This window comes from Oryzias melastigma, linkage group LG6, assembly GCF_002922805.2.
Source record: "Oryzias melastigma strain HK-1 linkage group LG6, ASM292280v2, whole genome shotgun sequence".
In the NCBI taxonomy this organism is placed as follows: domain Eukaryota; kingdom Metazoa; phylum Chordata; class Actinopteri; order Beloniformes; family Adrianichthyidae; genus Oryzias; species Oryzias melastigma.
The window spans coordinates 24,570,371-24,641,979 of NC_050517.1; the positions used below are offsets into that span (position 1 = coordinate 24,570,371).

Here is a 71,609-nt window from a genome sequence, read left to right on the forward strand (position 1 = left end):
TTCTCATGCCAGAACCTTCTCACTTGACTGCAGACTACTCCAGTGCAGTCGGAAAGTCCTTGTTTGATGAAACCAGCAGAACAGCATCTCCAGCAGTCACACAGCCAGACTGCCTCTGGTCCCTGGCTGTACCCTTGAAACGTCCGTTGGTCTGGAGCAAGTTTGTTCAAGTGGTTTTGTTTACAAGCTTTGTTTTGAAACAGAAATGTCCAGCAGATGGCACTCTGAATACAGACCAAACACAAGGTTGAGGACTCACTCAGTCTGGACCAAATTAAGCAAAGATCTCTTCAGTCTTTGGCCAGGAATTGCGAAGGCAGGGCAAAGCAATGAGAGAATAATGAAAGTCCTATGCTTTGCAATCCATGTCGGTATAGTTCACTCATTCAAACATCATTTTTGGAGACTAATTTTAGACATCTGTTTTGTCCTTTTTACTTGCTACTTTAGTAAAGTAGAGGTATGCTGCAAGGCCGTTATTACAGAGACAACAAAGAAGGTATGGTAATAAGTGTTAATGATATATACAGTATATATATTGTCAGGAAGACGCTGTATGAAGCAATGTGTATCGTGGTAAAAGTTGTTGGAATGAGCCTGGAATCAACCGACCAAATATCAATGAGTTGCTGTGTCTCATAGTCACTCCACTACCCTGTTTGCACTCCGTAATGCCCAGACACAGTTGCCGTTTTGGTCCAGTTGTTCTGGTCAGAGCACAAAACGTATTCAGACTGAGGAAACTCAAAACTTACCGCAGCTGAGTCCGACTGGAAACAAATTCAACACCAACTTGAAAGATGGGTTTGAGAGTGGTTCCTGGTCCCAGACCAGGGTCCATTCGGGTGTATTCAGACTGAAAATATTTTCTGGATTGTTGGGGGAAACGAACTCTGGCTCACTTTAAGCAAGCCTATAGTGTCCAGTCTGAATACACCCTATAATTCTGTCAGTGAAAATTCTATCGTCAAAAACTACCCCAGCCAGAGTCAAACTTGCCCTGAGAATACAGCTTTGACTTACTGCTGACAATGTAATGATAGATCCAAAGATCCTTAGTAGAGAAGAAGTGGAGGACACTTTCTGTTCAGTAAGACTAATCCTTTTTTTGTCCATCATTGCCATTTCCTCTAACTCTTTTTTGCTCCATCTGTAAATATGTTCAAACACATACAAAATACTACATACTATACCGAGGTTGAATTGTGATACTACAGAAATGTATAATTTTGTTGTACTGGACAGTGTTGACTGCATGGTAATGTAGCAGTTAGTACAGTAGCTTAATGCCAATGAGGTACCAATAGTGGAGCCCAACTATGTGACAGCAGGTTGTCACACCTTTATTGAAATAATAAAGTGCATGTGTAAATTTATGCAGCGGGTCTCATCCAAAGTGTAAACCTTAACCGCCTAACTCCATCTGCTCTGAGCTTAGCTTGTAGCTGTTTGTTACTTACTTTACTGTGACATCATGTTCACATCCAGACTGCTCTACCACGAAAAGCATCTGAACCATTTTACTCTCCACTTTATTTTTATCTGTAATAAAGAAGCGCATCCTCTATTTGACCTTACCTGTGCAGGTATATGCTACTCTGTAAGCATGAAACCATACATGTGTAAAGTAAGCATCCAGCTCTCATAACTGCTTGTATTTTAAATTGAGGCACTCACTAATGTTGATATTTTTTCTTGTTACATAAAAGAATAACATCGTCTTTTTAACATTATTTTTCTTTGTCCATGCCACCACCTTAGTAAGTGGTATCTCAGGTTTTAGTATGTGTTGGAATGTAGAACCACGACTAAAAAACAGAATTAATCTACTAAGAATGATTAGAATGAATTTAGGATCATCTGCATAGAATTGTTCACTAATCAGATATATTATTTTTCTCTTTAAATTAATACAGAGTCCTCTTAATTTTAACCATTTTGATGTTTTATTACCAATTTTTAACTAAATACATGCTGTTTTGACTACAATTGTACAATGCAATAATGAGTTCATTTACTCTGAATCACTTGGCTTAATTTAGGGAAAAAGGAAGCTAAATATTAGCCGTTCAGCTGGCATCCCATTTTAGAATTTTCCTCTATCAGTGGCAACAAAACTGAAAAGACTCCAGAAAGGGTGTATTTTATTTTTTTCCCTCCACAGTAAGAGTTGTCTCTGTGTGAACAATAAATTGCATTATTTGCATGCACGATTTCCTACCTCATTTTCCAACTATTTCGGTAAGGCTTATGAATGATGCAGTCTCAACATGAAGTACTACAAAAAATTAGTGGTCATAAAAGTACATAGTTAATCCTAGATGTCATGTGGAGCAGGAGACACATTATTTTTCTTCAGTTTTTGTTGAGAAGAAAAAGGTGTTTGAACATGATCAAAAACTTTAAAGGTTGCAGCAAATTGAGAGTAGTTTTTTTTTTCAGCCATATACAAAAAATTAGCTCTTTAAATACATTATATTTTATATCTTATGACCTTTTAATACTCAGATGTGAGCCTAAACTCAACTTAAAGGAAAGAAAAACAAAATTTGGATTTTAATCTTCTAAATATCTAACTGACCTTTTGTTTTAAAGATGTTCTGTAAGTCATGTACATCAAGAGCAGTTTCCTAAACAGGGTTTTGTGGACAGAACATCAAGTTTAATTAAATTTAGAGTTGATATGCAATTTATATATGTTTTTTTTGTCTTCTTCATGAAAACACCTGACAATTCTATTGTGAGTTTACCTTGTTAGCTCAGTAAAAAGATCTTCTTTTGACAGGCTTGTGGGAAGCAAAGTGTGAACCAAACACCTGACAACAGTTTGGAGATGACAAGAAACACAGCCATTAAGATTTAAATAAGAAATTCAACAACATTACCCTTGTCCAATCTTAACATTTTGCGTACTTTGTCCTGCTGTTATGAATGAATTCTACGCAATTAATTCATTTTGTATCATGTGTGTTTGTTACGCATTGAGCAAACTATCACCAGTGGAGAATATTATGCGACTTATAACAGTTTCCTTTTCACAGTAAATATTTATTTTTTCTTTTATATAAATTCAAAGTAATTACTTCTGCATCAATTATATTCAGAGGGAAAAAACAGTTAATCTGGAATTTCTTTGTCAACCGTTTGTTTGTGAGTTTGATAGCATTTGTCTAACAGTTTAATTGTATTTAAGTGTTTGCGTATGACTATAATAATACGTGTGTAAAAGTAAAGTTTGTGGAACAAAGTATGTATTATGCCTTGTACAACCTCTAATAGACATATTTCCTTCATACACATTATGTGTGCACATGTTTGTGTATCTGTGAAATAGAGAGAGTTTATGCGTAGCCTTTTGAACTTTTTTCTGGTGTTCAAATATTTTTAGCATTCACGGGACAAAAATAACCCATAATGCAATCTTTGTGGTGTGGTGTAAAGGACATAGAAACATAAACAAAGTATCACTTTTTCTAAAAATTGAGTCCCTTTGGGAAAAGTAATAAAATAAAAAGCTGGAAACAGGTTAAGATATACTGTAAATATGTTGTTTTTTTTTTTTTTTTACAATTTGACATGGTAGTGGATCACTTTTTCCCCACAAGACAACACAAGGGTTAAAAAGAAAGTAATAATTTGCCAAAATGCCTAGAATGTACTTGCAGAAGTAAACAGTAACTCAGGACCACATCTGTGTCTATGAAAACAAAAATATTCCTCCAAAAAAAAAAACCTTTTAGTACAGATGTGCCTTGAAAAGAGAATGTCTCTTTCATTGGGAGGCACCTTATTCAAGAAGCCTATCTACTTTCTGAAACTCTACAGTCGTACCGATAAGTCTAAAGCCACACTAATTATATTAAACAAACTAGATCTTTAATTTTAGTCACAAAAGCTACTTTTAATGGAATTAATACATTTCCTGTTTGTGGGAAGAAGAGGAAAAGGTAGTCAGATGTGTTATATTTTTGTTATTTAAATCCTTTTGGAGGAAGTTTTTGTCCAGTTTAACAATAAAGGGGGTGTATTTTATTTTAGTCATAGTGGAGACGCACATGGTGTCTCCATAGCAACACTTCCTTCCCTTTCTTGTGACACAGGAGCAGAACGTTTATTTTTGCATGTCACTTTTTTATGCCGCTTTAAAAACAACAATTTTCATTGCACTAAAAGTTAATTAGAAATACAGTGAAAATACCTATGTTTAAATGACTTATGGTTAATAACTTTGAGTGTATTTAGCAGTAAAAACACTCCTTGATAAAGTATTTTTGACTACTTTAGAAGAAAGGACCACAGGTGTTAAGAAATTGTTCTCAGGGAGGGCAAATTAAGCATCATTTTAAATGATCAAATTCAAACAAAACAAATGCAATAAATAAAAATTGATTTTCTCCTCTGTTTCAATTTGATGGAGATTTTATTTACAACAAAATTGCAAGAAAAATAAAAAGCACACTTGGATGCAAAATGACACTTTTCATGTGTGTTTTAGTCCTTGACTGTTTGTCTTACAAAACCATGATTACATATCCCAAAACGTGAGTTTTTCTGAAAAATAGTAAATGGCATATACTTGAATTGGGCTTTTCTATTTTTCCTTGAAGGCCTAAATTGCTTTACAATCACAGACCCATTCACACACTGATGGCAGCTCTGCTGCCAAACGCTGGTGCCAACCTTCCACCAGAGGAAAGGTGGGGTTCAATGTCTTGCCCATGGACACTTTGACACATGGGCAAAGGGGAAATCGTACCTTCAAACTTTTGATCAGAGGATGACTGCCCTAACGCTCAACCACGGCCGCCCATTGTACTGTAAATTTGCCATGTGGCCGCGTGGCAGTGTTTGTAATAGGGAGGTGGCGGTCGTATTTTTAGCCAGAAAGGTTTTAAGAAAAAGTAAAAATTTTACAGCGATTTTCCTCCAAAAGTTGACATCGGTCAGTGACTGCCCATACGCATTTCATGCTCGCGCTGTCACAGTCCAGTGGCAAGCGGGGATGACGCCATTATAAAATCTGGCCTCAGCTGGGTGGCCACAGGACGGATCACCTTCTGGCAACAGTTCTGATTGAACGATAAGTAAGTGTCTCCGGATCTTGGCCCTCTATAGCAAGTGCCACTTCTCTGCCCACCCTGACCTGGGCCCAGTTTGGCAGATAGATAAACAAATCTTAATGATGTGCCGGTTTTCAGGACTTCTGAAGATTTATTTCCCTATCAAAAATTTTTAAACTGTGGACAGCATACAAAAAAGAACGTGTGTTAGCATGATGCTAACTCATCAATGCATTTTACATAGAACTGCTAGTGGCTAACACTCACATGACCTAAAGACATTTTAAAAACAAACAAACTCTTTTGTGTTACTCACAGGCATGAATTCTCTACGCTCTGTGGAAGAAAAATGAAAATCAAGTGCAGTTTTGTGCTCGTCTGATAGCCTGTTCTTGCTCATCTTCATCTTGAGCTAAAGCTACAAATCGCTGCACTCCTGCTCCACCTAGTGATCAAACGATAAAACAACTTAAACCAGAGGACAGAAGAGCCACCCTTATTCCAGTAGCCCAAGGATCTATAAAAAGCGGGTAAATCTCCACGCCTGACTGTCACCGTCTACATTCATGACCACAACAACAGTTTTCAAAAGAATCGGGTGGGACAAAATTTTGAAGCCTCAATGCCTTCCTATTGCAAGGTGGCACTTGTATTTGTGACTGTAGCACAAACTACAACAAGTACTGTTACCGGCAGTAAGATCTTCAAGCTGTTTTTTTAATGTTATTTTTGAAGTTAAACTGATTAAACTTGTGGAGAGCTAAAAATGTGAAGCCAAAACGGGTTCAAAAGGCAGATGAGGCTGAGGGGAACGACTGAGGCTGCTGGTGTGGCACAATGCACACTCCTATTCAAGTAGACCCAATTCAACCTGAATATTGCCGATTTCAGCCTGAATAATGAACTCACACGTCACACCAAAGTCATTCTTCAGATCCTCTTGATGTCCGTGTGATGGTGTGCTGGGGCTCCTCTGGTTCTTATATCCAGTCGAAAGCACAAGGCTGTGTAGTACCAGTGATAGTAGAAAACTAGGCATCAAAAAAGGTAACAATTAAAACACGTGGTTCGCCGCTGGGTGTGAGAAACCCACATCACACTGTAGCTGTGTCACAACAGATTGGCCACACGCCTCTTGAAGTGTTTGCTGTCCTTCATTCTCATTTCTAATCCACCTTTCCACTCATGTTCACACCTCCTTATAAAAGCTAATAATGTATGTAGGTACTGTAACTGTAACCTATATGAGTAACACCATCCACGGGCAACATGGTCAATAACTGTCAGGAGGAATGTTTCATCGCCTACACTTTCTCATATCACATTTGTGCTGCTCACTCATAACTTTCATCTCAGGTTGATCCAGCAGTGCATGGGACAACAGTGTCACCTATAGGAGAGGCAGAGAGGTACACCTCAAGCAGAATTGCAATGAACAGGTGACTCTTTTTTTTTTTGGTCACTTGTGAAGCAGCCAATCAGTACAAGGCATGTTCCAGAAACCAAACAGGAAATAGGACTCTTAAGGATTTTTATTCCCTGTACTGATTGCTGTAATTACATTGGCATTGTTTTACAATAAGAGGAAATGTAAAATCATAATTTAGGCAGTGAAATTGTCATTTGTATCCTTAATTGACGCTAATAAAGTGATTTTTCCTTCTTATCCCATGGATCACAGGCCAATCAGAAAGTGAAGTATTAAAGATGACATTAACAGGCATGATAAACGCTTAATGAAGGAGGGGAGGGAAGTGGGACAGTAATGACATACTCCAGCTATTAAGTCCCTGTTCGTTAGAGCATGCAGCCGTAGCCTTCCCCTGTCTTGCCTCCATCTTTTGAGTGACAACATCAACCGCCTTTGCAGCCAACGAGGAACGTTTGACCGTGTTCTACGATGAAGTATTAATTTTTCACAGGACAGCTAAGCAAGTCATAAGCCTCTTTATAAATGGATGAGTAATGAACTGTTATTGAACGGTGACAAAAAAATAATGTCCACAAATAGATGGTCCTGTCTCCAAAGCAGGGATTCTGATGACATTTTCTTGTGTCTGGGAGGGCGCCTTCCTTGCCTCTCACAGTGTTGGTTGGCTGACTCACATAGAGTGCAGCTGAAATGACAGACTTTGATCTCTTCCACTCTGTCTCTCCCTTTTTTTTTTTTTTTTTTTTTTGCAGTTCCCCCAGTGGACTCTTACATATGTCGACCCACATCCTCCCTGAAAACGTAAAATGAAGATCCATGAAATGAAATGCCAAATACCGGGCTTCTTCTCCTCGTGACAGAGCAAATAAAAAGTCAGGTTTGAGAAAGAACACTAAACACAAGAGCCGGGCCCAAAAGCGCTGAGCGTAATGAGAAGAGTGTGACTTCCATTTGCGGCTGATGGCCGTATTAATCTTCTGGTGATAAGATTTGGTCATACATTCATATAGGGACTGTGCCCAAGGTCTCTTATAACCTGATGGATGTATTTTACCTTTTAGTAAGGGAATGGGACGGGAAAAAAAAAATCACAAAATAGCAACAAATAAGCAGTAGATGGGCTGTCGAGAGGACTGAGGGCAATTTATCTGGAAGCCATGCAGGAAGGACAGTGTTGGAGAGGCGCAGACGAATCAGGGGTACTGAATTTGACTATTAGGTCTGCGGCAATCTGGTGTGGATGGAGAGATGAGGTGAACTCTAAGAGATAATCATACTAACACTGACTTCCCTCATTACCTCTGAGCTGTGGGAAAGAGTTCAAGACACACACACACTGTGAGAGCTTCCAGTGTGAGTAGAGAAGCATAGTATGTTAAGGCCAGTGGACTGAGGGCAGCCTTTTAAAGGCCCACTCAAATGAAAATCGTGTTTTTAACATATTCTTGTGGTATTTTTTATCACGAATGAGGACATAAATAAAGCTTACATTTGCATTTCTGAGCATTTCTTTTCAGATAGTTGTGAATCAGGAGCAGACACAAACATGGAAAAACCTGTGGAAGTTACTACGGAGCTCCAGTACTCCATTCCATCCTGAAGCATTCACTTGTGAATGACTAGATCCATGTAGGCCTGCATCGGTAATGGTAGATCGGGGTTGTGAGAGGCTGTAAGCTAGCGGGAGAAACTGTGAACAGATGGATGGCGGAAAATTAAATTCAGTTTTATTCATATAACCCAACATCACAACACAGTTGTCTCAACAGGCTTCACAGCAGGTAATTTTCCAAAATCATAAATCAGTCATAAAATATAAAAAATAGCTGGTCGCTAAACTAAACTAAATAAACTAAATTAAACTGGGCATCCCTGCCCTTAGACCCTCCTTCTTTTTAAGAAAGACTGAAAGCCAAGAAGTATTAGCTTATCTAACTCTACAACTACATGTTTAAATAGTGTCACAGATGGGCTTCATCCACATGGGACTGGCAGGCTTCAAGGACAAGAGCACAGACGAGCCTTCATCTAGAATGAGCTGGGGGCAGGAGATGAGCCAGAGCCGAGGTCCACGGCCAAGGACAGGAGCACTGATGATCCTTCATTCAGACGGAACCTGGGGACAGCTGGGGGTACGAGACGAGCCAGAGGTGAGGTCCACAGCCAAGGACAGGAGCACACACAAGCCACCTGGAATCTAGGAAAGAGTGGGAAAGAGGGACAACACATGAATCCCACTGCACCAAACAGAGACATGGAGAAATAAATGAAAAATAAATGATTAAGGATAGTAGAGGAAGATGGAAATAGAGGACTGAATTGAGGAAGTACAGTCAAACAGTCCCATCCACAACTTAGAGGTGAATTTCTAATAAAGTACTGCAACTCTGCAGAAACTATGTTCTTTTTTCCACCGAAAAATGGCAGCATCATAATTAAAAGACCACTAGAAATGCTTTAAAATGGATCAAAAGATGATCAGAGTGGGTCTTGAGTCTACTCTGATCATAAAGTGGTCCAATTATTATTTATTCTAATTTTCCTTGAATTTATCATCAACAAGCCTCATGAATGAAGGTAGATGATTAGTGAGACCAAAATGACAAACTGATGAACAAGTTGCTTTCATTTGTGCGGCGCAGCAGATGCTCTGAGAATATCCTGCCATGTCTCCTGCACAGGCTTCTGTCTGCTCCATGCCTTCAGACAGTTCATCTCTGCTCAAAGCCTCCTAAATTATCAACACGGTGCTGCTGGTGCCTCTGGTCCCAAAAGGCGTCGTCACATCACAAAGCTACAAAGCTCCAATCTAAAATGTTCCAATGTACCTAAAAGGCCTAATTGGCGTCAATCAAAAATAGAATGTTTAACGATCTCTGATTATTGTCAATGAAAGCCGACACTTGATAAAGATTGCATGAGCTCAGCAATGTTGATTTTTCTTTTGATAATTTGGTTTGATGCATAAAAAACATTGCAAATTGGATTAAACTCAAACAAGATTGTGAAAAGAGATGGTGTCAGTATTTAGAAACTTTTTTTAGAAATTTTATTTAGAAATTTTTTGTTGCATTTGACCTTTTCCTATGAAGAAAAAATGGGAATGCCAAACTTGTACACAACACAGGAACAGATCTGTGCTTCCGATGATGTGCACGCCGACAAAGAAAGCATTCAACCTGACCTGCTGTTTTCCACAGCATATCATCCAGGGATGCTAAGCAGTCGTTGTTGGAGGCCAAGCTTTTTACTTAGACACCTGTGGATCTCTGCATATCAACACAAGCTATTTTCAAGTCAGGTCAAAGCTAGATTACTGCGTGCTGAGGAGCTGCATTGTCTTAAATAACACTAAAGCTCTTTCTGTGTGATGATTGTGACCTCATTCAGAGATTCAACACTGAGGGAGGTCGCAAACATTAAGGTCATGCACATTGGAATAGTGCCTCATGAAACTGCCTTACCAAAAAATATTACACCGGTAAAAATTGTCTAAAAAAATAGCTAAAAAAATGGGAAATACAAGACGTTTTTCCTCATTTTAAATGAAAAATCTGCCAATGGAACCAGTTACATTTGTTTTGGTTAGATTTACCGAAATATGTTGAGTTTTCTGCCCTTTCTAGCTGATTTGAAGATTACATGAGTCTTTAAACACTCGTTTTTAGGTATAATGCTCAGGTAAGAAGGTATATTTATACACTATGTTACCAAATTTCTCCTATTTAAGCACTACAACAGCCCAATTATCCCTAGGACATAACTATCTTAAAATAAAACTAGAATTACACATTAAAAATAAAAATTAATTTGTATTAAGAAAATTGTCAAATTATGCTAAAAATTGTCAAATTAAACTCTCCAGTTTTAAAAAATATCATAAAATAAGAATGAATTGCTCAAAATACATTAAACATCTCTAACGTAGGTGTATTTATACTCTTTTCCCTCAAATGTATCCTTTTTAGACACATCAACAGCCCAACTATCCTTCTTTCTTATTCCATCATTATCTTAAAATAAAACTAGAATTACACATTTAAAAATTAATTTGTCTTAAATAATACAAATTTCCAGTTTCCCTTTATCAACTAAAATAATGGTCTATTGCTTAAAAACTAGATTTAGAATTTGTAGGATTGTGTATTGCTCAAAAATGGTTTTATATCTTTAAAGCAGGTAGATTTAAACATTTTACCCTCAAATGTATCATTTTGAAGCACTACAACAGTCTAACCTTCTTATTTTCAATGCTTTAACCAGGCCGTTGCTCACCGGTACTCAGTACTGGCACTTAAAAAAAAATAGCTCCAGAGTACTGCCACTTCTCCACCCCAGAAGTACTGTCAGTACTCAGTACCAGCATGAAATACTCAACTCAAAAACTTGAATTATGATTGTTTTTTTTTCTTAAGAAAAGAAATAAATAAATAAAGTAACAATCTGGATTATTCTAAATCCACACAGAACAATGACTTATTTTATTGATCACAATTTACATTCAAAATTAAATTTAAAAATGTTGTCTAATTATGTAAAAAAAAAATAGAAAAAAACTTGTTCAGTTTCCTTAAATTTAAAATAAGATTGTATTGCTCAAAGTATTTTTAAATCTCTGAAGTATATTTACAGAATTTTCCCTTAATTTGATCATTTTAAGGCACAACAACAGTCCAACTATCCCTGTTTATAGTCTATAAATACACAATAACATAAAACTAGAGTTACAGATTTAAAATTAAAACTGTCCAGTTTCACAAAATCACATTATTGTGTCTCTTCAAACGAGACCTTGCACTGTTCACAAACAAAACTTTTGCCTTAAAATGTTTTGAGAAATGAAAAAAATGTTTTTTTTCTTTATAAATATTGCTTAAAATATTGTTTTGTTTTATATCAAGTCCTATAAGACATTTAATGTAGAAATTAGGCAAAAATACTCTGTGAGTTTTGCACTGTGTTTCTTTAGAAGAGCAAAAGCACAAAAAAAAGCTATAAAATGCTGTTTGCATAAACTGTCAGTAGTTTAGTCAAATCCTAAACTATGCTTTGTGCATGTTCACTTGGGGAAAAAATCTGACTCAGAAGTTTTTCAGTTTATAAAAAGTTTAAAGAATTCACTTAAAACAACTTTTCTTGTCATTTGTCAGTGCACATTTTCTTTAAAAACAAAAGCTTTTTGGTTTATTTGAGAAAGTGACAAAAAAAAAAAAAAGGTACCAAGCAGGAATGCTTGTCTTCACGCGTGTGTTTGTGTGGAGCACCTGTGCGTGGGTGTGCATTATGCAAATACCACTGGTATGAATGTACAGTAAGGCAATGGGAGCTGGATAAGGAAGTTGTCAGGATAAAAAACCCCATTGTGGTGGGGCAGCACCTGTAGTGCCTGCACTCATATGTTGATTCAACGGACTGGGGAGCCAGAGGACTCATCCTTGTTTGACTTCACTCCTGCCACTGCTGCACTGCTGCTGCTGCTGGAAGCTCCAAAAACTGATCCGTCCCGCTTCGTCCTAAAAGGATCTACAACAGACTTCAGTCAGGTCCGGGGGGACCCCAACATTCTGGTCTGGTAAGTTGATTTCCTGGTGCAAAGCAAGCTGCAGAGTGACAGAAAAACTAAACTATTGATTTATTCTTAATGTACTTAATTTAAAAGTTAGCACTTTTGGTTTCTCCAAAAAAAATCCTAAAATTAAACTGTTATTGTTGCACAAAATCTAAGGTTTTAAGGGGATTTTTGACATATTTTTACCGACTTTTCTTTTGCGTTAACTCTGAAACAGTTCTCTCATTTCTGCAGACAATTTAGGAAATATTTAAGTTTAACTTTTAGACATACTGGAAAATTATAGATAAATAAAAAATATATTTTATTCCTCAAGTTATTTTGATTAATAAAGAGTTTTCTGCTGGGAGAAGATAAGTAAAAGAACAAAAGTAAACCTTAAAGGCTATGTTGAAACGTAAGATAAATACAGAAAATGAAAGCATGAACATTTTGGCAAAATGCCATCTGACAAACAAGATCTCCGATCCCTTCACATAAAGGCCAAAAATTAACTAATCCATAACTTAGACTTTTCTTTCACAGAAACTCTAAATACATTCAGAAGCGACCCCCCTCTGCTTGTCCGCCTGCTGTAGTTAACGTGACGTTCTTTCGTTCACTTGGCAAACTGTCAACACGATGGCATGTGGCACCAACTTCTAGAGAAAATGTGAGCAACTTGCTGCAAAACTGGTTTTCCAAATGAGTAAGAAGCTCCATTTTCCTAAAAGGGCTTTGAGAGGTTGACCTGAAACTGTCGGATTTTACGGCTAAGAACTTTTACAACTCAATAAACTGAAGTCTCAGATGGAAACATTTAATAGTAAACTATGCCGAATGTATTGCTTGGTTATTAGGAACTGCTGGTTAACCATTACTTACAGATAAGCTACTGAATGTGTTTCAGGGTATAAATTATAAAAAGAAACCAACAATGTTAGTAAGTTAAGAAGGCTGGATTGTATTAATAATTAATAGTTGCTGATAAATGATTATAGGAAATTCCTCATAGATAAATTATTTTTTTTCACTGTAATCTGTCTTTATGGAACTTCTGGATTAAAAAATAACCAAGAGGTAAACAGTAGACAAACTATTTATTACTAAAACATGAAAAAATATATTAAAGAACCCTTTAAATTATACATTTATTTATTAGTTTTCATAAATGACTTACGGGTTAATTACACTCTATTTCTTTCTAAGATTAACCAAACCCATTCATATCTCATTATAGTACCTTATCTTTTGAAAGCACCTATTTAAGGAAGTGCTGAAAAAGTTCTTGTAAAATCTATTAGCTTTACAGTCAGCAGTATTTATCTATTATTAGCTATGATTATTCATATTTATAATTATTGGCCAATAACTTTTTATGGACTGATCAAATCAGCATCGGTAAGGAAGGTAATCCAAATAAATGTGGATAAAAAGTTTCCCGAAAGCTTCTGGGGTAATCTGGACTATTGCGAAGTGAGTTCCTTTTATTACGTGTTAAAAAAAATAGGTCACTGAGATTCATTATCATACGAGTGGAAAAGTCAAAGGTTTGCACACTTGAGGTCTTGCAACACTTTTGTGAGATCTCTAACCCAATTAATGTTGATTGTGACGCGGCCTTTTCCAACAGCATTTTTACAGAAAAAAATGAACTGTGTGTGGCAACAAAACTCATAAAACTTCAAAAACCTGTGAGCACAAACACCTGCAAAGCATAAAAGCCGCTGAAATTCTAAAAACCTTATTTAAATAGGATGCAAATATTCTTTCGGTTCAATCTAGAAATGTTGTTTTATTCCCTTTTCACATGAATACCAGATATGTTTTTTTTTTAAAAAGCATATAAATGAATGCATGTAAAATATATTTATCTTTATTTTCATGTATTTTTTTATGTATATTTGCTAAGGCGAAGCAGCGTTTGAAAAAGAAATGGATCAAACTGGAGTGTTTTCTCTATGTCCCTAAGCAAATGAGACGACTACAACAAACCTAACAGACCTGTTTGTCTGAACTGTAACTTTTTCCACCGTTCCAACGCGAAACAAGAAAAACAAATAGAATTGTCATCATTCGAGTTTTTAGGGACATTTTTTTGATCCGCCTTCAGATCCGGGTCTAAAGGAAACATCTGAGAAATAATGAATGCAGACCAGTTTCTTGTCAAAGTTCTATTAATTTCCACTTTTCAAAACTTTCATGAGTTAATAATAAAAGTGAATATTCTGTCTTAAATGCCCCAGTGGTACACTTTTTTTTTTTTTTTTTAAATCAGGTTTCTGCCAAAAATAGGTTCCTCTGACCAAAAAAACAAAAAAAAAAAAAAAAGTCTGTAAACCAGACTTATTTTCAATAAATTACCTTAACTCTACAACAAACTCGTCACACATTTGTTTTGTTATATATGTTTTATACTGGAAAAAAAGTCTTTCTGTTGCTCAAACTGACTTTTTGTCACTATAATGCAACAGGAATTTGTAAAATGTCCTTATGGCGATTTTTTTTTATTTTTATTTTTTTTTTATAATTTGTTGCAAAAATTAGGCAATTAACATCTTCTATGTATCAGCAAAGTTTTTTTTTTTTTTCCGATTTTGCATGTATGCATAGTTTACCAATAATACTGACCTCCCTGATGTGCTTCCTCAGTGTCTGGGCCATGTTACATCAGAGCGCAGGAGCTGCAGCATGAGTGTCACTTCCTCCTCCGCCCTGGACAGCCAGCTGGCCACAGTCTGGAGCCCCACTAACTCGTACCCTGATGGTGAGATGCACAAAAAAGAAAAAAAAAACACACACGCACACACAAACCCTCCACTTTCTAGGTTTATTTAGGTAAAACTTGTTGTCTGCAAAGCTCAAATGCCTGAAGAATGTATGAAAAGGCTCTGCTAAAGGATTTTGATTAATCTCCCTTTAGCCGTCTGACTCAAAACTGGAATAGAAAGTGATAATTGCTTAGCAATGATCTATTGCTCATCTGTGTTCAGAGCTCTGAACCGTGAATTCTAACAGTGAAACAAAAGCTCTTTCACTAAAATCTCCTAGATTAATCATTGACAAATTCCTTTGTGGAGCTTTTTTTTCCCATCAGATTACTCCAAAAATACTTCACTCCTCCAAACAAACTAAGCACCGCTGTCTCCCCTCAGGTCCGTTGGTCATGTCTGGTTATCCGAGTCGCATATGGCAACACGAGTCCCAGCCACAGTTCTGGAGCAAGTTCCAGGTGTGGGAGTGGTTGCAACAGGTCATGGACATACACCAGATCGACGCCTCCAGCATCCCCTTGCAGAACTTTGATATGGATGGCCATCAGCTCTGCAGCCTGAGCTACCAGGACTTCATGCGTGCGGCGGGCAGCGTGGGACCCATTCTCTTCCACAGCATCACCGAGCTCAAGTGGAGCGGTACGTCTGTGAGGCTGAGTGAACCATGTGGGGCCTCAGAAAGGAATGATTAGTCCCTCTGAAAGAAAAGCGAGAGATGATTGCATGTGGAAAAGTTTCCATTATTATTTGCCGCAGAGTTCAGAGAGCTGGACTGGGGGTTGGGGTTGGATAACAAAGAGAACTTCAAGGAAAAATGTTTTAATGGTTTGTTGTTTTCTTTTATTGGAAAGAATTTCCCAAGAAAGCACAAAGGTTGAGCTGAGAAATGTAAGTTTTTCCCGCGGTTTAGAGGAAAAAAAGCATACTTCAAGAACAAATCAAGATCACGGTTAAAGCGTTGGATGAAAGCATCTCAGTGTCATGAATACAGTAGAAACTCTTCTAAAACTGGATGTGGGTTCAGCCAAAATATATATAACTAGAGTCAGAGCATTCTTAACTGTAAGAATAATATGTTTCTTTTTACCAAAACGTTTGCAGTTTTTTGACATAGTGGAAACCAGTTGTTAAAATAATGCATTTTGTGATACAAGCATCAAATTTGGTACGATTGTAAAATCTGATCGAGAAAATCCAATATTTTAAATTATGCACAACATACATGTAATATATATATATATATATATATATATATATATATATATATATATATATAAAAAGGCTGCACTTTTTGCATTACATTCCGTATGGTTGAGAGGGGGCAAATATTTTGCAACAATCAAGCCGCCATCTTTAAAAATGGCCACTATTTTGGGATTTTTTTTTTTTTTTATTATTACTGAAGGATTTAACATTTCAAAGCATAGTATTATATATGTATACAAATTTAATTCAATTTAAGCATTAGTAAAAGAGAAAAAGAAAAAAACAATTATAACATAAACCAATTAAAATGCATTAAGTAAAAAGTTATAGTATGTAAACATAAAATTAAAAAGGAAAAAATTCTTAATGTAAGTAGAAATCTAAATTAAATTGGGAGGTAACAATATATAAATAAGAGTATCCATAAATTAAAGGATAAGAAAAAATCACATCACTCCAGGTAAACTGACAATTTAAAAGTTTAATGGAATTCTAATTTTTTATCTTTTTTAGAAATTTACGAAAAAGATAAAACTCACCTTCCATTTTGGGATTTTTCTAATGGTAAATGTCAAAAGAGAGGATCCTAAGGTACATCCAAAGTAAATTTGGTGCTTGCACCACAAAATGCAGGGTTTATATGACATGTCTGCCTAACAGACTCAACTTATAGTATAAAGGAAATCGAGGTGAGATAGAAGAGAAGAAGAAGAAAAAATAAAATTAAATAAAAAATAAAGAAAATCGAGGTACTTTGCAGTTTCACTCACTAAAAATGAAACCTTGTGCAACAAATCAATGCTGTCTTTCCCTCCTCTCACACAGGCCAGTGTCATGTGGATATTGGGCAGCTAGAACTCAAAACAGAAGGTGAGAAACAATACTTCTGTTCAAAACTATTTCAGTGTTTTCTTAAAAAAACAAAACAAAACTGAAGTTTATTTCCTTTGCAGCAGACTTTTCTCCATTTCCTGATGTCAGCTATCCTGCTGGAGGTATTATAAATATTGAAATGGAATTGATATTATTTTTTTCACATCTTTCCTTGAATATTTAACTGTTATTTTTTATCATATAATTTCAGAGATCTTTGAACCCTCTGTTAACACACTTGCGTCCGATGCCACTCCCATCTCTTCTAGTCCTGGTATTGATTTCCTTTTATACTTACAATAAAACATATGTTATGTATGATAAACAAAAGAGCTTACTTTTATTTTTTAAATGTCTCTCTTAGACATCAAACGGTCTTTCAGTAGAGGTCATCAGGTCAAAAAACACAGTAAGTGATGGAAACAAGTTAATGCAAAATCCTGATATCCCCTTTCTGTGTAATGTTTCTAACACAACTACCTGTTTTTGTTTTTCTATTTCCCTAAAGATCCAAGAGGAACCCACTTATGGGAGTTCATCAGGGACATTCTGCTGAATCCAGAGCGAAACCCCGGCCTGATTAAGTGGGAGGATCGGACAGAGGGGGTCTTCCGCTTCCTCAAGTCTGAAGCGGTGGCGCAGCTGTGGGGGAAAAAGAAGAATAACAGCAGCATGACCTACGAGAAACTCAGTCGTGCTATGAGGTACGTCTTCACAGCAATAGCTCAGATTAAAAACTGCAGGGGGATGTGCTTATATGCAGGAATGTGAGTCTTATTTTGGAAAAAAAAAATAATAATATTTGACATGTCAACAATTCCAGGACAAGGAAAAGCAACTATTTAAACTATTGCAGGTAATTAAGGACAGTTGATTAAGCTGACAGTAATTAGGTTGCAAGTGAGACAAATTAATATTTTTAGCCTTCATAGATTAGCTCATTTTTTTTATTTTTTATGTTTGAGGTATTTTCAGAAATTAAAATTGAACTTCTCTGCTTTCCAGGTTCACCTAAATGGTGATATTCTGATCGGAAATTTTGTGCTTTAGGGATTTTTTTTTAATAATATCATATTATTTAAATTATTTGTATTTATATGTATTTAAAAAAATCTCCAAACCTTTTTAGTGTAAAATTTGAAGAAAAATGTTTATCTAACTTATTTGGTGAGGAAACTTTTTTTAACTACATACAATGTAACTAAATATATATAATACAAGTCATATTTTACACTAACTTATACATTTAAATCATGTTCACCTAAAAACTTAAAGTAACTTTCTATAAAAAGAACAAAATCAACAGTAAATGTGCTGCTTAGTTTGTTAAAATGTCGGATTTGTTTTGTTGATTGCCTTTTTCATACAAATACCAAATGCATTTTTCTATTTTATTAACCAATATTTGACTTTTACACATTTCTGTAATTTCAAATTTTCTTTTTGACAATAAATATGCAGCTTTAGAAAAGATTTTAAGGTCATAGATCTCTGTTTAAATCTCCAAACAGCTATTCATTATTAAATTGTGACATTTTAAAAATATATATATTTTAATTCACAAACAAAAAAAAGCATTTCACATGGAAACACGCTGCTCAGTTTTGTTGAATTGACAGCAAAACCTCAAAAAGGATTTCTGATTCAGCCGTCTCTGGACGGTTTCACAGCTCATACCAGTAAAAATGCATTACAGTTCATGTTGGCCGAGAAAGAAGCAGGAATGACCTTTGGTAACAGCTGCAGAGAAAAAAAAAAAAACTCATTCCGGTTTGCTGTCTAAGTTCGGTAAAGCAAAGCTGAGTCACAACTTGCAGTGGGTTTACTGACACAGCCTGGACCGCCTGGGGTGCATCTCAGAAAATAACAGTAACTATCATTTTAAGAATCCAGGAAGCAGTTGAATTTTCTGTACGCATGGAAACAAACAGCCAAAAAAATGCATGTAACTCTGAACCTGATCCAAGAAAGATGACATGACAAACGGTCCTGAAATAGTCCCTAAATAGTTTTCATTTTCGTGCAACAGTCTTTTGTTTGTTAAAAATAAATGAGTTTTTATTTTTCTGTTGCAGATACTATTACAAAAGAGAAATCCTAGAACGAGTAGATGGACGCAGGCTGGTTTACAAGTTTGGAAGAAATGCCCGAGGATGGAGGGAGACGGAGAAGTGACAATTTCATTAATTTATATATTTCTATGCTAACATGCATAAACAGGATATTTTATTGTTATTCAGCATGTTTTTTTATATATCTAGATGTGTTCCAACTGTTTACAAAAGTTTTCTTTGCTTTGCTTTTTCTGTTCCCACCTTGTGTTGACTCTGCACTGACATCTTTTATTTGTCGTCTTATTACCAGTTTAAATATGAGTTGCCTGTTTACATACTATATACCTGAAGAAAAAGGATGGCAAATCTGCCTGACTGTTTTATGAAAGAAGCAGACACTCTTCCAGGTCCCAAAGGAGTACATGTTGAAGTCAAAACACATGTGTGTTTTTGACGCTGATACTGTGAAGTGTCTTTTTGGGATGGATGTGGATCACAAATACTTTTTTGTTTTGTAGGAAAAAAGAGGGAACATGATTTATATTTTAGGCTAAACTAAAATTTGTTGTTTTTCTGATTTCAGACTTTGCATTTTAAGCTGTAAAAAAAAGAAGTTTGTATATGTTTTTTTTAATTTGTATCAAATAAAGCTTGTGATTGTTTTTATTACATGAAGCTTATTTTTAACAGAATGTGAAATAGGCTGAATCTGAATTGCTCTGCTACCCTTAAAGCTTCTCTTTATTGCTACATTTATCCCTCCAATCAGAGATATGGAAAAAATAGTGGCTATGTCTGAATTCCTTCATTACTCGATATAAAGTGCATTTGACATTTTGTAGTGCGATCCAAATCTACAATTTCAAAATTTCCCAGAATTCTTTGCAAAAAACCAGTGTGGGTCGATGCTTACCAGAAAGGGAAATATAGACCACAATGCATTGCGTTTGAACAATTAAAAAAAAAAAATCTATTTTTTTGATAAATTATCAACGTTTTCATCATTGGAATACAGGTTTCATAACTAGCCTTTGTAAAACGCTCATATTAATTACCTTTTCACTTTATGAAATCAGTGTCGTCTGCATTTTTTTTTTTGAGCATGGTGTCTAAATTGTTTTTTTAAATCCAGGACACTTGATAGTGTCACACTATTGCTATTGTTGGTAGTTAAAGGGTAACCAAACAGGGAAGATGGAGGTTGACTCCACCCACAGCCGAAATTTGAAAATCCAGTCAGAGTCAGAGGGGCGGGGCTTGGCGGCAGGACTGTTATCATTATTGGAGCTACACACGTGAGACTTCTGAATCTTACGTGGTTTAACCAATCACAAAATTCAACTGTAATACTTCAATTCAACCTGTAGGGGGCAGCACACAGACGGTTTTTGATTATATTTTCAAGAATTAAGCAATTTTATTTTAATTTAGCAAAAAATTGGCTATGACCAGCAGACAGCATTTTTACATCCCCATTTATTGTGATCAAAACCCCAAAAAAGTTGATTTAGGGTTTTGTTATCCTATAGGGCAAAAATTCAGAAATAGCCAGTGTCTTCAAATTCAGACATTATGACTGCCTGATGACATCATCAATACTCGTCAGTTATCTATGTTAGTGCGTAGCTTCCAGCGCTTGTAAAATATAGCAACATCAATATAAAATAATTACATTTGAGCCTCGTTTCCACTGAGCATGCGTGGTGTAGACCGCTAGCGTGTCACTGCGTCAACTAAAAAAGCAACAACAATGGAGGTCATCCAGCAGCTCGTCTTTTTCTTGCTTTACCTTTTGTACATCGTGTATAACAGAAATTTAAGGTTTTTTTAAAAGAAGATTGCGGGCAGCTAAGAAGAATCCCGCCATAAAGAGTCAAACTGAATAGCTAGCTTAACGCTATATTGGAGCCTTCTAATGTCATCATCCCTTTCTGCCAATCGAGTGGCTACAACCGTCCCGTTCTATTTTCCATGGACCTACAACAAGTGGGGCCCCACAAGAGGTACAGGTCGGACCTGTTTATTGGGTCCATTTAACAATGGAAACGCTCAAAATACTGGATCGTACGTGCTGTACTGCTCAGTAAAAATTAGACTAAATGTAAACTGTACTTCGGGGGCAGACCAACGTAACGAAATGCGTTTCTCCATCACCCTATTGGTGACTACGACTGATCCTTAAAAAAACAAGCTTTCGGACACGCTGCAGCTTCATTTCCCTACAATCCGAGCAATCGGGAGGAGTCGGAAGAGTAGGGAAGCAATTCGGATTCAGCCATAGATTTCTGTGGTAGTAAACTTCAGTTGTGTTTTCAGAATGTCATGCAAGTTGCAGTAATTGCTTTTAACTTGAACAACGCCGACCATCAGTGAGTTGTAGCTTCAAACGTTTAAATGTCGTTTGTACCAAAAGCTGTTCTGAGTTTGACTTTGAAAAGCCGTGTGCTTTCAGATAGGGCAGGTTGCTTCTGTTTTATCCTGACGGTGTGAAATGCCATGCAGTTAATTGCTTGTGGATGTGTGCCTTCGCAGCAGAGCTGGTTCCTGTGGGCAGCAGACGAAATGACTGGGCCACGATGGCCAACCAGATAAAAACTGTGTTGATAAAAGCCTCCTTTCTTTATTCTGTGTCCTCAAACAAATTCACCGCTAATCTTGGCTTTGATTTATCTGGCCCTGCGACTCTTCTTTACATATCGTGACATTCAATGACAATGCATTCTGACATTATCTTAGCCTTTTTCCAAAGCCATTGTCACACATAATCACAGTGCAGGCCGAAGAAAACAGTCATTTAGTTAATTAGCATTAAACATCTATGTAAGACAAGCCCTGATGCGTTTTCCGACAGATGAAAAGAGAATTTCTTTGCTGGAAAACATGTTTGATTAGAGAAGCACACTATAAGGAGTCACTGAATTAAAGAAAATTGCCTCGGGACAGACGATCGAAGGAGCAGCTGCTGAGGACTGGGTTGAAATCATAGTTACTGATTATCGTATTGTCGCAGAACATGACGCAAATGAGAGATTAAAATTCAAGTGCACATGCATCACATTCATATTGTTTAGATTTTTTTTGTCATTATATAGAGCCGACATGCTTTGGTTTTGATGCTTCACCAAACCGACGGGACAGAGAGGCTGCAGCGAAGCCCCCAGTGAGGTCTGCCGGCCTCATTTGCATCCGGTGGAAACAATAATACAGCATTGAAAAGCGCTGCAAAGGGAGCACAACAGGATGCAGAATTTTTGAAAAAAGCAAAAGAGACAGCTTTACGGTGGTGATAGAAAAAGAAACCAGCTTGGGGCTTGAGAGAGATCGAATTTTCATCAGTCTGAAAATGTACACCAGGCTGCATGTCATCTCTTAATGCCAGTAAATCTTTAACAGTGACATACAAGAGTGCAGATCACACTTACGCACGTATTACTATCCTAATCTAGGGAGCAAAAAACGAAAGTAGACATTTTTATGATTCCCGCCGTCTGACTTGGTGTCAAGGTGCTTGAAGCTTTGTTCCCAAAGAGACTCTGATCAGGACTCAGTGTCTGCTTTGACTTCATGTAGTTCATGGGGGAGGATAAACATTAACTGGATTATAAGGCGTACTGTCAATGAATACTCTACTTTCAAATTATGTCATATAAGGTACACTAAACAAAACCTGCATTTACTTGTGCAAAATGTCCTTGAGTTGCTTTCATCAATAATAATAATAATATTTATAAGTGACTGTTCGCTTATAATTTTGTGGTCAGGATCTTAGTTAGACATTTAACCTTGGATGAACTTAAGATCCGTGGAGGCTTTGCAGCAATGTGCATCTTGGCCACACACACATGGGAGCCTTTATTTTGTCTGGACAAGACTAGAAACAAGAATCAACGTGTTTTTTGCACAGTTTCTGAGGACAGAGGAGCGGCATTTTCATATTTAAAAATTGCAGACTGCGGTCTGAAGCTCACACTGTAACAAATCCTCACCTTTTAGTGTGGAAAAGACAGTATTTTCTGCAATATAGGGCTCGCTTGATAATACACCGTCAATAAATGGTCTATTTTTAAAATAGAGTCGGAGATGAAACTATCACTCAGACAAATTTCACAAGATATGTAACCCTAGAAGTTGTTCGGAATAAGCTACACATTAGCCACACTAGCCACATTAGCATATTAACAATACAGGGAACTCCCAACCTTGTTTGCAGCACATAAAAAAACAGACTGATACAGCTAAAACAAACATTACTGTGACTACGCTAACTCCCAATTTTGTTAGTAAGACACAATATGGTAGGGAAAAACAAACCCACATAGTCCAACACCGCTATATGTTTGTCATGCCATGTGAGCGTATTTACGGTAACACCAAAACTCGGTCCTAACATGCTACACATTAGCCATGTTGGAAGCGTTAGTGTAATCCAGGGGTCGGCAACCTTTAACAGTAAAAGAGCCATTTAGGCTAGTTTTCTTCTGATCAAAACCTATGAGGAGCCGCAGAGATTTATTTTAGCCTTTAAGAAATTTGGATTTGCATTCATGACCTTCTTTTTTTTTTTTTTTTTTTTTTTTTAATGAATTTGAATTATGTCTACTTTTTGGCACAAACAAAAGCAAAAAAATAAAATGAATTTATAATTTCTCAAAAAGGGATTTTTGTTGACGTTTTCACCTTTAGTAGAAGCCTTAGCGGAAAAGCTAACCCGTTGCTTAATCACTTGCTGAACTCCTAAATAGCCTAAAATTCCTGTTAGCCTAAAAACTCCAGTAGATAACAGTTAGCCAAAAATGTTAGTATAGTCCTAAAATATCAGCTAAATTCCAAATTAGCATAAAAAATGTAATTAGAGGCCAAATTAGCCAAAAAAAGCTAACTCGTTCCTCAATTTCTAGCTGAACTCTTAAATAGCCTAAAATTCCTCAGTGAACTAAATTAGTTAAAAAGTTATTCTGTTTCTAAAATGGACGCTAAAATATGAATTATTCAAAAAAACTTCCGAAGATAACAAATTAGCCGAAAACAATTATTATCTGAACCCCAAATTAGCATACAATTCTTCAGTAAACTAAATTAGTCCAAAATGTTTGTTGCTAATGTAGAAGCTAAACCCTAAATTAGCCTAAAAACCCTAGTAGATGACAAATTAGCCAAACATGTTAGCATGTTGCTAAAATAGTAGCTAATCTCCCATTTCTTTTAAAAATTACTATTTTATTTTTCTTCAGCCAGAGAGCCACCATGGAGAGATAAAAGAGCCACATGTGGAGCCGCAGGTTGCAGACCTCTGGTGTAATCACAAAATCCAAAACTTCCAGCCTTGTTTGCAACAGGTGCAAAACCGGCTGATACCACTAAACAAACGTGACTATGACTATGCTAATTCCCAACTGTGTTATTAACACGTGAAAAAAGACAAATTCCAACACAGCTATCTTATTCACAATAACACCAAGCTAAACATTTTGACGGAGCGCCGAGTACCTCTTCGAATCGCTTCAACATCACTAAGAACAACCAGGATTAATTATATTTAAAGCGCTCTAGATTATAAGGCACACTCTCGTTTTTTTAATAGAATTAAGGCTTTTAAGTGCACCCTACAGTGCGAAAAATTCTGTGTGCAGATTTTAGTGTGCTCCATGATTTCAGTGCCAACACATGATCATTTTAGCTAAATCAATCAACACAACTTCCTGCCTTCTGTCCCAGCTGATATAATCTGTGGGATTTAAAATTACTAAATCATCAATTAATGTATATTTGTGCATTAAGTATAGGTTGTTAACAAGTCAGTAAGCATTATATCCACAGTTAAACCTCACCTCCTCTACATATTTGATCATGTCATTAAAAGTTGCTCATCAAGAAACTTTAAAAAGACAAAGAAAAACACAGTTGAGAAATAAAAGCTGCGGTTAATCTGATCAGCTCTACGAGCTGTTATGTGGGGGTATTTGAGGTGACTAACAAATGAGCAGTTATAAGCAAATGATGCAGACTTATCTACCAATACTAAGAGAAGCCTCATTTTCCTAACAGACCGCTGGGCCGTGAACGCAAAACCTCCTTTTAACATAGCCACAGTGCGATTATGTAAAATCTTGATTAAAATCGAGATGTTTTTTTTCTGTACGGTGGTATTTCAGTGTGATTCAATGAGCTATGTGACACATAGTAGTTGAACGCACACACAAAATCAAAAGCACCGTTAAACCAGTAAAACATGAAATGACTGGGACTTGCTGAAAGCACATTGGAGTTGGCTCTAGGGGCAAGTATGCACCCAAACAAGTTATTGTAATGGATCGCTGAAGGAAATAAAGCACACACCTGCTTGTGTAAAGAAAAATTTGATATCTTATGTTGCTCATCGTAGCAGAAACAGCGAAAGAAATGCTAATGACATGTTGTCTTACCAGATCTCACAAGTTTATACAACAACGGCCTTTTGTTTAGCCTGAAATGAAAATGTATTGTCGAAAAGAAATGTATTTTCAAATTGAAATGAGCAATGCAAAGTCTACGGTATCATTTAAAAGAGGGGACATTAATTCAATCAGATACATGTCAATGAATAAGCGATAAAACGTAGCATGAAGAAAGCCAGATGGGATTTTATATCTCTGCGACTGCTCAGTGGAGCCATTGTGTTCTCTTCATAGATATTCTGTCCCATCTTATCGCCTTCATCATCCTCCCTTCACACTCAAATGGACCTGTGAGGCATTTGGCCAGATTTGTGATTTGAACAGATTAAAGTTCTGTCGTTGATACAGTTTTATTTTTTGAAGGTTGAAACAGAGTTTCAAAACACCGCCTACAACCAAAAAAATAAAAACACTCATATAGGGAAACATTCAAAAGGGAGAATATGAGCGTAAGTGGAACAGTGTGTTATTGTGACACGAGGAAGTGTGAGGAAAACCCGAGCTTGCATGAAACATTTGATCAGAAAATGCAGTTTGCGAGCATTTCATGATTAAAGTTCAAATATGAGGAAATGCAGGAACAAGTACTTACACTTTCTAAGGTGATACTAACTTCCTGCTCAGATTTTTACTTTCCATTATTTTTTGTTAGTATCTGCAGTACTTTTGACCATTACCTCATTCTTTTGCTGCTGTGCTTTGTTTGTTTCTAGGCATTAATGACCAAAATATGTTTGAAAAATGAAAATGGATTTCAGCTTTTAAAGCTTTTAGACATTGGTCAATTTGCTTATAACAAAAATGATTTAATGGTGAAATTAATTTGTTTCCAAGTCCATTGTACTACAAAAACAATGCTACCAGTAGCAGTGAGTTTCACTAGCTTCCATGACATATATCCGCAAATCTTTATTGAAATTCAAGTAAAAGCAAACAAAGTTTTACAATTGCACTTCTTCCATTATGTGAAAAAGGACAATTATTGTGATAAGTCATTAAAAAAATCACAGCAATGGATGTGAACAATACTTCGATTTACAGCAGAAACATTCAAATTTCTGCCACTGCACCAGAGCTCATCATCATCTATCAAAGGAGAGGTCGGTGTGTTTTACAAGCCATGGAGCAGAGAGCTACGTGGGAGTGGCTAAGCCATTTTGGGAAATAGTGGTTGGTGATTCTACAGAAGAGCTACGGATCCAACAATTCCACATGACACGTTCAACTTTTGATGAGCTGTGCGATGCTGACCGGTTGTTGGTCATGTGACTCATTTAATTAAAAAGAAAAGAGTTTCTAGAGCAGTTTTGTGAAACATCTGAATTTGCCTCAAAAACTACCTCCTCCAGGCACAAAAACATTTTTTTATATATAAATGTGAGCTTTTTCAATGCAGTAACGCAGCTACAGAAAGGCTTGAAGACAGAAGGTTAAATATTTGTTTTGGTGTGTTTGGATAGTTTGAAATTAAATGTGCAACATTTCATAATTCTTTTGTTTAGGTATTTGTTTAATTTACCAAGAGGGGAAAACAAAAATAATATGAGTCAAATTTAATGATGGATAAAAGAATAAAAAATATTTTAAAAAATTGAATCTAATGACAGTAAACATGACTTTTTCAAAACTGCTGCAAAGTTTGTAAAATATTTGCATTTCAAGAGGAAATAAATTGCTAAAATGTAATTAAATGATAAAGGGGAGTTTTCAGAAAACTGTATTTGTGCCTTTTGTGTAACAGAGGTCAATAATGTGTTACGTTCCTGAAAAAAAAACCTCTTTATTATCTGAACTGATTTAAACTTTTTTTTTTTTTTACATTTTTGGACCCAAACATTATTTAAACTCTGTTTTGACTTTTCATACTGAAATTTGGGGGAAAAAAGTGAAAAGCTTGAGTCAAAAATATACAGTTTTTGAATAAAAAAAATGCAAAGCAAACAACTAACTCGAGTCAATATAATCTGAATGGCATGTAAATCTGAAACATTACTTCTTAATGTTCTAAAATATTTCATAATTATTTAGTTTACTGCTTTTTTAATGTGACACAAAATATTCAAATTGATTGTTTAATGGTGAGGACTAAGGAGTTTTTTTTTTCATCTTTACTCTTAGTCATCTATTGATGGTATAAGGGCGCTCTCATTCCTTGGAACTTTCTAGAAGATTGTAATCAGCCTATAGTAAGGCAGTTAGATTGTTTACAAATTAAAAAGATAAAGCACAACACTCAAAAAATGTTACCATAGAATTCAGACAATTATAAGGAAAATGGTGACAAGGAAGTTTAGAAAAATAGCACTTTTTGTCCAACTACTTCCTGGAGTATTTTATGTAAGGCATCACTTGTGCTGTCATAGAAATCTCTCAATAAAACGCTTGTTGAATAGTTTTGAGGTTTATTTAGAATGCTGTTTGAATGGAGCAGCTCTATGAGGAAGAATGCCTCAAGAAAAATAAATCTGCAGTGACTGGAAACACTCGTAACAGGTCTCCGCCACAACATTGTGGTTCAACTGGTTATTAAACCCTGCAGATTGCACTAGAAGGTCTAGATAAGAAAGATAAAAGGATGGTGACAGTTTTTAGTTTGCATTTCAGTTTATTTTTGATAAATAACACACCTATTCTGAAGGGGTTTGCACTCCATTTTTCCCAGCATGCACTGTAATCACTCCAAAAATAAATTCATCAAATTTATTTCAGGTAAAGGTGTGACAGGGAGTGAAAAAGGATATGTGGTTGTAATAAAAGCATCAAAACATCCAACAGACACAACTTTAAACTATACTAGGTCCATGTTGCCATGGAAACGTATTTTCCAAGGACTTAAATGTACATATGAAGTTCAAAAAACAAACAACTCAACACTAGGCTCCTGGTTGGGTCAGCATTTACGAGGTGAGATGTCATTTCTATGTGTTTATGACCAGAATTGACTTTGATATAAATCATGTTTTGGGTGTTTTTAACATTTTCCTGTAGATTTTATTGAGGATGAAAAACATATGTGAAGATTTTTTTCCTTTATTCAAATTGTTGTAAATCAGGAGCCAACTGCCGTTTTTTTTTTTTTTTTTTTCATTTGGCTCTTTCTTTTAAGGCAATGGCAGACTCTGAACCATGGGTTGGAACCTGGAGGCCCCACAAGGCCAAGGGGCCTATTTCTGCACAGTTCAGGAGCCCGGGGCCAATATATGAATTGCCCCCAATAACAGGTCTGACCAAATTGCTGTTTATCATCTCTTCCACTAAAACTTAATGTCGCTTTTCCAGCATCTATTTTTTTTTTCTCAAAAAGGACATGTTCTGCATGAATCTACAAAAAAAAATGCACCGTCCTTCACCATGGGTGCACGTCTGAAGGAGCCCTCCGGCCCTCCTGCTCCAGAATTTACCCTCCCCTCAGCTGAGAATGAAATGCGTTCACATGGGATAACGTTTGGACAACGGTTACCATCACCAAAATCGTTCCAAGTCCCGGGACCAGGTGAGGCAACATAACAGGTCAGAAATTGAGTAAGCAACCTAAAAAAGGTGACTCTATCTCCCTCTGTTGTTTTAGGCACATACCACCCAGAACTTTCCAAACACGTGGTCTTTCCAACTGTTTGTGCCTTTTCTCTGTCCGGGAAAATTCCAGAAAAACTAAAGGATGATACCCCAGGCAGGTGTTCCCTTCACTTACCTTTTTAAACTTTTTTTTAACATCTGAATTTATTAAAAATTGCTTTTTTGTTGTCATAATTCAGGGCCCGCAACCTACAATTTGTTTGAGAAAATATATTCAACAATCCCCAAGGCTCCCGCATGCAGCTTTGGGGAACGCACAAAAGTGGGAGACTTTTGCGGGTACCCAAATCCGGTATGGTGATAGATCAAATGAGGATTTTAGCTGATTATGCAAGGAAAATACTCATTTTTTGACATTTTTTAATGCAACTGCTTGACAGAGTCCAGGCCCAGCTGCATACAAAACTGTGAATTACGACACTTGTAGGAAGAAAGCTCCCCACTTCAGCCTCCTGGGTCGCAACTTCATTCCTTTGGCTAAAACAGAGACACCTGGTCCAGCAAAGTACAATCTGAAAGAGGTAAAAAAGAAAAATGAGTGAGAATAGCTCCAAATATCAGCTTTTTGCTTGTTAACTATTTAAAGTGTATGAATTTATTTTTCCTTTTTTCCAGGAATCCCATGTAACAAGGCGTGGTCCCAGCTACTCCTTTGGAGTGCGTCACTCAGAATATGTCTTACCAGTGTTGCTAAACTCTGATGATGATTGAAGCACAGAGGCTAAATAAAACTTGAAAAGCAAATTGTTGACTTGCTGTTCATCATGTAGCATGTAATTATTTAAATATTACTTATGCTTTATGGGATCTAATTTAAAAAGCAAAGTGTTGATTTGACTCTTTAAAAAAAGAGGTTTGAACTCTTTGCTGCAGATATTTCTATTTTCATTTACTTAACCATGACTTTTTTTCTGAAAGATACAGACAAATAAATTTCGAATGTGTAATTTATATTTAATAAGGTGATTGTTTTTCCTTCATTAGAGAAAACAGGAAAAAAACACATCATATTTATCCATGAGTCGCTTAGTTTTTTGTTGTTGTTGTTGTTGTTACTGTGGTGTCCTAGAGAGCAATAAAATTTGAAACATTTTTTTATTTAATTCAGCTCATCCTTGCCCCATTTTTAAACCTATTTTGTTTATTATTCCCCCCCACACACACACATATGTATTCACTTCCTCTTTTACTATGATTTACATCAATTGGTAAACCAGGTTTTCAGTGCGATAAACACACTATATATATTTAAAGTACTGTTTTATTTAGCGACAGATTTTTTCAGTCTCTGTAAATATTTCTCTGCTTATTCACACTCCAATCCTCTAGGGGGCGATAAAGCGTTTTCACGGTGATTTGACAGCTGCAAAGAAACCCAAAGAAGAACACAAATTTAAAGGTCCTCTGAAGAGCAATATATATTGCCTGCTCGTTAGGATTTTTTTAAGAAATCGGATGATATCCAATTTGTATGCCTAGATATGTAGATGTTGTAGTTGTATTCGTATCTCAACAGTTTTAAAAGAAAAAAAAAATCAAAGCAACATATGGGCACTATTTTCCCTCGATAATTTATCGACAGGCATCTTCAAAGACAGACTTTACGGACCCGACGAGAGAGGACAGCAACATGGCGGTCTCCTTGCGCCTGGGTCGTCAGGGAGCTCTGCTTGGGCTTAGATTTACCCAAATTAAAAAATCTTTATGGCCCTCACATTATTTTCAGGACCGAGTTAGACATTTCTTTCATTCACCATGGGCGCTTGGTGAGTGTTAACCGAAAGGCATGGCGATATTCGGTGTCGCTTTTAAGCTAACAGTCGCTTGTATTTGGTATTCCGTTAGGGTTTTCTCCTAAATAATTTACTTAAAAATATTGCAAAAATAGCAGTGTTACAAGAAACGAATTATCTGTTGCAAACTTACTTTATAAATATGTTGAGTTTGTTTTTTATATACATAATTGCTTTTGATTTGTATTAGTTTTAGAGTAAAGAGCCAAAAAAGAAAATATTTTATTGATTTGTTGTGACGATGATATTTTGACACCATCTACACGCCGTAGAAAGTTTAATGCAAGTCATGTCATTATTCTGGAGGCAGTCCATTATCCAATATTGTCCGTTGTCACCACATAGTACAACATTTGATCCAGTCCGGCCACTGGTTGCAAAATCAGGGTATATCAACTATAGGCTTTACATATCTAGTTCATATAAACCACAAACATAAGGTCAGCCGTTTGGCATTTTTAGCAAATATTTAAAAAATATTTCAAAGGCACGATCAAATCAATCCAAGCTGTATTTGTAGAACACTTCACAGCCTAGTAACAGTATTTTACAGCTGTCTCATTACAACATCCTTCCCATAAAAGGAATATATATATAAAACATATCATGCCTTCAAATAAAATAGAGAGGAATTTGGCTTGAAGCTGAAGTGAGAAAATATTTAGAGGTTCGTCCCCCAACCACCCCATTCATGATCTCAGCGGACGTCATCACAGGATCCTCTCTCTTTTCATTGAAAAGACTTATTTAGGATCCCCCTGGAAAAAAATACCAGAGTTTAAACATGTCAAAAGAATAAAAAGAACAAAAGTAAAAAACAAAAAATGCAAATAAATAAACTTTAAATTGATTTGCAAGTAGATATATGATCTTGTGAAAAGCATTCCACAAATACAAGTGTTAATACTTCATACTTAACATGTGTTCAATTAAAAGCAAAGTTCAAAAGTTGAATTTTGAGCCTGCCTGTAACCCTTGTGCTATCCTAGGCATGTTTACATTTAAAGTGGGGTCATCTGGACCCCACAAGACAGTGCACTGAACTTTTTCTTTTTTCCATTGATTTATTTATTTTAAATTAAATCTTCTCTGGAGTGTGTGGCAGACATAAAATCCTGTCCATCTTTGTCATGGGAAGGATCACATGTTAATGTAAGGGTGGGGTCATGTGCACCCCATAAGATAGCACGAGAGTTAAAAGCATGAACAATTTTTGAAGTCCTAAAGTTTTCTCTGAGGCTGTTTTACATGAGAAGACTGGGATGAGTCTGAGCTCGCCATACGATTAGATAGAAGAAGACTTCTTATTTTCTTGATTTCTGTCGTTCAAATTTTCACAAGCATTTGTTTTCTTGGTTACCATGGTTGAGAAGAGCCATTTATATTACATTTTACTTGGTTGGAAGAGAACCAGCTGAGATCAACATTAATGTTTCATGGACTGCTGGACTTGATCAACCACAAAAACTTTGTCTTACTCAATGACAACGTATCAACGTATCAATTCTGATGCGTTGCCAGCATTGCTGCTGTAATATGAGCTGAACAGAGTGGATTGATACTCCCATATTTCCATCTCAACAGCAAATACTTCAATTTATTTCGATTTATCCTTTTGTTTAAGGGAAAAAATTGGTAATTTTTTAAACAAAATGTGCTTCCATATCAACGATTGATTATCTGTAAGGTATTTAGAGAAGAAGAATGAGAAACAATGAGTTCAGTTGTTCAGAAACATCAGTAAAACCAGTCCAACAACTGGTTGGCCTCATCAAACATGAGATAGAATTACCCCAATGTTTCCATGAGACTGGTAAATGAACAGCACGTTTCCATTTGACCTCGTGTCACTGTTGTGTTGATTTTCCTTCTGTTCTCATATGACTCTGGAAGACAAGACTGGGCGGTCTCAGAGCACATTTCTTATTCAGGTTGTTTATTTCAAATATGTTGCCATGCTTTGGTGTTTGTGTGAAATGTAGCAATGAATGTCAGCAGTTTAATAACAAAGTTTTTTGATGACTGTCATCTGACTATTGAAACGGTTGCTCATAAAACTTGTAGTTGGGGATAAGCAGGTGTTATGTCTAATATAAACAATGACTTCATATTGAGACACAATACTTGTTTCTGTCGAAACCTTAAATGAACCAGTGATGTTTCTGTGAAACCAGAAGAGTTCATTGAAATCCAGGAGAATCTGTCATTGAGTCACTGACTAAAAAGAAACAGTCAATCCTGGAAAAATCCCAAGTTTCAGGTTTGAATACATAAACAAATACCAGAAAGATCAGACAGTAGAAATTATTAAATTTTAGAAACATGAACTGAAGATACTTTTTAACATGTATTTAAAAAACTGTTTCCATATACCTATAAGATAAGGAGCTGGGGTTTGACTGAAGTCACCACAGAATCAGTCTTTAGAAGTCACTGGCTGATAATAGACTAGTTTTGAACTTTATTAAAAGGAAACAGAAAAGGACTAAGTTGCTCTAGTGTTTCCTTTTGCCTGAAAGCTAAACCTTTTTTTGTCATCTGCTCTTTTTATATATACATTTTCTGGTTTGAACATGTTGACAGAAAAGCTGTGTGAACTACAAACGCATATAAAGGCATTGGTAAGCCTGTAGCACAGCGTCATCTGCTGACAGGATAAGTTATGAACAGAGCAAGTTTGCATCTTCATAGATTTGATCCCAGTAGATGAGGACGAAAGAATACAACATACATTGTTAGAGCATCCTAATGTTTTTTTAAAGCTTTGTGGATTTGTTTTTTGAGTTTGTTTTTTTTAACACATTAGAAGAAAATATTTTACCTAGTAAGTTAATAAAGATGAAAAATCGTTTGATAGAAGTAGGCACAGAAAAAAAGTGAATATTATTTTATTACCATATTTAGATTTATTAAAAACACATAAGTCCACATCATAAAATGACCGAAACATTTTTGCATGTTTTTTTAGGAGATATACTGTTAAAAACCGATCATCCTTATTTCTACCATCAAAATGTAAAAAAAAAAGAAATAACTGATGTTAACAATGACGAATTCTCACTTGTATAGTCTGAGGTTTGTTCTAAAAAGTCAACAGATGGCAGCATTACACAGCGCGGAGTACATAAACTCAGTTTTCTATTGAAGTTTGGATATATTAAAAGTAGGTCTTAAAGCAAAGAAAGAAAATCCACATTAAAAATAGTTTAAGTAAATTGAATTGGTATTTTAATCGTGTTATATGTTAAATAAAACCACATATTTTTATCATTTCATTAATAGTATGACTGTTGGTGTGTTTTTAATCTACTCCTGATATGTTAAAATAACCTCTGGCATTGTTTGAGAGGACTTTTATATTGCTCATAATATTATATTCCCAACCTGATTGGCTACGAAGTTACATCTGCTCATCCTTACAGTTTGTGACCTCTATTTTAATCTAACTCTAAGAAAATTGTTCGAAATGATCCTTTGATCTTTCTTTGCAGCCAGTGCCATTGCTTGGTACTTAATTTATTCTGAAATTAACATTAAAAAAATGTTTTTTTTTTTATCACATATTTCTACAAAGTTGTTTTGTCTTTTTTCTCCACTAGGTGTCGCTCCACTCAAAGTGCAGATGCCAGCTCTCTCTCCCACCATGGAGGAAGGGAACATTGTGAAATGGCTTAAAAAAGAAGGTAAAAAGCTCTTAGAAACGCCCCTAAATATTAATCATTTATTTTTCTAACCTTGTATTTGTGTGTTTTAAAATCTTTTCTTAAAAGCTAGTTTTTGACTTGTCCTTTTTGCACTTTAATTTGAATCTTTCCATGCAATTAGAGGAAGTTTAACAGTCAAAGTGAGGTCTTCTGATGTCTTGTGAGAAATGAAGTACATCAACAACACTATAAACATCTCTTCTCTAGTCAGAGTGAAGCCTGTGAGGAGGAGGAGCACCTGGAGGTCTTGGGGATTAATTGGCTCATAGGGTCACAGTGTTGATCAGTGCTGAGCAGCATGTTAGCCAGGCGCTACAGCTGCACTCTCCTTCAGGAGAAAGCTGGAATCTGATTGGCTGCTCCGCTGTGTTGCCATGTGCTTTTGAGGTTGGGGGGCAAAGTAAAGATGTGTCTGGATGTATATGAGAGAAAAGAAGAAGAAAGGTTTAGCCTCTTACACCAGCCGTGCAAACAAACATTTAAACAGACAAAAAAAGAAAAAAAAACGACAAATCTAGTTGTTTTTGGAAGCATAACAATTACTGTTTAATGTTACTTAAAGAGAAAGTGGTTGCTAAGTTTGATGTTTTTGCTCAATTTCTTGTCAGCAACTAATTGCAAGCTATCAGCCCAGTGAAATACAATAAATGATCCAATCTAGTTTGGCATTGTCCCGCCTAAATGCTAAATGAAAGGTTATCTCAAAGTTGTTTTTGCTTTGACAGGTGAGACGGTGGAAGCAGGTGATGCTCTCTGTGAGATCGAGACCGATAAGGCTGTGGTTACCATGGAGTCCAATGACGATGGGATCCTGGCAAAGATACTGGTAAGAACTGGTGAAAAGTCTTGAGCTTGAGACGTACACAATTTATGAAAATATTTAATTCATGTGACTCTGAAGTGTGTTTGATCTGAAATCTGTTTATTGTTAAGTGTCACTTTGCCCTCCTGTTAAACCTTTTTTTTTAATAATATTTAATTGCCTAGAATTGGTTAATTTTATATGCAGTAATGGCAAACTTAAAAAGACTTTTTGGGTACAGTTGTGCTTTCTCCAGCTCTAATTCCTCATAATGTTGCCTTAAATATTCAGAAAGATTTCATAACTGTGTTTTTTTAAAGACCAACTCAGATGAAAATATTGTTTTTGGTGTTTTAACATGTTTCTGTGGTATTGTTTCTACTGATTAAGGACGTATGCAAGGAAAATAGGCAGTACATTACAGCAGTACATTTTTTTTCAAGATGAAAACACAAAGAATGAGCAAAAACTTTAGACCACAAATGGTTACATTAAAAATATTTCCTTAAAATATTTTGGAAAGTTCATGCTGGTGAATTTTTGAAGATGTTAATTTAGTCAGCAATGTATGTTCAGGTCAACCGAGTGTTAGCATTAGCCGTCCTTTTGGAAATTCCATTAAACATTAACCTCAAACTAGCGGACTTTAGCTTTATGTGCTAAATCGATCTATATTTTTATGAATAAATTATTGATTTGTTAAGCTTGAATCAATTCAAATCGATTAGTTGACTTTATTAACTACTCCATTCTGATGCAACCATATGTAAATGACTAGATCCATAGACTTCTTTGTTTTCCTCATCTGAGCTAGCATTTAGTTTACTCAGAATCGTATTGCTCTGATTTTGCTCGTCTAGAAAACGACACAAGATTTTGGATTTAGGCTAAAAACGCTATAATCATAATTAAGACATCTGTAAACTCTTTTTCAATAGACCTAAAGATGATCGGAGTGGGACAGTTTCCTGTCCCTTTTAAAATAATTTGACATTTTTCTTAATATGTTTTTGCCTAAACCACTGTTTGATTCATATCTGTATTTTCTGCCCATGTCTTTCTTTGGAGATACACTATGATTATGGTTGTGTAGATCAGTATTGGAGTTGGTCAATTGTGCATTTATATATTTTTTAAGTGTGTACTCCCCAAACAAGCTTAATTACTTTAATAAGAGGAGACTGTTCATTCAGCCGTCAGCTGGAAACCGTGGTCCTGCATCTTTCATTTCTTTCACTTCACTACCCTCCACTCTTGCATTCTCTAACTCTGTTCTCTTGGCTACTGTGGGGATGAGGTAGTTTCCATGGCAACCGCCCAAGAATTGGGGGTAGGGGCTTTAGCTGGCAAACAAAGATGGTTTGTATTAGATAAGCCCCCTGGTTCTCTCTGGCGCGCTCTTTTTTTTAATTTTTCTGTGACGGCGAGTTCGTTTGTGGTCAAGGAAATAGGAAATACAGATGTTGGCGGTAGTTTACATATGTTGACATATATGTGCAAAGTTGCATGAGCTGATGTTGTATATTTTAAGTGGTTTTGAATTCAAAGGGAAACGTAAAACCCTCCAGTGGCCAAATGTCTTGGCAGGTTGTAGAAGACATGGATCATGTTTTAAGGGTTTTTTAATGGGGGTCAAGCACTGCTTTGGACCTTCAATATTTTGTCTGACTGTCAGAGTAACAGGAGATGCTCCCTGCTCCGATTAACATATAAGGGATGTTATTCAAGCTACAAAAAGTAAATTAAAATTGTATACGCACATTACGGTTATAGTTCTACGTTTTTGTGCTGGAAATATTATCTTTAGCTTCTTGGACTGATTCATGTCTTCCTTTCAAGTGTATCCACATGGTTTGAGTCTGAAAATCTTTATCTAATGTTATCAGCGTTTGACTAAAACAAAAATCTTGCTTGAGAGTCTTTCATTCTTCTTCTATCTGAAAAAAATGTTAACCAGGCAAATGAAGTACAATTGAAGGATACATTTCCTTATTTTTATAGTTTGGCTATGGGGTGCGACTTGTACTCAGGAGCAACTTATTTCAGATTTTTTTTAAACATAAATAAGTTCATATATTTGTAATTTTCCCATTAACAACTAGTTGCCCTTCAGTGGTTGTTTCCTTTTAACAGCAGCTAGAGGACACTGTAGGTGTCCACTACTGACAATCAAAAAAAAAAAAACATCGATGAGAACGATCTGATTGTTCTACTGAACTCTATGACATTTTTCGACTTGCATTGAAATACTATAATTTTTGTTTCCTTTCTTGTACTGATGCGTAACAGCAAGTCATCCAACTAGGTTACAAAGAAGCAGAAGTACCGCTGAAAGCGCCATCATTCAGATGCTCCTGCACTACAATGTAAAAGATCGCCTTTTAAAAGAAAAAACTCTGAAAGATCTCTTAAATTCAGACATGGAGACATGTTTACCAATGCTTTTGTAGAGCTCTTTAAAATAAATAAACCTGATCCCTCAACGTCAGCCATGCATTGGAAATGAGATGTACAATCAATGCTTCCATGTAGCGATGAGGCTAAAAACTCAACGGTAGCTTCTCCCACACGCAATGGTCGCATCCATTTTATGAAGACTTTATCTGGACAAACATTGAGCTTTGAATATGACGCAAGTCAAAAAAGAGGCAACAGACACATATAAGATGAGCACTGAAACAGAGACCGACGAATTTGCCGCGTCACTCACGTTTGGTGTGAATGAAGCATTACGCTGAGCTTGGACGATTTATTCAGAATGTTGCTCATAAAAATGCGACCTATACTCCTGTGCAACTTAAACTTCAGAAAAAAAACGTACCTTTAACATTCTTCTGCATATTTTTGTCCCTTGCTGAATCCTTAAGTTGCAAAACAGAGATTTTTAGAGGAAAATGCTTTTTTGACACAAAGTGGAAACTACTTAGTTAATACGCCACGTACCAGTAAAGAACAAGTTGGCTTTGTGAGCCAGAGTTATCAGAAGATCTTTTTTGGGGGGGACTTTATGACTCATAAAGTACAATGGAATTGCAGGAACTTGCTTCTAAAGAAAGAAGCCACAGTCCTGTTTCTGTAAAAGACGTCATGCACTGTTGATCATAGTTCAAACATCTCTTACAAAAATACAGCCTGTCCTGTTTCTCTTTAACCCATAAATAAATCCACTCTTAACTTTTCTAATAAAACTAGTTTAACAACCAAGACAAACAACCACTTCGTCTTTGAGAGTCAGATGGGTTGAATGAATGTTATTAAGTTGTTGTGAGTTTACAAAATCAGCATTGATGTTGATTTTTGCACTTTTTCAGCTTGAAACTTATTCCACGAATACAAAGTGTGCATTGTGTTGATTTTACCTTGTAAATCCATAATGACATCTTTTAATACCCCACTTAATTATTTTTAATCAGTAACCATCACCCATCACCATAAGCCAGAGTCTTAATAATTGTTGTTTTAACCTAAATGGTAACGCTTTATATTAGCTGTTATAGTTTAGATATAACTACATATATGCACTGAGGGTGTGTGCATATCTTGACACGTTCAGGTATACTTCTGCTTTTGGCATTTTTCCACACAGATGTCCTAAATAATTTTTGGTTCAGCATAAAAAAATGACTATTTGGAGTCACTTCCTTATCAACCGCTCTAAACATCTCTAAACATTTGATGGCAGTGTTGAGCTCAGCTGCACTGTGGCCATCTGTTTATGCAGATACCCATGATGCAAACTGTTTACAGTTCGTGCAGCTTCACCGTGAGAATCCAGCCATGTGTTAGAGCATTGCTGTGTGTCGACCTAATGAAGTGGGAAGTCCCAACAGTTATTCAGAACCTTTTTGTGGTTTTGTTTAGTATGTTATTTATATGTTTTGGATTCGAGCATTGTTTATCACTTTAGCCCTGCATTTTTAAGTGTTAGTTTTTAGTGTCAGTGGGTTTTTAAATCTTTGATTGTTGTAAAATGGTCTCAGTTTTCAAATGTTACTGATTACTGATCACATGCAAGACATTTTATAGCACACATTAATGATGGAAAATATTTATTTAGAATTAAATATTCTTGCTTTTTTATTAGAAGTATGCTACTTGAAATTTTTAAAGCTCATAAAGTCCTCAAGCCGCTACTACTGTAACTACAGAATCACCCTAAGAAGAAGTAAAGCGGCTCGGGAGAATCTGTCAAACATTATTGGTGGGGACCAGTGGGCACCTCATACTTTTAATATTCACGACCACGTTTAAAAATAAGCATTCACATAACTTCATTGTTGTATAATTCCCCTACAAATGCAGACTACTGCAGCCTTTGCTGAGTGGTCTGATACGACAGCACACGGAGTTATTCCCTGTCCTCCCACCTTTCCCGTCTGGAGGCAACTTTCTGAATGGAACGGCTTATCTGAAGTGATGAAGTGCACCCACCCCACTTTTGTGTTGGAACTGCCCTTTCAGTTAGTGTGACCGATATGCCAGGATCAGCACATGCAGGTCAAAGAGAGACGCCAAAGCCTTGCACTGAACTTAGATTGGTCTATAAAGATAAAACCGGTAGTCATTTGAGAAACGCATGGTAAAAGAATTTAGCTTGATGAGAATTGAAGAAGAATGCAGTGTCCCATTTTGCTATATTATGATTGGGTATAAATTTTCCTTGATTTTACATTTACTTAGCATGTTTTTATATTTGTAGATGGAAGAGGGAAGTCGCAATGTGCGCCTCGGCACTCTCATTGCCCTAATGGTGGAGGAAGGACAGGACTGGAAGCAGGTGGAGGTCCCCTCCCCAGATGCTCCACCTCCCTCTGCAGGTCCCACAGTTACCCATGAACCCACCGGCTCACCTGTGACCCCCGCATCTCCTCCTCTATCAGTAAAGCCCGCTCCTTCAGGACCGTAAGCGTTTACTTTCTGTATTGTTTTCAAATGTGCGAACACAAGTTTGGCCCCATTTCTTAATCTATGAGGTTAGCTGTTCTTAAAAATGACTCGGATATGATTTTTTTGTAGTTAAATGTTCGCTGTTTTTTTTTTTTGTTGTTTTTTTTGTAACTTTGTTTAAATATGAAACAATAAAATGCAGTGTTATTATCTAAAAGGAAAGTTAAAACATGGTTCTGGTTCTGGTTCTGTTGCAGGTTGCGTTTAAGTCCAGCTGCACGACACATTCTCGACACCCATGGTATTGACCCAAAACTGGCCACGCCCACCGGACCGAGAGGACTCATTACAAAAGAGTAGGTCTTCGAAACAAATCAATTATTAACATCTGAGTTTTTACATCTCTTTGTACAAACCATAGAGGGTAAATTAAGAGACTTTTAGCCAAACTAATTGGTCATTTATGTATTTATGTATTTATTCAGCAGTTTTATTCACTGGGACATGAAAGAAGCATCGATCTGAATCTTACTAGCTGTTGTTTTTGTTAGATGCAACAAAGATGAACTGAAAGTTCATGCTGACATTAAGTGAAATTCAGGTACAACAACTTTAAAACTATCTCTAAAAAACTTCCCTAAATAATCTTCAATCTTGTTGTCAATTGTAATTGAATATTTTCTGTATATTTTATAAAGTTATTCTCCCTTTTTGCCTCACAACTTATTATCAAAGTATTTTCATAACTAGTACAAATAACCATTTTTTCCTAAAGCAATTTCCCTTTCCTCAATCATGACTGGCTTTGTGTTTCTGGAGTGAATCTGCACAGCAGAGTGCTGTAAGCACACAAACAAACAGCTGGGATACCTGCTGCTGTCACTGGGGATCTGATTGAATGCTCTTGTTACCCGCCTAACGATGTGCTGGGAAAAGTCATTAATGAACTTCTGTTACTATAGCAACCCCGGCTCAGGTGCCCCACCTGTGACCACAAGGACAAAAAAAAAAGCTCTCATGTGTGTGTTTATAAAAGATGTGGAGACGTTGCTAAATGAAATACTATTCACAGAAATTATTTCTTTGGATTTCAGACAACTTTTAATGAAGCCTTCCATCATATTTTTTAATATATTAATGTCTGTTAAATAATAAAACAATTATTTTAAAATATGATTAAAAATACAACAAACTTTATTATCTTGCCAGTCAAAGACATTTGGAACAAAGTAGTTGACCTGTGATTTTTATGCACCCTTATTGCTTATTATTTGCTTATTAGCAAAGTTAAATCGGTTAAAAAAATACTATGGTGACAAATCAGCAGAACCCTCAAAATGTCTTGTTGCTGCCCAATTTGTTTGTTTTTTTTCTTAAATTGTTGGCGTGGTTAAGATTGGCCGCCAGTGGCACTTCAAATGGACGACCGGCGTCCAGAGACATTTATTTACACACCATCCAATCAGAGGTGTCGCCTGCTCTGTGGACGCCCAACTGATGCCTGATTTCTGCCCGTCACTGGACTCCCAACGCGTGGTGTGTAAAAATGTGCCTCCCACCTCCCAGTCACCTGCTGAATATGCTGAAAAACTTGCATTTAGGTTGCAGCACGGTGACGTTATGGGATATGTGACCGTAATCAGAACTGGATTACATTTTATAATGGGAATGTTATCCAGTTTTAAATGTTTGTTGTTTTTGGCTTCAGTCATTTATTAAGGTTTATAACCATGTTAAACGCGTTGGGCATAAATTAGCCCCGCCCAATAAATCACAATTTATCGATATCAAAATCCGCCATTGTGATACACACATTGCAAAGGATGATGTAAACTGCATCAAATGGTTACCTTACATTTTTACACATATACTAGTTTAATCTCGTGGCCATTTGATGTTTAACATATCAAAGAGAGCGCTTTACTCATATGACCCATCAGATGGATCATTTCTCATGTTGACTTTTATTTACTGCTCCAGTGAAAGAAGAATTATGTTGAGTTGTTTTGCTATTTTTATTTATTTATCGCAAGTCATATAAAATAAATAAAACTTTTACAAACCGTCCACTGATGCCACTATTTTTATCAGAATGACTCTGCATCTTTTATTAGCCACTATAGCCACTACCTCTGGCTATCTTTTTTTCATATTTGTATCTGTTTTTATGTCCGATCTACATTGATTCATATTTGAATTTTAGGTCATTCCAGGTATTTATGTTGTGCTCCATACTTTTTTGTTTTCTGTATTTAAAGTCTCTAAAGCACATTGTTGTCCCTCTGATCTCACACGGCTGCAGGAGCTAAGCTGTGTTTCTGTGTCTTGGGTCCTTTGTCAGCGTTTGTACATTTAAGAGCTGCCTCTGCCCCTCTTTAATATTCTAGTCACCTTCTCCTTCTCTTTCATGAGCTCTTTTGACTTGGAGTGCAGCTCATCAGTGTTCCTAGCTCGCAACACCAAAAAGAGAAAAAAAAAAAGATTATCTTTGAAAGATTTAATCTGTTTTCTTCCATTCGCTGAATTGCATTTCCTCTTTAGATACAAACTTGTTGAAGAAATGCACCAAATCTAGCTTCATTCATTGTTTATGTGATAGTATTTTTACAGAAGAGGAGGATTGACTTTTTAAGAAATAAACCTTTATTGGAACTAATATTTTGGGTGCAGTGTGTGGGTACACTTCAAAAGTTGACATGACGGTTATTAAACGGAACCGCAATCAGCTTAGTAAGGGAACTTCCGAGATCAGAGAAAAAGGCAGAGCTGAGACGCTAAAGGAAATTAAAAATCTAGAGTCCACAGGATGTTGAGGAGAACCTCACAGGCGGGGAGGCTTGATTGTTTTGAGCGGCATGGCAGGTTCAGTAACAGCTGGTCCAGAGAAAAGATAAATGGAGGAAAGCTCAGTCAACTATAAGCACAGAGCTGCAGGCATCTGGAACCTTTCAGTTGTTGTGCTCCTAAAATAAAAATCGATCCAGGTCAAACTTTGGATCTATTGGCGTCATCTTTTACCAACAGTACTGTTTGTCTTATTCTTTTCAGCTCACAAACTCATGTATCTACTGCTTATCTGTGCCACTTGGCTACTGGCTTATCAGCCATTATTTATTTGAAGTTTTTTACTCTTTCAGCAAGGAATTCTTAATTTAGAGGATGTAATAAAATCCAGAAATAACCCAGTCGATTGTATTTTACTACACATTACCAGCAGTGAATTATCACTAATGCTCAGTACGCCACATGAGAGAAAGCTAAAGGCGTTGCCCAACGTTTTTGCGAAGATGGCCTGATTTGGTGAGGTGAAAATGTGTCAGTCTTTGAATAATAACATTAAATGTAAATGTTATTGCAATATCCTTTTTTTTCTTCACGTAGAACAGAAATCAATGTAAATACATTTTTATTAAATTACATTTTATATTTGAAGGGCAGATATTAATTGATAAAATAAAAAGTCTGTTTAAATGAAATGTTACACTTTTTTACTATTAAATGCTCACTATCATGACAGGAAAACAACAACAGTTATTCAGGATACAAACAATTTTGATGAAAGAAACAAAAAAAAATCTGTTCTACTCATTAAAACCCTAAAAGCCCTTAAGGTCAGGTAGCCATATGTTGATGCCATGGATTTACAGCTGCTTATAATATCATTTAACTAATCACAATCAAGAAATTGTTAAGTTTTTAGAAAGTGCTGGGGGCCATATATCATAGATTTTATGACGGGAGGCTGTTAACCATTAAAAAATTACAGTAAATCAAAAAACAAACACTGGAGCTCTGGTGTTAAAGGGTTAATACAAGTATTGTTTTTGCAAAGATTTTAGCTTTCAACTTATTATTGTTTCTGTTTATAATTCTACTTATTCTATAAGTGATGTCATAAATGCTTAAAAGTACGTTTTCCTGTTTTTCTTTTTTTTCCCTCCAGAGATGCATTGAATCTTTTAAAGGGGTCCCCTCCAACCAAAGCAACTCCAGCTGTTGCCACGCCAACCGTCCCACCTCCTGTTCAGAGTCCCGCCCGCACCCCTACAGGTCCCCCTCCACCTCCTGGCAGCAGACCCAACGTCCCTCCTCTGTCTGTCCCAGGGAAACCAGGAGCACCGGTGAGATATTATATCTATTATTACTTTTTCCTAAAACTGGTCATATTTCTTAAAGGGGCCCTACCACGAAAATTCTAATTTTTGAGGTTTTAAATGCATTTTATTGTTCATTCCTCACTGTAAAGAACCTCAAAGCGGCATTTTGATGCATGCATGTAATCCTCTAATTTTGAGGTGGTCTCGGTTTGTTTGCAATCGGACTGAACTTCGATTCGCTCTGAGATCCCTCAGTCTGAATACGAAATGAACCTAGAGCGGAACAACTGAACCAAAACGGCCACCGTACCCGACAGTCACGTGATGTAAACACGTTAGAAATGAGGGGGTCGGTGAGCTGCGGACAAATTTACACTACTGATTGTCGTGTTAGCCAAAAGGAAATAATTGGTCCAACTGTTAACTTGTTAGAATGTTTATTTTAACGTCACTAAAAAACATATAACTCAGTTTTCTGTGTGTCGTTACGTGGCACACGCGCGTGGTGCTGCTGTGACATCATCTTAAAAGCTCTATTGTAGTTCTAACAGAATTCTCTTAAAAACAATGTCATAACACCACAACGATGAGACATCAAAATGTGGTCTGATGAATTCTGGCTCAATAAAACAACTTTTAACGTGATCCACATTGATTCTACATGTCACAAACTCTGATTAACATGTGTACCTGTTGCCATAGCGTCTCCAGTAACCGTCATGCATGTAGGTTTCCTCTGCGGTACCAAAGATGCAGTAAAAACTGTTGAACCTGACCTTCATATTGACGCTCAAAATCCATCAGCAAAATACAAAGTTTGAATAGGTGAAAAATCATGGCACGGATTCGCATCTATCTTTCTCTTCTGTTTTGACCCGTCCCATAGCTGCTGGCCAATGACTGAAGAGATCTGTAGCTTGTTTACAAAACCATGTGACTAAATATTTCATAAATAATGCAATATTCATAAATAATTTGTTTTTGAGTGTTCTGAAGGTAATATTTGATCATATATATGGATATAGTTTACTCTGAAAGGCTGAAGTAGATCATGGTATGGCCCCTTTAAATGAACTTATGAACTTTTAAAGTGTACCGTTACTTAATTTTCCTGTTACGTAAACTCTAATTTGTCCTCTTTCTAACCTCCTCATTTCATTTCGACAGGGAACCTTCACAGAGGTCCCAGCCACAAACGTGCGGCGTGTGATCGCCCAAAGACTGACCCAATCAAAGACCACCATCCCACACGCGTACGCGTCCATAGACTGCGACATGGCTGCAGTCTTGAAGCTCCGCAAAGACCTGGCCAAAGGTGAACCCAACTGACACATAAAGTCAGCTGCTACATAAAAGTACAGTTTTCTTGAGTCTATGACCTCCGCTGACAGTTTAGAAAGTCCTAATTTTTGACAAACTTTACTTTGAATGTCAGTTTTGCATCAGTTTCTAAGTAATAACATGTTAACCGCTGTGGGAGAGGCTCAATTATCAAGATAAGTATCCACATTGTATAATGAAAATATGAGATGAACAGATATTTATAGCTGATTTAAAAAGTTTTTAATAATTTTGTCAATTTTTTGGATTAACTTTTTTCTAGTAAAGATGGCCCAGTGTTAATATATAAATACATTTTGTTGTTTTAGACCAATTTTTAAACCCTGCTGGTAGTTTGTGGGTGTTGTTATCGTTAGACACCCGAAACAAAAACACTGAAATCCCACTTGTTTAGTCACACTTGCTCATAACAGCAGTTGGTTTGTAAAGGGGAAGTTGTTGAGCAACAGACATTAGGGTGGGAGTGTTGAAAGGGTTTACAACATTACGGAAAGGGGAAGTTTATTGATGTTTAAGACTGGACACGTCTTTTTTAAAGGAAAAAATAAGACAATCACCCACAAATACTGATCATCTACTAGTTTAAATGCAGCAGAAGCAATTGTTTGAGTATAACCGCTGTTACTTAAATGCTTATAGGTAAATTTTCTGATCTGTGCTGAGTGAAGGTAAATCTCTCTGGGAGCTGGCTCCGCGACAGGAAACGGGACGACCATTCCAGACCTATTAGCAGGCCTGTGTGTTCTCGGGGATTGGCCTGCCGGTTGTTTTTGCGGCCTGTCATTGTTCGGGAGCAGCGCGATTTCATGCTGCTAGCTCATTAAGCATTCCCCCAGCAGCATTCATAACCGTCTGCTGGAAGCACAAGTTGGCAGGGAGTTTCAGTCCAAACCCGTTTGTACCACCAAGACCCAGGAAAGGGAGGCAGACGTGGAAAAAAAAAGTCATAAAATGTATAATTAACAGTATAACATATGTTTTGTGTCTTTTTTTGTTTTAATCCTCATTTAAATCAATATCAAGTGATGATTTGGAACAGAAACAAATGTGAACACTTGTGTTTTCTTTGTATTTAGGGCACAGACACAAAAAAACTTGTTTTCATGGGACCTTCAGGAAGTTTCATTGATCATTTTTCCCTTTGTTTTTTTTTTCAGAGCAAATCAAAGTATCTGTCAATGATTTTATTATCAAAGCAGCTGCTGTTACATTAAAAGTAAGTCATATTTCAAATTCTTTTGTAGTTTAAATCCACAGGTGCACCATCTCACATCACTCTATATTTTAGGAATGAGCGCATAACTTTTATTTTTATTTTAACAACATTTAGGGGTTTGTTATTTATCCAATTGTCACTGATGTTTACAGTTTTGTAGTTTTATTAAATCTTTCTCACCCAACATTTAATATTTTACCTTTATATTATTTTATTGTATCTAATTTTTAAGGGGTTTTAAAATTTTAACAAAAACATGATGGATTTCTATTGTCAGTGTGGAATTTTAATGTTTTGTTTTAAATAAACTTTTAAGCTTTTTATAAATAGAAATTATGTTTGATTATTATGTACAATTTATGTTAACACAAGATTTAAACAACATTTCCCCAGAAGGCTTAATCATAGTTATCTTAAGGCAACAGCAAATGCTAGTCTGTCTTCATTTGTAGTTTTTATTGAAAGTATGTACATACATTTTGAATAATATTACATTTTATTAAGAAAAATGTGGCTCGAGACTCTCTATAGGTCAACACATCACCAGAATGCTCCTATAGATTCCCTGGCTTGCTTCCCTTCACACAACATGTACTACACTGGACAGATTTGAATTAATACTAGTATTTATATCCAGTATTGTAGTTTCCTATTTTTATATCTATTTTTTTCTTTAGAAATTGAATTAGAGATTTTTATTCCTTCAAAACATCATCAGCTGCTCATATTCTATGGATTTTACATCCTCCACACAGTTTTCTGTTGAAAAAGGTTGCAGAAGTGGCAACACAATAGTACTTTACTGACTGTTTACCTATGAACTATGTCATAGATTATGTACCACCACACAGGATTTGTGTTTACACCTCGTTTGTCCTTTCATTTGTCTCCTCAGCAAATGCCAGAGGTGAATGTGACTTGGTCTGGGGATGGACCCCATGCGCTGGATTCAGTCCACATCTCAATCGCCGTGGCGACTGAGCGAGGCCTCATCACTCCTATCATCAGGGATGCAGCAAACAAAGGGGTGCAGGAGATCTCGGCTCAGGCCAAGGTAGAGATGGAACAGAAAGGATCATCTTCACTTCAGTTTGTTCTTAGAAACAGATGTGGGTGTTAAACCCAAACTGGTAAAAGTATTTTCAGGACTTCTCTTTTCACTTCTATTTATTGCTGTTGCACACCAGCATGTAACGACTCCAGTTCTAGAATGTGACTTGCTCTCATGACCGGGTTGTTTAGTCACAGGCCTAACCTGTCCCAGACCTCAGATGGAGCATAATGCAACAACGGTTATCACTTTGTGTGGCTCACGTTCAGCAGCTGGGTACAATAGTCGTGCACTCACAATTTGATGCACATTTACCGTCTCCTCATTTCTAACATAGCAAAGGATGAAATTCTGAAAGTCAGGATTAAAAAAAGAAAAAGGGGGCTTTTACCCCTTCAGTGACCCGTCATCAAATACTGCGCTTCAGACCACCGTTTAGTGTTGTGTTTGCTAAGAACAAATGCAGTTAAATGAAATACAGAAATGAAAAGAATGAGTCTGAACTTAAGAGCATGTTTATGACGACGAGTGTCAACATATAAAAGTATAGTTCAAATCATTCATTTGTTGAAGATTTTTTTTTTTGGCATTGGTTTCTGGAAAGCAAAGGTCCCACTCCAGTCATACTTTGATCTATTGTAAAAGTGTTCCAAAATTTTTGTTTGCTCCTTATTCACACTGATTTAACATTGAAATATGTTCTCTATAGTCAAATAAATGCCATAAAAACGTGTTACAAACACAAAAAACTAACATTATTTTATAGGAGTGGGCTTTTAAAATAACTTTTGATTTAAACCAAAAGCTTTATTTATATTATCATGTAATAATACCATACATTTATATTACACAAATAACACTCAATTATCTTCTAATCCATTTATAATTAAAATAAGTTGATTTATGGTGTGATGAAGACGAGCAGAGTTGTTTCTAACCTCTTTTTTTTTCACAATTGACCACATGAAAGCCACATCCTGTAGCTCATCCTGAACTTCATGTTCATGCGGTGACTCCTAGCAGCAGTTTTATTAGTGCTTGTTGCTGTTGTGTAAAGTCTACAAAGTCTTTTAGTTTTTACCTTCTTTTGGGCAAAACAGACAAAAATTGTATTTTATTTGTGATCACATTTCGTGATTATATAATACACAACGCTTTCTTAGATAGAGCAGATATTTTTTCTAAATTAATTCTTGGTAATACTGTAGGTCTTTTTTTTATTTTATAAAAACTTTAAATAAAACCATGATTGATCTTTTACAGTTTAAAAAGCGGATATTCCAGTCCGCCGTGCTGTTGTAAGACAAGAGTTCTGTGGCTCTGAATGAAAGGCTGTTACTTTCAGAGGCCTCGTCTTCCCCTTTGGGTGCTGTCAATTCCCTTTTCTAATTTTCCTGATGCACAGCCCAGTGGTTTTCATTAAAACCTGCATTTGCTGTGGGAAATTTATCTATTTTCTCTAACATGTTCTTTATAAATGGAACCATGTTACCGTTTAACCCAAAGATCGGAATTTACAACTGATTTTTCAATATTAACATGTAATTTTGCTGCATTTGTGATCTTGTCAGATACTTTAAGCTATTATAAAATGAGCTAAAAGCAGCATTAATTCAACTACAAAACACTGAAATGAAGCTGAAATGCTTTTACAGGTATTGGCTCAAAAAGCTCGAGATGGAAAACTTCTTCCTGAGGAATACCAGGGAGGCTCGTTCAGGTAAGAGACGAAAATCTGTTTGCATATGTTCTTCAGTGCTTCCTCTGCTCAGTGTGTATTTGTGTTTATAGAAACTGTATTGATTGTTCCATAATTCCCTTATAAATCTTTAATTACAATGCAACATTAATATAAATAGCGCCATAAATATCAGCTCATAAAAGTTGATTGTAGTTTACCCAGCGCTCATTCTACATTTCACTGGAGCTAGAATTAAATGTGGTTTTGGGGGACAAAACCATCAGTTCTGGCGCCCAAAATAGAAAAGTGTAAATTGGGAAAATTCCTTTCTTAGTCATTAAATGCGATGGTTCCATTTACACACAAATGAGGTTTCTGTGTCAGGCGGATGCGATACATTTTTAACGAGATGCAGTTTTTTTTTTTTTTTTATTACCCTGAAGATGTATGTTTCGACTCCCTATAGTCTCCCTCTTTCACTGAAACACTCCCAAAGAAAATCTTGCCTCTGGTCGATGTTCTGTGTTTATTTTTATAAATAAAGTTTAGTATTTAAATGTAGTTTCTTTATGCTGTGGTCACAAATACCACTGCCCCCATGTGATGGCGAGGCATCGGCAGAATTCAAGATTTTGTGCTGCCACCCAATTGTTGGTGGTCGTCAGGCATCAGTGATGACGTCATTACAAAATCGTGTGACGGCTGGATCACCGGCCGGCAGCAGCGAGTTCCCACAATTCCACCGTTTGATTTCTAACAATCGTGGATGGTGGCAGTGGGGTGGCAGTACTGGGGCAGGCGGCTGACTGGAGGGTGGCAGTCTGAAATCAGCTGATCATCAGACAGTGTTGAACCTTGGAGATACGTCTTCCTTCTGCCTTCCTGCTGCCCGCCGGTCACTAGACTGCCACCCTGCGACCTCGAAATGTGCCAGATGGTGACTGATGTCAAAAAGTTGTCCGGTCCTCATTAAATTTCAGCTTTTTTTATGCCGCAGCGTGGCCAACTAGCCAAATTTGCTGAAGAACTTATCTTTAGGTTGGCGCTCTGTGGCATTTTGGGATTTGTGATCATAGTCTTCAATAAGTATTTTCATGCAATTCATTTTTTGCGCAATGAATTAATCATAACCTGTAATTAATTAATCTAATTGATCAATTTTACATGTTAATATTGTTAGCCTAATAACTGCTGTAAAAAAGCCTGATTTTCAGGTATTTTCAATTAATTTTACAACACTGTGGTGCACTAAAAGATAAAAATAACTCAAAAAGTTGTTTTATCAGGTGTTTTTTGTTTTTTATTGTAACAGATTTCCAACTTTAAAAAAAACACAAGGAACACTTTTCTGAGCAATAAAAAAATAGGATTTAAATTGTATATATTAAGGTACTTATTCCACAGTTTATTACAAAAGTAGTACAGTAGAAAAGACGAGTGAATCTATAGTTTCATTTAACCTGTGAATTTGTTCAATTTGAAGACTGTGATGCAGCAAAAGAGAGAAAAAGATGAGAATCTAAGAAGGAGGAAATGAGACACGAGGACGTGACATCAGGAGAGTTGAACTATTCACTTTGTCTCTAAAAAGAAAAAACTTTGCTTCATCTGGATAAAAAAAATGCAGGAAAAGCGAACTTTCCCTCTGAAATGATGCTTTGTTTTATTTTGTTTCAACAATTGCATTCTAAAGAGGAAAGAGCGAGAGAAGAGCACACATGGTTTGTGCTGGAGCTGTTACCATGACAACGCACTGTGGACAATGATTTAAACTTCAAAATAATTGATTTAATATTTATTTTTTCTATAAATGACCATGGCGATCGGGGTAATGCCCTTCCAGGTGTCATGAACGTGATTGATGGAGGAAGTAAAAAATATAGCGCGCTAAAATGTCTAATTAATCACGATTAAAGCGATAATTGACAGTTCTAGTCTTCCTATCAGTAATACGGAAGTTGACATGTTGACGATCTCCTCTCTCTTCCTTCTCCATGTTTTGTCTGGCAACAGCATATCTAACCTGGGGATGTTCGGCATCAGCGGCTTCAGTGCCGTCATCAACCCCCCTCAGGCGTGCATCCTGGCTGTGGGGACCTCCAGGGCCGAGCTGCAGCTGAAGGAAGACGATCAGACCGTGCACACGCGGCAGCTCATGACGGTCACCATGTCCAGCGACGGGCGACTCGTGGACGACGAGTTAGCTTCTCGGTTTCTTGATCAATTCCGTGCCAATCTAGAACAACCACAGCGCATGGCCCTGGCTTAAAAAGAGACGAGATAAAATGTAAGAGCAGGAGTGTCCGTTCTTTCTTTAAGGCTTTATATAAGGTTGTGTACATACTGTAAACTTAAGTTTCTCATCGCATATTGTCCCTAAGTTTGGGAGTGGATTTCTCCCAAACTTAAAGGGCTGTTGCAGCGGTCCCACATACTACTATGAAAGATAATGATTTTCCATGCTGTGATCTACCCTACAGCTGTTGTACATAAAGAAGGAAATCCTCAATTTTCCAGTCAGACTTCTTAAAACTTGTTTAACTTAACGTAAACATGAAATTGGTGAAATTTCTTGGTGTAAATTTGTGAGATATTTATTATTTAACATAAGTGCAAGTAAATCCTTGTAAAGCAGCTTTTATTGTTGCTCAATAAAAAAAATAAACAATATTGAATTTATCCGGACTCGCGTATCAAGAAATGTCCTCTTCTGGTCCACATGTGAACACCAGGTTTGGTTTTGGTGTCTTAAATCTGCAATAAAAGTCATGTTCAACCATCAGATCTTGTGTTTGTCTACTGAGGAAATCCACCATGGCCTTTATTTTTAGTTTGACTCAAACATCATCCTTAACTAAAACCAATTAGGGTAATTGGTTTCCAGATTGAGTGGACAGGTGTGTCTCTTCTGACAGATGTTTATCTTTGCTCTGAGCAGATGCACATTAGTTTTACATGTGCAGTCTGCCAAAGCATGTCCTAGATATGTAAAGAAAAACTCTCTTGTACGTCTTATATTAAGTAGGTACTAGTAAGTGTAGTGGTTTTTTTTTTTCCAATTGGAAAAGTTAAGTTCCCACTCATTAAATTGTACAATTTTTACCTACAAAATACAAAAAAAAATGCACTTTTTGAATAAATTTACTTGTCCATATTCAAAAAAAAAAACTAAAATAAAAGGTTGCTTAAATATAAATTGTTTTAAACTCAAAGAAGTTTGGAGTACCTCCTAAAATGTCATTCTTCTCTTGCCCCACCCCTTCTAATGACCATAATGAATCTTAAAACAGTCTAAATGACATTTACAGCCCTATTATCTGCATAAATTGGTAACACCAAATATGAAGTATAATGACATAGAATTGCACCTCTGGTCTGCAAGCTAAGCTAATAGTCATCAACAATTCTTTACCATTATTGATGAATATGGAGCCGAAAATCCTAAAAGTGAAGATTTATTTTCCATGAAGTCCAAATGTGCTTCAGTTCTGGAATGACTCTTCTACAATAAGCAAGTAAGCAGTTGCAGCCATGAAAATGTCTTATTTTGGCAATCTACAATCAATTTAGGACTTCCTGTTTTTAAATTAATACATTAATACATTAATACGTCAATACTGACGCTTTAAATAAAAAAAAAAATATATATATATATATATATATATATTGTAAGAAAAATGATCTCTACAATTGTATTTTTTCCCAACAGATTTGGATGTTTGACCACTTTTCAGTGTCTTCGGAGTGAGGATTTATTGTATTGGGGTTGCTGTGGAATCAGTTTCAGTGCTGGAGGAGACAGAAGCAGCTTTGGGTCTATAAGACAGTTGGCAGTAGTCAGCTGTTTTCTACAGTATGTCCAAATAAAAAAAAGAGCATATTTTTCAACTTGACAAACATTTCTGGCAGATGTCTAAGAAAATATCAAATTTTCTTATAAAATTCATCCAAGTGCTCATGCCCTTTTATTGTGCTATAATGTAAATGTACTGGTTGTTCCACTGACTTTTTCCTGCCAAAGCTGAAAAAGGTTAAAACTGTGAAAGATGGTAAAACCCATGTGAGTGTTGTCACCAAGATGAACAAAAAGGCCAAAAATGGATTTAAATAACTTAATATTCTTGAAATGTTCAGCAAGTAAGCAGCTTGGCTACATTTCTATAGTAAGTGTCCCTAAATCACTTTAAGAGAGCTAGAGAGGGATAAGAGAACGGTATGAGCTCATGGACACAGCACGATGCTGAGAGAACGCCAGTTGCCATGGAGACCAAATAAGATGAGCAGCCACCTCTGCTGCACTTTATAGACTCACAGTTCAATGAAGATGTTGGTCAGAGCGACTGGCATTGAGAAGATGTATCAAGATGTATTTTATCGTCTAGAGCTCAATGTAATCCAAGCAGTTTTTTTTTTTTTTACAATCAAGATTAAAGTCTTGATTTGTCATTTTACAGTCGCCCATATATACCTTTGAATGTGCCGGTGAGGTTGTTCTTATCTGAGGGCATAAAACACATGTACAATAAAGTAAAAAAAAAATAAAAATAAACACTTACTTTACGTTTATACTTTTAAAAATCAAAAGTTTATTCAATAAAAATTAATATTTTCTTCCCAAAAGGCTCTCGTTTCTTACATCAAAGGACAAATACTGTATTGGATCGTATGACCATGGGCTTTGTAAATGATTACCAGAGCTGGTGAGAGTCACGCTGTCATTCACATTATCTCATTCCCAAGTTTGTTCAACCATTGTGGTCAGGATTTCCTCTGGTCTCCCGTTTCCCTCTTTATCAGCACTTTTCTATTCAGAAAGCCAGCAAACAGAGTACTCTCAGTGCTCTGTCGCTGTAAAGATCTGCCTCATAAACGCCCTCATCTTCCTCCTTCTTTAGAAATCTTGATGAAATCACCTTGACTCATTAGCTTCAACCATCAGTTTTCTTAAGGAAAGCCCACCCTGGAAAAAAAAAAAAAAGAGCAACCACATGCAGAGAGCTCTCCCTACGGAGTCCAGATGACACAGGACATTCCATTTAGATATACAGCGTGCTCAAACCCCTCCATCCATCTGGCTCTCTCTGATGTCCCAGCACCCAAACAGAAAAGGGGCCTTTGCTTTGTTGCTGTTGCTAAGCCCGGCCTTTTGAAGGAGTCCAGTCATGCTCCCGTGATGCTAGAAAATCTCATGAAGGCTGAGACACAGCAGGGTGAGGCTGAGCTCAAAAAGGTGAAAACAGACCCTTTCACTTCCTCTGAGATGTTACCCACTCTTTACTCACAAATCGCTGTGCTGAAAAGTCAAATAAATCCGTTATTTATTCACGTTTTTTCTTTAGGGGTAGATTTACTAAGGGATAAATCTAATAGATTACTCGGAACATCTGAATGTTTGTTCAACTCTGCAGTAGGAACAGTTTTAATCAGATCAGCGGCCTTATGGTAGAGCGTCCGCCCTGAGACTGGTCGTGGACTCAAAACCCTCCCTGTTTGACTCTCAGAATTAAGGAATTAAACTATGAGGAGTGCAGCTGTGTCTGCAGCTCACCTCAAATATGGAAATATGAAACAAACCACTTCAGCTCTAAAATTACCTAAAAGTAGGATCTACTTAAAAGCAAAACCATAAACTATATTTCATTTCATATCTGGAGATAAATTAAGGGGTTGATTACGATGATGTTGTTTTTAGTCAAAATTTTAAAAACTGTTGTTTTCCAGGACATAGCTTCTGCAGAGCGGCAGGAGTTTGTTAGAAATTTGCCTCTGATTTGTGGGCGGGGCCGCTAGCATGGAGCTACTCCACCCTCCTTCTCCTTAAAGTTTCTGAGAACTTTCCTGCTAGCTAAAAGCATAATTTTCACCAGAGTGGATCTTTAACACATTTGGTAAATGATGAATGGTATAATAGCTTTTCAGGCTGTGCTTCACACACACACAAAAATCCCATCTTGAATTCTCCTCTGCCCATGTTCCAAGGACGGCCGCATTTCGAGACATGAGGAATGCTGGGAAAGTTCCATGAGTTCGCCATTACCACAAGCATTTCTGATGACGGCACACGTCTGCCCTTACTAAGAAACTGTCATGGAATCTTCCTTTTTCACGGCTGACTCAGCAGCTTAATGTCTAACTCACAGCTACTCCCTTTGTATGCTGCAGAGAAAGTTTTTTTTTTTTTTTTTTTTTTTTACATCAATGTGGAAAAAAGTTCATAGACATGAAAGGTTCAAACACGGTGATGATAAGGTGTGTTTGACTATAGTTGACGACCTGCTCGTGTTGACAGAGCTTGTCTGGTTTCCTGTGTATGATCAGGTGTGGACTCATCCATCACAACAAATGAATCATTAACTCGACCCCAGAGCGAGTAAGACTGTTTTTCAGAGAGGAGATTTGTTCATAAAATGATTCTTTATGACATTTGTGATGCTCATAAATTTCTTCTTTTTGGTATATATATCCATTTTCCAATTTTGTTTTCAGTCATCCTTTGTGACACAACAGTGTTGCATCAACCAAATGTGAGCACCATAAACACTGCTGTTTGTTGAAGCTGTTTCTATGGCATCGCTAAGGAAATGGTTGAAACAGGAAGTGACTTTTCTCTGCAAGGTAGGAGGAAGATTGTAACAGTGAACTCTTTGAACTTTCCTTTTAACTCAAGAGAGGATTTGAAACGCCTTGACTTTAAAGAACATTTTCATCATCAACTAATGTATTTGGTGACAAAGGAGAACAACACCTGCCATTCTAGCAAAATCAATAGTCTTATGTAATAAATAGGTCATAACATAGAACTAAATCCAACAGAAAGGCTGCAGTTTCTGCTGCACTTTCCAAAGTGAAGGTTCCTCAGACAATATTTTCTGTCACTTGTGAGTAATATCTTGAGGTGGAGGAGGTTTTTCCTAATCTAATAATATATAAATATGTGTTTTAAAACTGTGTTTTCCATAAACTAAGAAGTGCATTTATATCCCAGCTATTTGGTCAGGATAAAACATGTATAATATTACACGCCACATTTGTAGCTTCTTAAGTCATTTCAACCACTTGATGACTTAAAATGTATCCAGAAATAAAAATTCATACATCTATCCATCCATGTTCTTCCACTCATCCGGTACTGGGCCGCGGGGGGAGTATTCTAAGCAAAAATGCCCAGAATTCCCTCTCCCAGGTCACTTATCCAGCTCATGGTGAACCCCGAGATGTTCCCAGGACACTCTAGATGCATGTCCTGGGCCTTCCTCAGGGTCCTCCATCCAGTGGGACATGCCCGGAACACCTCCCCAAGGCGTCCAGGAGCCATCCGGACCAGATGCCCGAGCCACCTCAACTGGCTCCTCTTGATGTGGAGGAGAAAAATCCTCAACCTCTACAGAAAGTTCTGTGGAGATAATGGCATCACTTTACTCGGTACCACTCTCCATATTGAAAACGCAGAGTGACTACGTTACCTCAAGCCAACCTCACTGACACTGTCAATCACAGATTTGAACCACACCTCTCCCACACAGTCCGCCCCTTTTTTTGGTTGCATTTTTCAAATCTGGGCTGAGAGTGGAGACAGTCAAATTTGATGGATTTTTGCATCAACATGTATCAAGAGGTAAACCCCAATAACAAAAACATTTATGAAATCCCTTTAGTTTTGTCACATTTGGTGCTAAAAATCCATATTTTCCCCATCATGTTACTCGTTTTGACAATTTCATCTTCAAAACTGAATTTATAATCAATCCTTTGCGGCAGAACCTAAAAAGGTTTGTTTGAATCTCCTGGACGGTCATCCTTTATTGGAGCGTCGTTCCCATGACGACCGAGTAACTGTCCTCACGGCTGTTTGCAGGGAACTCACAGAATTGCAGGCTTTCTAGTCATGCTTTTTCGTCACAGCTCCTTCTTTCAGAAGAATGTTGAACAATCACATGCAAACAGCACATGATATGTTGCCACTGGGGGGATTGGAGAAAACCTGAGCAGGCTCCAATCTGTCAACTGAGAGAAACAAGTTTATTGTGGTGCAAAATGAAACTCTTACTGTTGAGATAACACGTGTGGATGAGTTAGAAGGGTAATTATTATTCATTTTCTTTTTTTTTTTAATTGTCGTTTTGCACCTTAAAGTAATTCAACCTAATTAACTAAATCTATGAGTTTTGCCATAGAAGACCTGAAAACAATGATTGCATCACTTCTTTTTATAGGTTATAAAGTTTTAAATAGAGAGAACAAAGGAGAAAAAGTCATAAAATCAAAGGACTAGGAGGCCAGATGGGCTGTGAATAAAGAGGAAGACAAGGCAGGCTGAAGAAGAGTTGATCATCGATCTGTTACTGTAGAGGCAGATGAAGACGAAAAGAAAAGTACGCAGTAGGGGAAAAAACAGTGCATGATTTGGGGCGGGCACAGAGGTGGGGCAAGTGTGGGAGAGGCAGAAGGGTGTGTGCTCACAGGAAGCACTCTTCCTCATCTGTGCATGCGACCAGCTTCTGTGCGTCTCCAGCAAAGAGGATAGAAAAGTTAGATGTGGGAGAGTTAAATCCACAGCTTTCAGAGAAACTTTAAGATTTTTTTCTTTTATTTCTGTTGTTCTTTTTATTTGGTTTGCTTTTTGCCTTGCTCCTTTATTCACACACAAACACACACTTACACACACACACACCAGCCGTCACTCTGGTTATTGGGAAAGGAAGACCAGTGCAGAGCAGAACTGTTACACACCTTTCGTCGCAGCTGCTCACCCTGCCGTCTCCAGCAGCTTTGTTCAAGATGTGGACTTTTCTATTCGGGGTCATCTTTGGATTACTGGCCTCCTGCAGTTTGGCTGAACTTGACGGTGAGAATGCTTCGCCTTCACCTCTTTGTGTAAAATTTTCAGTATTTGTCACATTGTGGAAAAATTTGCTTTTTTTATTTGAATTTCAGAGCTGTAATGTTTTTATTTTATTATTTTTTTCTGTTTGTTGAGCCTTGAATAGCACAGAACCGGTAAAAGACAGAGACTGTGGTTGTGGAAAGGATGAGTGAATGCCAGCAAGAGAGCATGTGCTCACACCGGCACAGACAGTCTGGCAGTCTGAGATGCCTCACAGACACAAAGAGCACAGACGTTCCTGCTTACTCTTCTGTCTCACTCACACTTTGAACTTTTTTTTTTGATCAATCGTTGGGATTATCCATCCATTTCACAAAAGTCGCTTCAGTTCAGAGGGATTTTCATCCTTTATTTTTGTAACAAAGGATGCTTCTCCAAGTCCTCTTTGTCTTTTTCCCATATCAGATATCCAAGGTTTTGATTGGATATGTTGCTTGCAGCGATACCTCTCTGGAGGTAAAATTATTTTGGAATCAGGCGGATTGAGGGCTTGTCTGCATCGGTCCCTGAGGATCTGGTGGTCTGCTTGTTCATAAAGACTCCCCTCTGGCGCTGCACCAAAGAACACTCAGCATCAGCCCATAAATCAGACTGGGGATTAGAAACGAGAAAAAAATAGGAAAGGGTACCCATACAGGGTAGGTACAGTCTACGAAGGAGAAGAGAAGGGACTGTTACTCTATTTGTTCAGTCTTGTTGTGAGCTACACTGTAAGTTTGCAATAGAATTCATTCAAGTTGACATATAAAGCAGCACCTGGGGGCTGGCCAGACCACCAACTGAACCAATCAGAGACTCACAGAACACTGAGTAGAAAAACAGCCTTAAAGCAAAAAGATGCATTAAGAGAAAGTTAAGCTTTAATTAGTTGTTGACTGTATACTTTACCACCTTATAAAATCCACATTGTTTGACTTGTAGTCTACAAAAAACAGTTTCATTTGAAAGATGAAAAGTTTTTGAATAAAACCCAACTACAGATCATAAAGACATAAAACTTTCCTCTTATCTGCTGCTCTTCCTGTACAAACCTTAAGTTCACTTTTTCATCTATGGAGATAAGGGAGTGACAAGAATGTTACCACAGTAACCTATTTTCTCTTTTATTATACTTCTCCAAACGTAGTCTTTCTGGCTTTCTTGGTTCGGCCTCAAGTTGGGGGTCATGTTTCAAAGTGAAGGATTGTTTGAGGCCCCGAGGACACGATCCTGACAAAGAGGAGCTTGTGCCTGCAAGGGCAGCAAGTACTTCTGGACACGTGCTTGAACTATACCGCGGCTAAACAAAATCAGATAAAGAAGTTCTTCTCTTAAGTAACACAAGTGACCAATTGCTCTATGAATATGAATAAATAAATGAGAATCAAAGGGTGAGGATTGAGCACTTGTGTTTGTTTTAGTTTTGGTCATGTTGGTGAATGTCACACCAGGTTTAGGTTACCAATCATTCACAGCTGTCTTGATTTCAGCAAATTGTCCTTAGTGTGAGTATATAAGTGTCTTACATATTTTGTGTCACCAGTTCCTTGTACTAATATCCGCTTCTGTCAACAAATACATTCCTAGAAATTTTAATTTTTATCAGTGAAAGTTGATATTATCATGTGTGAACCTGCAACAATAATTGATTTTAAGTGAGGAATTCCTGTTCCAGATTCACTGGAGTTCCAGCATGACTTTTAGGATACATTCCTGCAAATTAAATGTGTTAAAGATTAGGGCTGGGTTGAGAAAATCAATCTTAATCAATCTTTCAATGATCGGTCCATAAAAGTAAGGACTGATCTAACACATAATGCTCAAGTCTGCTAGCTTGATGCTGACATACAATGGGATTTCCCATAGGACGGCTAATGCTAACGCTCGGTTGACCTAAATACAGATTGCTGACTAAATGAACATCTTTATTTTTTAAACTCTTTTAAGGAAATAGTTTTCATTTGAGGTCTAAAGCACTGTTTGTGCCCATACTTTCTTCTTCTTCTGGAATAAGGTGTAATGCTTTAGTGCGATCGCTACCTAGTGGCCAAACTGAAAAGCCCTCCAGAAAAGGCAAAACAATTGCTGGAGTATATCTGTTTGAGAATACTGTAACACACTGTAACAATCTCATTGTCGCAGGCTGTGGTATACTGTATTAGTATTAAGATGTAGTAGTACCAAAGTTTAAACATCATTTTAGTCTAAAGTTCATGGGTTTGATCAGCAGTCTCCTATTTTATTTTTTTAAAGAAACATTTTTATCTTAACTAATAGAACTCCACTGCTGTGAATACAAAAATCATCATAATGTATAAATTTAATTTATTCCTAATTTCCAATTAATACAGCAAATCATTTTGAAAAGATCTTATTGTCTCATTTCCAAACTCATCATTAACTACATTTAGACCTCATTTGCTGACATAATTTGTGTTAGTTAGACTAAAAATAGAATGTTTTAAATGCACTTGTCATGTATTCTTTGTGAACTAAAGCATTAATATCAAATGTATGTATTGATTAGCAAAACAATTTGCTAATGTGCACAAAAATGTGTGCAAATGAAGCTGCTCTGCAAAAACATGACAAACACAAAGATACTTATGGTATTTAAAATAGCTGTTCATTTTTTTATCCAAAACCTTTTTAGTGGCATATATGCATTTTTGCCTGTTAAAATAAATTTTGTTATAAATAAAACTATTTAGTAAACCATATAACCTTTCATTTGAGTATTTTTTTAATGTAATTTCCTTACTTCTTATAAAGCTAGAAAGATCTGTGTGCTGCTTTAGAAACAGTTGCACAACTTTTTGATTTTAATCTGATTCTAATATTTATCATTAAAAATTAACTAAAATGTGAATGAAAGAAGAGATTACTTTTAATGCTTAAAGCAAATGCCAGAAAAATGAATGTACTTTGATTTATTGTGAAGTTTAAATATATATTTTTTTAGTTTTAGATGAGTATTTTTCATAATATATTGGGGCGTGGGTGGGAGTTCCTGGAAAGCAATCTGGAAGAAAAGTGCTGCAAAAAAATAAAGTTGATTTATTTTTTGATTTAGCTATTTTATCACATATTAATTATTTGAATAAACTGAATGTTTGCTTGTGAAAGAGAAGCTCAAGGAACCACAATCTATGAAAAAGGAAACCAGAAAAAAAAAAGAAAAGAAAAGTAGTGGGCGTGGTTGAGGTAAAGGTAAAAACTATCCGTTTGCAGAATTATTTTTATCCCTTGCTGTGATGTATTCTGATGTATGCAGGCTTAAGTTTTCTCTCCCAATCTCCTTTTCCATCAACCTGGTTAAGAGTAAATGTGTTTTCTGGCCCCTGTAGTGATGCAGACCACTGTGGGAGGTACAGACAACAAGGTCCACAGAACCAGCTAGTAAAGTGTGGCCAACGAGATGTAATGGATCTGATGGAAGACACAGAGTGTCCTGTGTTCAAGCATGGCGTTTCTAACTTTGTGGTATTTTCAGAAGACTTGAGCGAAAACATTTTCAATGAAGTGTGTCTGGGAAAGACTAGAGAGAATGTAGATAAAAGGATAAAAATAAGATGTTTTTTTGCCATGGGTAGATCAGCGTTTAAAGTGTATACAGTATTGATGTGGCAGTCTGTGTGAGCAAAGTGCAATGAAAAAGGTAATGAGACAAAGTGGGAATTGAATGAAAAGAGCCAGGCTTGTCAGCTACTTTTAATGCAGCAGGAGGTTTTGGCCAAACTCTCCGTAAGCGCTCCCCTTCAGCCAGGCTTTGCAGTCTCCTTGGTTTCGGCTCCAGGTGACGGTGGAGCTTTTGGAAGAGTGCGGGCACTGGCATCACAGCCTCCCAGAGTTTATAAAGATACTCGTGGTCATTCTCTGTGAATACTGATTAGTACGCCTCTGATTCATGTCAGCTTTCGCTGTAGTCCACTCATATTGAGCTCCCTTTGATCCCTCCACTTAAACTCAGCCCCCTCCACTGTCAGGCATGAGGCAGCACATGTTGAGGTGCTGGAAACAAGTCAAGAAGTAAAACTCCCTTACATGTTAGTGATTAAAGAAGCTATTTGTTGCTGAAGTTGCACTGCGATCACCTTTTGATTTATTGAAAAAGAATGTTTTGTTGGCTAAATTTAAAGGGCAACCAACTTAATCAACTTTTTTAGGCTATTTCTTGAAATGGTGCTTTTAAAATGTTGGTCCTTGCCACATTTTTGACAATTTGAAATAAATGTGTTTAATTCCTGAAATTATGGTCGAAATCAATCTATGTGCTGCCCCCTACAGGTTTAAATAAGGTATTACAGTTGAATTTTGTGATTGGTCAAAAATGTAAGTCCCAGGTCATTTCAGAAGTTTCTCGTCACCATGCTCTGCAGCTCCAGCATAAAAGCCCCTCCCATCTTTGAAAGCTTGACATGTAGTTTAAAGCTCACCCCGCTGCTGCAACGTCAAGAGGGAGAGCGCCGAAGCTCACCCTGCGGCGCTCAGAAATTTGGAGCTCACGCCAAGAGCGGTGAAGCTCTCCCCACGATGCCGGTTTGTTTAACCGGGGCTTGGAAAGCTAGCTGGCTGGCAGACAGAGAGCCGCTGTAGGATGGGGAAGCAGCCTGCTTGGGCCTCCTAAACCTTATAATTGTTTTTTATTAGGGCCAGGAATCAATTAAAAAAATTTTTTTTTTATTTATTTTTTTTTTGTCTCAGTATTTGACAGTGTTTGTATATTTTATCTGCAAATAATCAAAATGTGAAATCACACACTGAACTCCAGATTTAGAACATTAATCTTTAATTAGTGCCATCAATCGATTAAAAAAAAAAAATCAGATTAATCGCACTTTTGTGTTGGGATTAACCAGGATTGATCACAATGTTTTACATGGTAAAATGTATTTCTACAATATGGCACCGGACCATGAATCAAATAGTGAAAAAGTGATCTAAAGTTAACAACAAAAATAGGAAGAATAAAGGACTAAAAACTGATTGAATATTTCTTTCTTTCATGGTATAAGTGGGATAATACCCGACAAAATGTTTAAACGCACGCCGCGGAGGCCTGAACCGCCGAATGAAAGTGAATAACCGTATCTTAGATTTTTTTTGTATTAATTATTTTTGATTGATCATGTGCGTTAACACGTTAATGTTCACACCCTTATTTCTTATTATTACTTTATTTTCATCATGACATTAAAAAGATCCTTAAGTTACCTTAAGCTAACATCACTGTCAATAACTGATCCAGACCACACCTCCCCCCGCTGAGTTCTCCTCCATTAGCCCCACTCCCTTTTTTTCAATTTTTCAAATTTTGGCTGATCATGGAGTCAGACTCTAACTCTCCTGTTGTGTAACCATTTAGGAGAAAAACTGTTGTTTTCTGGGACATAGTTTCTGCAGAGTGACAGGACTACTCCATTTCTTTACATGCTGTCCCGCTAGCTTACAGCCCCCCACAACCTAACATAAAAAATGGCGAGATCAATCTATTCATACAGTTTAGAGCCAGATTTCAGTTCAGACAAGAAAAACAAAAACGTACACGGATCTATTCGTCTACAAGTGGATCTATTGGAATGGAGCTGAGCACCAAACATGTGGGGGGCAAATTATGTAATTTGCATAACAATGATAAGCTTTTTTAAACAACATTTCTTAGTAAGCCCCTGCTTCACAATGATTTGAATAAAGACATCCTTAGAAACATTGTTTTAATTGTCCTTGTATACGTCCTTCATAAGAGAAGTACCAAAGAACATGTTCAAAACACACACAAATTGCATTGAAGTGGGTCTTTAAGAAATGCCTGTAGGAAAGAGGTGAACTTCCTACAAGTGATCTCATATAAGGCCTTCAATGAAGTTTATCTAAAACATTTTAAAAAGTCTTCAGTAGATCCTCGGCTGAAGGAGAAAATATGTGAACCCTTTGGAATTACTTGGTTTTATGCATAATCTTAATTGTGTGTAAAAACATGAAAACCTAAATTGTTGTGATTTAAGCAGGCAATCCTTTTCTCCATTGTTGCGATTTAGATTTAGCTAAAACAAAAACACATCATGTGTCCATTTATTACAGAAATTGAGGTACTCCTAATGGGTTCACATACTTTCTCTTGCAACTGTAGCTCAAATTTTGATGTATGTTTCTGTCACTTTGAAGTCTAAGATTTGAATCAAAAAGTGTAATGTAGCTAATAACTAAAAAAAATGGTATATTATCATAAGTATGAATTTGGATTACTTTGTTGCAGTGTTGAAGCCACATAGCAAAACTGTTATTTTTGTTCTTTTTTTATTCTTAGTTCCTTGTTTGTCAAAACTTTTACTGCCTTGTTTTCAGTTCTGGGTTTTCAAAGGAAGGAAACACATATTTGCCTTTCCTGTTTGATATATTTTTGTTTTTTTTACCTAACAGAGATATTTCACAACCTTTGCATCTGTCACCATGGTGCCAAGATATCGTAAAACAAAAAAAAAAAATGTTTTTTTCTTTTTCCATTTGATTAACATGCACAGCCTTTGCCTGAGGAACCTTTCACATCTTTGTGTGACACCCGCAGTATATTTCCTGAGAAGCTTTGGTTGCTTTCTCAGAAACAATCTTTCACTTTGAGAGATGGCCCTTTAGGATGATGTAACGTAGTCTCACTAAATAGTCATTCTACTCACAAATCAGAAAATTTGACCAAAATTATACTTTGCAAGAGGTGGATGTGACACTTTCTCTGCATTGTTTAGGAGAAAATTGAAATAAAACTCAAATGCTTTCTTTCTGTGGCACTATTTTTTTTTTTTTAGTTGCCCTGTTCAGCCGCCATTTGCAGCAGTGTTGGACAGATTTTACAGTTACATTAGGGGGTTATGAATCTTAATAAACAAGGGGTGTTTTTGTATTGGTGCTCTTTTATATTAAAGCTAAACTTTTAATTATATTTACTTTTTTTATTTGGGGCAGATGGAAAAAGAAGAAGATAGAATGAGAGAGTGGGATGTTAGAGATGGGGTTTATTGGTCCAAAAAAAAGGGTTTTGTGTGTGTGTGTGTGTGGGGATTAGTCAAAAGGGGCTTGTCCACACACACTCAAATATGTGCAAGCTCCAGCCCTCCCGCCGCACCAGGGGACCCAGCACAGGGCCCCACCCCTGGAGAGACCCCCTCAGCCCCAGACAAGCAGCCCACCACCCGGGAGACCTGCCCACGGTCCAATAGAGCAAAAGCAGGGGCCACTTACCCCTATCCAGGAGGAGAAGTGGGGGTCCTCCATGAGTGTGGTAAACATGGTGCCGACCAGGCTCCCCCATATATGGAATTTTGGAGAAGTCCGGTACTTGAGGGCAAGGACCAGAACCAAAACCACAGTGACACAGACACCGTCAGTTTTAGATGTGATGTGATCCCTGGCTCGTGGCCTAACCAACGAACTCTGGGTTCCCTCTTCCTCCATGGGGAGATGGCCTCTGGGACATGAAGTTAGCAAGGGACACAGCCACCATTGCCTAAGGGCCTGGTTGGCTAGGGATGGAGTAGGGGACAGAAGATCAGTGGCCCCACTTTCATTGTGTAACATTTTGTGTGTGTGTTTGAGTGTATATTGTTGAGGGGTAGAGGGGTGTGTGTTGAATTTGGCATTTCCCGATTAATCACAGTAATGTCCAACCAACCTCCCGCCATGGGGCCCAACATGGCTATGGTGCAGTTCAAAATGGTAGGACACTGAGAGGACATCTCCCACTTGCTGACAGTGATGTCCAAACACCCCATCACCACCACCAAGGAAGTAGGAACATTTTTAAAGTAGCAGCAGGACCAAAACCCAACAAGAGCTGCAAAGTCACACAAAAATTATCTTTATTTCTGTTTCTTTCTGGACCATTATTTTTTTCTAAAATAGATATAATGTAATCATAACAGTGTTCTGTATTTGACCATTTCAAATTCACTTAGTATGGCATTTTCTATGGTCATGATGCACCGTTACCTTTTTCCTCTTTTTACCATCAAATGTAAACATGACAACAATTGTCCCAAATCCAAATGTGCAAATATATACTTTTACAGCAAATTTTTCATTCCTTTCTTCAGCAGGTTTTAGACCTCCAGTCTAAGTTAATTTATCAAAGTTCATCTAAACATCTGAACTTACTGTTCACTTTTTCACTAACAACCACACGATGACACATTTGTTCCAACAGAGAATGACGATTGACCCACAAAAAATGACAACACAGATAGATTACTAGATTACAGATAGATTCAAAAAGGTCAAGTCTTTAATTCAAGTTTGAAGCCACTTGTAGATTTTTTTTGTGCTTGTTAATAACGTATCAAATTTTATCCAGGTTTACTATCAGGAACAATTCTTCCAAGATTTGTTTTTGCAAGACTGAACAATTGTTTGACCCTTGTGTTATCTTACGGGTCCACATGACCCTAGCCTTACATTGACATGTTATCCGTCCCATGTCAAAGGTGGAGGACGGTGGACAGGATTTTATTTCTGCCACGAACACCAGTGAAAATCAAAAACCATTGAAAAAAAAAGTTCAGCGCGCTGTCTTTAGGGGTCCAGATGACCCACTCCTAACATCAACATACCTAGAAGAGTTACATTTATTGTGTCTAATAAACAAAAGTTTTATTTATCTTTGTAAAGTTTGACTTAATATGACCTGCCAATACATTCATTTTTTTGTGTTTCCTTTAGTGAGCTCTCGCTCCTGCAGCTTTGCTGGGGTTTTTCTGGCTGAAGGAAAATCTCGCCACTCTCTAAACTTCAACGACGCTCAAAAGGTGTGTGAACAGTTGGAGAGCACCATGGCAACCACACAGCAACTTAAGGAAGCTTATAATTCAACCATGGAAACCTGCAGGTGACTATATAACTTGTGCATATTATGTTTTTATTATGATTTTTTTTCTTTTGCTTCCTTATAAATGCCAAATAATCCTTGACATGATTATAAATGTTAACACACTATGTCATCCCTTCAGGTACGGTTGGATTAACAACCAGAGCATTGCCATCCTCAGACAGAATTCCCATGAAAACTGTGCAAAAAACATGACAGGTTTCCTCATTAATTCCAACGTTTCCCCTGAAGACACGTATGATGTTTACTGCTTTGATGAAAAAGGTGCTTCCCTTTATCATTAAGTGAACATTTTTATCTGACTCATGCATGACATTTTTTCTTAACACTGCATCTTCCTTCTTCTTTTCTGGATCAATCACCTGGTTCTTGAAGTGTCGAAGGAGTCTAAGAACTGCACTAAGAGATTTCACAGAAAAGAACTCCACCAGGATGCTCCCGGTATGTAGTGTTCACCTTCCTATTACTGTCATATTATATATTTAAAAAAACATAGTCACTCCAAACTCCAAAAGATGATGATGCAAAACAAATGGGACCTGTTTCCGCATGAATTTATATAGGAATCTAGTACAGATTTAATCTGGTGGATCTGAATGTGTTGTAAAAAATATTATTTTAGAAGATACAATGCTAACTTGTGTGCACAAAATGCTAATAAAAGGCTAATTTTAGGCCACAAAATGCTAACATGTGCATAAAAAATAGTAATCTGTGTGCACAAAACACTGACTTGTGCCTGCAAAATTGGATACAAAACACTATGCACCTGTGTGCATAGAATGTTGATAAAATGTTACATTGTGTGCACAAACATGATACTAATTTGTGTGCACAAAATACAAACTTGTGCTCACAAAATGCTATATTGAGAGCAGAAAATGCTAATAAATGCAAATTTGTGCACAGAAAATGCGAATTTGTGAGTACAAGATACTAATTTTTGCACACAAAAAACTAACTTGTGCCCACAAAATGCTAATCTGTGCGTAAAAGATACTAATTTGTGTGCACAAAATTCTAACTGGAGCTCACAGGATGCTAGCTCGTGTGCACAAAATGCAATCTGCGTATAAGATATTAATTTGTGTGCACAAAATATGAACTTGAGCTAAAAAAAATGCTAACTTGTGTGCACAAAATAATAATAAAAACGCTAACTTGTGTGCACAAAATGCTAATATGTGCGTAAAAGATAGTAATTTGTGTCTGCAAAATTCTAACTTGAACTCACAGAATGCTAACTTGTGTGCACAAATGCCATGTGTGTAGAAGATACTAATTTGTGTGCATAAAATGCTAACTTTTGTGCACAAATTGCTAATATATGTATGTATGCAATATACTAATTTGTGTGCACAAAATCCTAATTTGTGGTAAAAGATACTAATTTGTGTGCACAAAACACGAACTTGTACTCACAAAATGCTAACTTGTGTGCACAAATTGCTAATATGTGCATGTATGCAATATACTAATTTGTGTGCACAAAATCCTAATTTGTGGTAAAAGATACTAATTTGTGTGCACAAAATACTAACTTGTACTCACAAAATGCAAACTTGTGTGCACAAATGACATTCTGTGAGTTGAAGTTAGAATTTTGTACACACAAATTAGTATCTTGCATACACATATTAGCAAACTCTTGTGCACAAAATGCCATGTGCGTACAAGATACTAATTTGTGTGCACAAAATACTAATACAATGCTAACTTGTACTCACAAAATGCTAACTTGTGTGCACAAATTGCAAATATTTGTATGCAAGTTTGTGGTAAAACAACACAAAATGCTATATTGAGGGAACTATTTGTATCTTTTTTTTATGTCATGTCTAGGGCTTTGTATGATAGTAATATCGTATTTAGTAGGGATATGGTTTGTCTTGTCACCAGCTAGTTGCTGACGAGCATCATAGCAGGTTTATGTTTCTAAATTCATCACTGAGTATATAAACCTCACCATGAGGTGATTTAGTCATTTTAGCCATGGTGAATGTATTCTGCTAAAATAACCACAGTGCATACTTTATGGATACTTTTGCATTTGTTCATTTACCTTTAAAAAACGAATTTGCCTTATTCTTTTCTGAATTCAGTCGAGACTACACCACAGCCAGGGGATGAGTCAGGGGAGCCACCAATCTTTACAAAATCACCAACAGAAGATGGCTCTGAAAATAAAACCTCCAAGGACATTTTTCGGGAGGAGGCCATGGGCGAGAAGGCTGACGACACCACACAAGAGCCAGAGGATTCCTTTGAGTTTACTGAGGAAATCCTCCATGAAGAAAATGTCACCAACAGTGTGACTGACACCTACGTTCCTGGGGAACTGGACCACACGGCTGGATCTGGGATGTCACCATATGTCACTCAGAAGGAGGACGCCTCTGCAGTGACCCCTGTTGGAGGGCCGGGAGACGCACAAGAGGAAAACAGTCACACTGAGTCCAAAGAAGAGGAACCACAGACTGAAGAAAACTCTCAGGATAAAGGTATTTTATAATATAACATTTTACCAAAAAAAAAAAAATACTTTGCTGATAGTTAAAAAATAAACAAAATCAAAATCAAAATTCAGTAGCTTTGGAAAATAAACTTCTTTTTAAACCTTGATAAATCATAAAACTTTAAATTTTATTGCATAATTGATTGAAAAAAACTACAATAGTCTACAATATTTTATTAAGAAAGATGTGTCATGTTGCCCCCTTGTGTCAGATAAAACCCATTTTGAGCATAGCTCAAAACTAAATGAAAGACTAGCTTGCATTTTGAAAATGAAGCAGTTTTTTTTTTTTTTTTTTTTTTTTTTTACTTTTTCCTTGACTTTAGGTCTAACATTTCTCATTGTTTCCATGTGGCTTTCCATCAAGGACCCGTGGATAAGAGGCGTTCCCTGCAGCCTGATGGCACTGACAAAAACCCAGAAAAAAGTGGAAATTCAGGTGAGGATTTGTATTATTCAGTCTTCTGGAGAGTACATTTACTAAAAATCTGTCCTTCAATGTGCCTGTTTAGACTGGCTGGTGGTTGTTGGAGTGATCGTGGGAGTCGCAGCCATTCTTCTGGTGTGTGTGGCCTACATAAAAAGAAAAAGGTGAGGCTCTGATGGATGATTTGGCGTCCCCGTTACACTTTTTATGTCTGATATCAAAAGCTTTGAGTTAATAGAAAGCAGCAATGAGGTATGAATGAATTTGATTGTGATACAGCTTGTGCAGCAGGCAGAAAACCCTCATGATCACATCCAAAGATGGCACTGAGGGTAACGGGACGGCAGCAGCGGCCGCCGCCGCCTCCACAGTGGCTTCCAGCTCTCTCAGCCAGGACAGAGACCAGGAGATGGTGACCCTCATGAACAAAGAGACGCTTCAGGAGAACGGTAACACGGAAGAGTTCACGGTCATTAAGCTGGAGGAGTCGCCAGATCAGGACAAGCAGGCGTGAGGGAGACGGGTGGAGGTGGAAGGAGCGGGCACGCTGGCAGACAAATCAGGACTGAAGCTCTAAACTTTTAAAATTAATTTTGGTTGCCCACCCCTGAATGCACTCTGAGTTAAAACCAGTCTGTTGCACCTTCAGAGTCAGCCTAACATCTGGAGCTGAAGATGTTGCTTCTTTTCTGGATCAGATCAGAAATTTCACGTCTGATTTTTCCAGGAAAACAAAGCAAAGTTTGGAAAACCATATGTATTATTTTTATTATTATTTTGCTTTACGTAGATGGCTACATGGGAAAATGATAGTTAATTTACGCATTTGTTACACTTTTGTAAGTTTTTTTTATTTTATGAATTTTGTTGTTAATTTGTTCACATCATCTGGGAACTAATCAGTCGTTTATTTAAATGTGTTTTAAGTGACTCCAAAATCCTAATAATGATGCTAATTAATGTGCCTTTTTGTTTGATAGATTTGTTATTTAATTCCAGAGTTTGCCTTCAGATTGAACTTTCAAAATAAAACCTGAAAATATCACAGTCACAAGTAATGTAATTGTAACTCGTATTATCTGTATATATTGTTTAAAAACTTTTTTTTTTTTGTTATAGGAAGGAAACCTTTTTTAAATGATTTTTTTTCTGCCCTCATTTTAAATAAAGTGTAAAAATTGCTGCATGTGTAAACCTGCTGTAGAGTTCTGAACTTTTAAAGCCAGTTCATATTTTAGGGGGTTTGTGGAAATGAACAGATGATATCCTGAAACTAAAAAAGAAAATATGGTAAATGTGTGTCTGATGTGCAGAAAAAGAAAAGGATAAATAGATGAAGAAATGAGCACAAATCCTGACTGAGTGGAAACAAAAGGGTTTGTTTTGAAGTGAAGAACGGT

The 71,609-nt window shown here is 36.8% G+C and overlaps 4 protein-coding genes across 7 annotated transcripts in view; all 4 read left to right on the forward strand.

Moving 5' to 3' along the window:
- Positions 1 to 12,043: 12,043 nt before the first annotated feature.
- ehf (ets homologous factor) lies at positions 12,044 to 21,567 on the forward strand. Of its 2 annotated transcripts, none has more exons than XM_024282270.2 (9): positions 12,044 to 12,064; positions 14,693 to 14,807; positions 15,196 to 15,453; positions 16,846 to 16,890; positions 16,974 to 17,015; positions 17,105 to 17,167; positions 17,258 to 17,302; positions 17,402 to 17,597; positions 18,969 to 21,567. In XM_024282270.2, exons 2-9 carry the CDS (start codon positions 14,732 to 14,734, stop codon positions 19,066 to 19,068), a joined length of 825 nt encoding a protein of 274 aa, XP_024138038.1. In that variant the 5' UTR covers positions 12,044 to 12,064; positions 14,693 to 14,731; the 3' UTR covers positions 19,069 to 21,567. The 2 variants fall into 2 exon arrangements, with proteins under 2 accessions (XP_024138038.1, XP_024138039.1); XM_024282271.2 differs by having other exon boundaries at positions 16,977 to 17,015.
- Positions 21,568 to 28,125: 6,558 nt separating this feature from the next.
- Positions 28,126 to 29,701, forward strand: LOC112151796 (outer dense fiber protein 3-B). The gene is made up of 7 exons (XM_024280867.1): positions 28,126 to 28,285; positions 28,488 to 28,602; positions 28,686 to 28,874; positions 28,950 to 29,051; positions 29,137 to 29,249; positions 29,338 to 29,478; positions 29,573 to 29,701. Exons 2-7 carry the CDS (start codon positions 28,491 to 28,493, stop codon positions 29,666 to 29,668), a joined length of 753 nt encoding a protein of 250 aa, XP_024136635.1. The 5' UTR covers positions 28,126 to 28,285; positions 28,488 to 28,490; the 3' UTR covers positions 29,669 to 29,701.
- Positions 29,702 to 30,375: 674 nt separating this feature from the next.
- Positions 30,376 to 52,311, forward strand: pdhx (pyruvate dehydrogenase complex component X). Its single transcript, XM_024282614.2, has 11 exons — positions 30,376 to 30,723; positions 34,350 to 34,433; positions 35,180 to 35,280; positions 39,956 to 40,158; positions 40,401 to 40,499; positions 44,087 to 44,264; positions 45,408 to 45,555; positions 46,739 to 46,797; positions 47,693 to 47,851; positions 49,504 to 49,568; positions 51,543 to 52,311. The coding sequence occupies exons 1-11, from the start codon at positions 30,588 to 30,590 to the stop codon at positions 51,796 to 51,798; spliced, it is 1,488 nt and encodes a 495-aa protein (XP_024138382.1). The 5' UTR covers positions 30,376 to 30,587; the 3' UTR covers positions 51,799 to 52,311.
- Positions 52,312 to 57,354: 5,043 nt separating this feature from the next.
- Positions 57,355 to 71,609, forward strand: part of cd44b (CD44 molecule (Indian blood group) b) — a 14,600-nt gene continuing 345 nt past the window's right edge. The window contains exons 1-8 of one of the 3 annotated variants that reach the window (XM_024282676.2): positions 57,355 to 58,374; positions 67,102 to 67,267; positions 67,389 to 67,531; positions 67,643 to 67,708; positions 69,370 to 69,768; positions 70,150 to 70,221; positions 70,295 to 70,373; positions 70,498 to 71,609. The exon at positions 70,498 to 71,609 is cut by the window's right edge and continues 345 nt beyond it. In XM_024282676.2, the coding sequence (XP_024138444.1) occupies positions 58,308 to 58,374; positions 67,102 to 67,267; positions 67,389 to 67,531; positions 67,643 to 67,708; positions 69,370 to 69,768; positions 70,150 to 70,221; positions 70,295 to 70,373; positions 70,498 to 70,723 (1,218 nt within the window). In that variant the 5' untranslated portion in view covers positions 57,355 to 58,307 and the 3' untranslated portion in view covers positions 70,724 to 71,609. Of the gene's footprint in view, positions 58,375 to 67,101; positions 67,268 to 67,388; positions 67,532 to 67,642; positions 67,709 to 69,369; positions 69,769 to 70,149; positions 70,222 to 70,294; positions 70,374 to 70,488 lie in introns of all 3 variants that reach the window. The other 2 variants (XM_024282677.2, XM_024282674.2) reach the window with 2 other exon arrangements.

Excerpts from the sequence above, each read along its gene's own strand:
- ehf (XM_024282270.2), top strand. The coding sequence starts at position 14,732 with ATGAGTGTCACTTCCTCCTCCGCCCTGGACAGCCAGCTGGCCACAGTC. Across the intron at positions 14,808-15,195 it reads CACTAACTCGTACCCTGATG|GTCCGTTGGTCATGTCTGGT; the intron begins GTGAGATGCACA and ends GTCTCCCCTCAG. Across the intron at positions 16,891-16,973 it reads GCTAGAACTCAAAACAGAAG|CAGACTTTTCTCCATTTCCT; the intron begins GTGAGAAACAAT and ends TTTCCTTTGCAG.
- LOC112151796 (XM_024280867.1), top strand. The coding sequence starts at position 28,491 with ATGGCAGACTCTGAACCATGGGTTGGAACCTGGAGGCCCCACAAGGCC. Across the intron at positions 28,875-28,949 it reads GTTCCAAGTCCCGGGACCAG|GCACATACCACCCAGAACTT; the intron begins GTGAGGCAACAT and ends CTGTTGTTTTAG. Across the intron at positions 29,479-29,572 it reads CAAAGTACAATCTGAAAGAG|GAATCCCATGTAACAAGGCG; the intron begins GTAAAAAAGAAA and ends CCTTTTTTCCAG.
- pdhx (XM_024282614.2), top strand. The coding sequence starts at position 30,588 with ATGGCGGTCTCCTTGCGCCTGGGTCGTCAGGGAGCTCTGCTTGGGCTT. Across the intron at positions 40,159-40,400 it reads AAGCCCGCTCCTTCAGGACC|GTTGCGTTTAAGTCCAGCTG; the intron begins GTAAGCGTTTAC and ends GTTCTGTTGCAG. Across the intron at positions 44,265-45,407 it reads CAGGGAAACCAGGAGCACCG|GGAACCTTCACAGAGGTCCC; the intron begins GTGAGATATTAT and ends TCATTTCGACAG.